Raw genomic sequence first — 71,159 nt, 5'->3', positions numbered from 1 at the left:
TGTGTCCTTTATTTCAATTCACCTTTCTACAGATGTGCACACCATTTTATAACTTCTCCCTTTGGATCACGTGGAATCCACTCCTTATTCATTCATACCTGGGAAGGAAAAGCCAGAAGTCTTTATTATGGCCCAGAGGCCATCCAGAAGCAGAAAAACACAATTATTAATAATAACAACCTAGGTAAAGTCTCAACGTACATAATTCATCCTGACGTATCTAACAGTTTCCGGTTTGAGCTATATATGCTCGGGGCCAAATTTCATTTCCTACATCTTCTGCAACTACGAGGAGGAAGTTACAGTTGGAAGAGCAATGAGGAGCCCAGATGAAGGATGCCAAACTCTACTCTCTGTCTCCCACCATAATAAATTCCCCCCTAATTCAGATTCAGACTCTACTCCTGTTTGCAAGCTCTCCTCCTTGCGTGCCCATCAATGTCACACTTGGGTTCTTATCCAGGAAGTGAGAATGAAGGCTGCAGAGATCAGCAGGCAAAGGTTTAACCCTCTTCCCCTGCGGACCCTCTTTGTTCTTAGAAGCACATCCCTGGCCCATTTCCTATACAAAGGTGGTGGGGTTCCCAAATAAGATCTTAACTATGCTAACTGCACACTCAAGATTCTCCTTTCTTGGAGAAACATTCCAGGGGCAAGCGTCCTCATTCAGGGTGAGAAGAAGGGTTTTGCTCTCCAGACGGTTGGGAGCTCTCCTGGCCCCTCTTCCTCCTTGCAAGCCAGTCCTTCCACCCTATGTTGTGGGAGGTAATGGCATGAACTGTCTAAGAACTCAAGAAGAGCCCAACTGGAGGAGACCAGCGAGGGTCCAGCTGGTTCAACCCCCTGCCACACACAGTGGGCAACCAGTTCCTCTGGAGGTCCAACCAACAGGTGCCCAGAGGCCTTCATGAGAACACAAGAAGAGCCCTGCTGGATCACACCAGCGGTCCGTCTAGTCCAGCATCCTGTCTCACACAAGGGCCAACAACAGGGCAGAAAGTCTGAGGCCTTCACAAGAACGTAAGAAGAGCCCTGCTGGATCAGACCAGCGAGGGTCCAGCTGGTTCAACCCCCTGCCATACACGGTGGCCAACCAGTTCCTCCGGAGGTCCGACAACAGGTGCCCAGAGGCTGAGGCCTCCCCCTGATGTTGGTATGTAGAGCTTGACTGCCCCTGAACATGGAGGTTCCCTTTAGTCACCATTTCCTGTCTTCTTAATGGACCAACGGCGGGGCTGCTGCCGCCTCTTGGGCAAATGTCTCTGTCTCCCTTCCCCACCCAATCTACTGAAGGAGTTGGTGGGTCCCAACTCCATCCCAATCCTCCTGCCCTCTCCTGCCAGCCCAGCCGTTGGCTTTGTTCAGTTCCCTGCTTCCCAGAGCACCGTGCTTCCAGGCACCTCCAATTAGGGTCAAGCTCATAGGATTCTGCAAGAGCAAAGGGGGGGGGGGAGTGACTGGCCAACAGCAGCTGTTACAGCACTAGGTATTCCCAGCGGTGTATCAAGCGTTTGGAAATGTAAAAAACATTGCTTTAAAAGAGTTTTTGGATACCACAGCTTATAAATGGTTGGAAGACATCTTCACAGCTAAAGGGGCCAAACAAAGTGCAAACAGTATTTTTTATAACAGTTCCAAACTCCTAATACATTGGTGGGAATACATAGAAAGTGCGAACAGTATTTTTTATAACATTTTCAAACTCTTAATACATCGCTGGGAATACCTAGTGCGGTAACAGCCACCCACTCCCCAGCTCCAGGGCTGCAGGAACTCAGAGGAAGCCTGCAGGAAACAGGCCAACCCCTAGCCGCCTAGTCCAGTCCTGGGCTCCGTTTGTTCACCTGGGCCTTCTCTGTTGTGGAACAGCCTGCCTGATGGGGTCAGGAAGGCTCCCACTCTCCTGGCCTTCTGCAAATGATGCAAAACTGAATTATTCAAGAGGGTTTTTCTGCACCGGCAAATAGGACCATACTGTAATGAAAGGGTTCAGAAAATGGCCTAGGGAAAGGGAGAAGGCCTCCGGCCTACACTACCGCACTGGCGCCTATCACTGTAAATGTGCTCCAGACTAGGCCGTTTCTACACCACTGACCGTGTCCCGTTTCAAAGCTCATGCTTTGTTTCAGCTCGGTTTGAGACTTCTGTTTGTTTTCAGATTTGTGCAGTCCAAACCCCGCTGAGCTGTTTGTTGGATGTCCCACCCGGTTGACTATGCTTGACTTACACCACATCATGAGAAAGGCAGACTAGAACCAAACCAAATCAAGGGACCCGGGTCACAGCTAATGCTGACGACATTGTGAGTGGCCCCTGTGGCTTCATTGACCGTCACATCGTTTCTCTAACTTGGCAACCCGGTGTTGTTGAACCGCTGACTACACGTCTTCTACCGCTCTTGGTGCAATGTTTGTATTTGTATCATCCAGCCCGAGTCCCAGTGAGAAAGACGGGTGACTAAAAAAGGAAATCAATAATATCATAATGGAGTCTGACAGAAGTTGGTTTGTAGACAGACTCGGTGTCCAAACTCTCTCCCTCCCCCCCCCAATTGGTCAGTAGTTCTCAACTTCTCTCTATTGAGCACAGGAGTTGCAGAGGAAAGATCCCGCAGACTGAAAATGGAGAGCAAGATGGCTGGTCTGGTGGAGGGGGGGGGGGAGGCGCCAGGAAGCAGAATCCCCCCGAAGTCCCAAGCCTGATGGGCAGGGCCCTGCGCACCCTTGTTCCGGCGAGCAATTAGGAGGCAGGACCATTTCTCCTGTTTCCAAGACTGTGAATGTTCCATTTCTCACCCATCTGCTCGGGGACGAGACGGCTTGGCGAAGCTCTCGACAAAGTGTGGCCCAAGCAACTTTGAGTGGGGTCTCTTCCTTCCCAACAATGATACGGGATCGGTCAGTTTGCCCGACATCCCGTCGGGATGGGCTTTTCTCTGCCCTCTGCCCCTCGGGTCAACGCAGGGCGAGGGCACCTCTCCGGCCCAGGCCCGGCCCACCGCACACGCAGCCCGGTTTCAAGCCGTTCCCAACGGGATCGGCCGAGCGCCGCCGGGAAAGATGGAGAGGACCCCCCCCCCCGCTTCTCCAGGCAACCAGTCCCGCTGCCCAAAGTGCCGGCGCCTGGAGACCGGGGGGCCAGAGGCAGGAGCGCGTTTCACGGCCACGGCAGGAGGCCACTCTCGCCCCGCTGTCCGCGGCAGCGCTGGCAAACGAGCACCGGCCAGCCCGAACGACCGCCCCCCCCCGCGACCCCCTGCCTGCCGGGCTGGCGGGGCCCCAAGCCCCTCCGCCGGGCCCACGATGCTGCCCACGCTGCCGGAGCCCCCCCACCCACCCCCCCGCGTAAGGAAACGCCCCGCTGCTCAGCCGCCAAGAGGGAGGGAGGGAGGGAGGGAGGGGCGGAGGACGGGCCCCCTCCCGCAGAAGAGGCCGGCTGCGGGCCACGGCTTCATCCCAGCGGGGCCCCTGTTAGCGCGGCCCTCGGCACAGCGGAGCCGCCCCCTCGGGGCTGGAGACGCGCTTCGCCCCGGGCCCCCGCCCCTCCCCGCGGTTCCCCTTCGAGCCAGCGAGGGGGAAGGGGCCAGCAGGCGGCACACCCCCCACCCGCCCCCGGGCCCAGGAGAGGGCCCCGGTGGGCGGCCCCCCTGCGCATCTGCTCCAGCGCGGCCCGGCTCCGCAAAACGGGCTGCCCGGCACGGACCCGCCCCCGGCTTTGGGCACACTTCCGGGCGGGGGTCGCCCCCCAGGCCCCCGCCCCGCCCGCCCGCCCGCCCTGCCTGCCTCACTCACCGGCGGCGGCGGCGTCCCCCTCGGCTGGGGCGGGGGCGGCGGGGTGGTTGAGGTAGAGGATGGCGAGCAGGTGGGGCTGCGTCTTCTCCAGGGCGACGCGCAGGTCGTGGAAGTGGTCGCGCTCCTTGGCCAGCAGCAGCTCCAGCAGCGCCGACGCCTGGCGGCCCCCCGCGCCCCCCGCCCCCTCCCCGCCCCCCTCGCCCTCGCCCCCTTCCTCGCCCTCCGGCCCCTGTCCGTCGGCGGCGCGGCGCAGGTGGCGCAGGTCGTGGGGGGCGAGGGCGCCGGCCGCCGCCAGCAGCTCCACCACCCGGTCCACCTGGCTCATGGCGGCCGCCAGGCGCGGGCGGCACTGGCCCAGCAGCTCCCGGTGCTTCGGCTCCATCCCGCCCGCCCCACCGCCACCACCGGGACCGCGGCGGCGGCGAGGAGGAGGAGGAGGAGAAGGCCGGGAGGGGCGGCCCCCCAGCCCCCCCCCCCCTCGCCCTCGCCCGGCCCGCCTCCCCGGAGCCCCGCCGCTCCTCCTCCTCCTCCTCCTCGGGGGCTGCAGACAATGGGAGCAGCCCCGGCGCCCGCCCAGCCCAGCCCAGCCCAGCTCTGCCCGCCGCCCGGGGCCCCCGTCGCGCCCTCCGCCCTGGACGGACGGGCGGGCGGGGAACTGTTGCGCTCCGGGCCGCCGCCGCCGCCTCCTGCTGCTGCTGCTGCTGCTGGTCCCGGCGGCGGAAAGGCCGCCCCCCACGCCTCCGCCCCCCCCCACGCCTCCGCCCCCCCCCACGCCTCCGCCCCGCAGCCGGCTCCGCCTCGCCCGCCCCTCGCGCCTCCCCGCAGACGGCGCGGCCCTGCGGTCAGCCGGGCGGCTTCAGCCTCCGCTCAGCAGCGGCGCGCAGCCATGTTGGCCGCCGGACGCGCTTCGGCCCCCGCGCCGCATCTCGGACCTCCCCCCCCCTCTCCGGGGCCGGGCCGCCCTCTACGCCTCGCCCCACGCCCTCGGGGGACCCCCGGCTGCGCGCCGCCGCCGCCCTGGGCGCAGGGCGGGCGCGGGGGGGGGGACACCAGGCCGGGCCCGCCCTCTCCCTCCCTCCGCCGGAGCCTGGCGCACAGGGAGGGGGAGCCTGGGGCAGAGGCCGGGCCGCCCCCCCCCCGGGAGCCCCCGCGCCGCGGGACTGGGGCGGGGGGCGCGGGGGCCCAGCCGCCCGCAGGCCCCGCCGGGGCCCGGCCCTCCTCACCAGGTTGTCCCCAGTGGCCGGGGGAGGAGAGGAGGAGGAGGAGAGGGGCTTTTTACAGGCCGACTTGCTCGACCGCTTCAGGGAGACGCCAACCGGCTGACAAGCCCTTCCCCTCCCCACAACCGGCGCCCGGGGAGGGAGGGAGGCAGGGCTGAGAGAGCTGTGACTAGCCCAAGGTCCCCCAGCTGGCTTCACGCGGCACAGGAGGGGGGAAACCCACCTGGCTCCCCAGAGGAGCCTCCGCCGCTCCAAGCCCCCGCGCTCAACCACTGCGCCGGGTGGCCCCCGTTGGGGAGAATAAGCCCCAGGCCATCCGTGGGGTGGGCCCCATCCAAGAGCCCACCCAGCCCTCGGTCACAAGGCACCCCCTTCACCGAAACGGCCTCGTTGAAGAGGTCGCTCCCCATTGATGGAGGACAGACCCCAACCGTTGATCCGGGTAAATGTGTGGACCCCCCTCCCCCCCCCTCCCTGGGCTCTGGTTCCAGGGAACTCGGACTCTCGCCAGCTCCTACCCCAGACACCTGCTTGGTCTCCCAGGTGCTTCTGGATGCAAATCCAGCTGCTCTCCTGCAGACCAAAATGGGGCTGCCCTCGAGAGGAGGAGCGGTCCTCTACGGCTGGGGCGTTTGTGGTGACAAAGGTCAGGCTTCAGGGGAGAGGTCAGTAGATTTCAGGCTGGGGAGTCGGTAGAGGTTCCAATTTAAAGGGCACCTTTCTTGCATTATTTTGTTTACCGTTGTTTATCAGTAGACGTTTATCACTGACATCCCACCGTCTCCCCAATGGGAACCCAAAGCCCCTTAGATCGTCCTCCTCACCTCCATTTTATCCTCACAACAACCTGTGAGGTAGGCTAGGCTGAGAGTGTGTCACCAGTCCAAGGACACGCAACAAGCTTCCGTGGCGGAGCAGGGATTCGAAACGGGGACTAGAATCCTAGACTTGGAGGGGTCCAGGGAGGCCATCTGGTCCCACCCCCTGCCCAGTGCATCCCTGACCAGTGTTCATCCAACTGCTGCTTGAAGACTGCCAGCGAGGGGGGGCCTCCACCCACCTCCCTAGGGACCCGATTCCACTGCTGAACTAATTCCCTAATAGCCAGATGGTACCTTTCCGACCATCAATTTAAATCCATTATTGCTAGTCCTGTCCTCTGCTGCCATTGATAGATCTTACTAACCCATGATGCTTCTGAAGAGGATCTACTTGCTTCTTTTGGAGCGTTGCCCATTTATGAGTAAGATAGCATGCTTATGCAGCTAGTCACTCATTCATGCCTTAACCAACATTAAAGGTCAATCACCCTGGAGCAAATATGTCGAGTGTGCCTGCATAAAAGAATCAGTGCCTTCTGAGAATTAATTTCTGAAGAACCCTCCAAGGGGCCACCTGTTGAAGCTTTTTTTTTTAAGGCCTCCAGGGAAGAAACAGTGAAAACGGAGAAGTAGATTTACTAAGCGTCCAAGTCTCTTGTAACAAAACTATATCACGTACTTAGCCTTAAACCTCCTAGTCTCTTCTGGTTCCCCATCCCGCCATATTACAGGATAGGAGTCTCAATTTCCTCTTACCGACACTTAGTCACCCCTCTCCTTTGATGTAACAGTTGCATCCACAAACTTCAAAAGAAGATTGAAAGAATTGTAGCCGGCTCCCTTAAATACTTCTGCCCCAAAGGGGTTAAGCTACCGTTCCCTTTCTGTGCTTGGCCATGTCAAAGGGCACGAAACTTCAAGGTGGTTCTTCCAAAATTAATTATCAGAAGGCATTGATTCTTTGTGTAGTGGTTAAGAGCGGTGGTTTGGAGCGGTGGACTCTGATCTGGAGAACCGGGTTTGATTCCCCCACTCCCCCACTTGAGCGGCGGAGGCTAATCTGGAGAACCAGGTTGGTGACCCCACTCCTACACATGAAGCCAGCTGGGTGACCTTGGGCTAGTCACACACTCTCAGCCCCACCTACCTCCCAGGGTGTCTGTTGTGGGGAGGGGAAGGGAAGGTGATTGTAAGCCGGTTTGAGTCTCCCTTAAGTGGTAGAGAAAGTCGGCATCTAAAAACCAGCTCTTCTTTTTATACAGGCATACACAGCATGTTTGCTCCCAGATGATTGGCCTTTAATGTCGGTTAAGGCATGAGAGGGGGAGATGGAGCCATCCCAGGGGTGAATACTAGAAGTGACCATAGTGTTGCTGGTGTAATGGAGAGGCGACAATTTTGACAAAACTCTATGGCAGAACCATAGAGTGTTGCACGAATCCTAGAGTATCGCCACAATGTCCCACTGGCGACATGATGTCATTTCCAGGTATTTACTGGATGTTGTGCCAAGGCCTGGTGCCGTTAAGAAAATATTTTAACTCCTCCATCTCTCAGTGGGCAACGAAAAGGCGGAGCAGGAGGTCTCCCTGGTTCTACTTCTGCCTGTGGAGAAATTTCTTGCTGATGCTCTTCTCTCCATTTTCTTTCCTCTGTTGCTCTTCTTGTGTTGAATTTTTAATTGTAAGCTTCATGGGACCGTGTCCTGGGATTCTCTCCCCCCCCCCCCACCAACTATGGCACTAGATAAGTAGGTACTCATTTTGATGGCAACACAACTTATTACACACCCCTGCTGTGCCTTGCTGCACAAACTAAGATGTAAGCAAGGTGGGTTCTCACTCATTTACCTACCAGGAAAGTTCTATGGAGGAGAACCGGCAGCCAGGAGCAAGCAGAGACACTAGCCCTGCAGTGCTAGCCTTTGTCGTACGGCAAGGGAGACTCAAGTCTGCCATTTTGATTTCCCAGTCTGCACTTGGGCACAATCAATGTTCTCCTCTTACACCCCTCAGCCACTCATATTCACAAGTGAACCAACCTGCAGACAAAGATAAATGAATATTTGAGAGGAATAAGATATAAGAGTGTCAAGACTAGGATCTGGGAGACCCGGGTTTGAACCCCCACTTGTGCCATGGAAGCTCGGCTGGGCGACCTTGGGCCAGTCACACTCTCACAGCCTAACCTATCTCACAGGGTTGTTGAGAGGATCAAACGGAAGAGAGGCTAACGATGTCCGCCGCTTGGGGTCCCCATTGGTGGTGGTGGTGATGGGGGAAAGCTGGGTATAAGAGAATGAATGAATGAACGAAATGTGACTGTCCACAATGGCAGAGAGAGGAGGCCTTCAATCAAAGGGCAATCTGCCTGTGTTCCTTTCCCACGGGCACGAGTCTGTGAGCAGGGCCAGCCATTGCTGGCCCTTCAAGTTTTCCTTCAACTGGGAATCTGGGCCTTGTTTTCAAACTTCGTTCCTGACCAGACCTGGGCGCGGCTGCCATTTTGTGGTCCACATTTCCTGGCATCCATATTGGTGAGGTTGTGGAGAGTAGAGACTGGGAATGTTGTGAAGGCTGGCCTTGTCTCAGATATGCTCAGTGTCACAGCTGCAAGAGAAAGCGAGTTTTCTATGAGGATGCATTTCCCCATGGCAACAACTGTCAAATGGGTTGTAGCTCTCAGTCGCTTTAGACTCCAGCCTCTTTATTTTCATCTGTTCACCTATCAATCTCAGATTCTCTCACCGCGATCAACCAGCTTCTTTGTATCAGAACTCCTATTACCCAAATCCACATTATCTAAACTAACTGAATTAAAAGATGGCATTTTAATGCTCCGTGAAGGCTAAAACAGGGATTCCCTAAACCTATTCAGCCTGTGGGCACCTTTGGAATTATGGGCCATCGTGGTGGGCACCAGCACAGACTCACTGAGACAAAACTCACTTGCGTTAAGTCAAATTTATTGTATCCCCACTTGGTATTTCCCCTTGTGCGTTTAATATTCTTATTTTGGTGTGGTGGCACACAGTCATCATGTTGCTGTATGGTTGATGGTAATACCTGAAGGGCTGACACATAGAGGAGGGTGCCGAGTTGTTTCCTGTTGCCCCAGAAGGTCGTATCAGAAACAACGGGTTGAAATTAAATCAAGAGAGTTTCCGTCTAGACATTAGGAAGAACTTTCTGACAGTCAGAGCGGTTCCTCAGTGGAACAGGCTTCCTCGGGAGGTGGTGGGCTCTCCTTCCCTGGAGGTTTTGAAGCAGAGGCTAGATGGCCGTCTGTCAGCAATGCTGATTCCGTGACCTTAGGCAGATGATGAGAGGGAGGGCATCTCGGCCCTCTTCTGGGCATGGAGTAGGGGTCACTGGGATGTGTGTGTGGGGGAGGTCGTTGTGAATTTCCTGCATTGTGCAGGAGGTTGGAATAGATGACCCTGGTGGTCCCTTCCAACTCTATGATTCTATTATTCTAATAACGAATGTGGCTCTCCAGGACACGTGGAGTGAGGACCACGCCTCTAGATACACTTGCCTGCCCCCGCTCACGAATGTGGCCACGGTACCTTTTTCTCTTTTCTCGGCTGTGTTGTCAGGTCTGCTCCGTATTCTCTTACAGGATGAGGAAGATGCAGCGTCTCGTCACAGAGCAGAGGATCAGGTCTCCTCCTGTCTTTGTCACCGAGCGTGCAAACTCACTTCCCTGCGCGGTAGGTCATCTGCTGCCAGAACCCGCTCCAGTCAGAAGCCATCGCTGCGATGACAATCATGTTCTAGCCCATGATGCGCGGGGAATTTGTTCCCCCCGACTTGAGTGGTTACGTTGCCCTGAAGGGAGACGGTTCAGCATGAACCTGCATGACTGAATTAAAGTCAGCCAGTGGCACAATATGGTTGATGTAACTCTGCTCCGGGGGAGCGTCGCCTCTACCAGTGACAGCCGCTCTGAGGCCAGAGGGGAGAAAAGTTCTCTGCAAGAGACAGACAGAGAGAGAGACTAAATATAACAGGAAATTGTAGAGTAAGGGTATGCAAAGATTTGGATAAAAACATCTCTTCAAGAGCAGATTATACAAGCAGGTCCCTGGAAGGCCGGGAAGGATTGATTATGCAGAAAACAAAAAGCTTTTGCGTTGATGCGCAAGGCAGTCAAGGAGCGCAACAACCTTGTACGGGGACACGCATGTAGTTTCAGGTCAATGACGGATCAGATGCAACTTATTTTCGGCTGCAGACAGGAGGTTGCAAACAGCATCTTTGTTAAACTTACAAAAGCGAAGCACAGTGGGAACAGTCTTATTGCCAAATTACTAAATAAGGAGCAACAATTGATTGGTGTTCTGTAATTTGAGGAAAGAAGCAGAAATCCAATGAGATCTTTGGTCAGTATGTCCAAAGCATCAGCCCGGGTCTTCAGTTGGCAGCCTTCTGAAAGGGGGCCCACCTGGCATCAGCGAGGGCCAATATGAGAAAGTGAGGGGGGAACCCACCCTTGGAAACTTCCAGGTGTAAGGCTGTTTTGGGGAGGGAAGGCAGCTTGGTAAAGCCTGATCTCAACTGATCTTGGAAGCTGAGCAGGGTCTGTACTTGTAGAATCATAAGAGTTGGGAAGGGCCGTACAGGCCACCTAGTCCAACCCCCTGCCCAATGCAAGATCAGCCCAAAGCATCCCTGACAAGTGTCCATCCAACCGCTGCTTCTCACTGGGCCACTTTACACACACAGAGAAGAGAGCTGTTTTTATTCACCAGAGCTTTTAATGGCAGCTTAAGGGGCAGATATTTGATTGGGTTTGGGGGCGTTCCGTTTTTCTAGTCACTTGAATGGCTTTATTTATGTTTGGTAAACCATAATATTGTCGAAGGCTTTCACGGTCAGAGTTCATTGGTTCTCGTAGGTTATCCGGGCTGTGTGACCGTGGTCTTGGTATTTTCTTTCCTGACGTTTTGCCAGCAGCTGTGGCAGGCATCTTCGGAGGAGTAACACTGAAGGACAGGAGACACTGTCCTTCAGTGTTACTCCTCTGAAGATGCCGGCCACAGCTGCTGGCGAAACGTCAGGAAAGAAAATACCAAGACCACGGTGACACAGGCCGGATAACCTACGAGAACCAATTGGTAAACCATCTTGACGAATGAAAGGTGGGTACACGTAATTTAACAATAAAAGCGTGTACCTTCCAGCAACAAATGTATTTTGTCAGTGCCTTATGGACAGATTGTGAATTTCTTGCATTTGGTATTATTATTTTTGTTTTTGCACCCCCTTCCCAGTTTTTTCAAAGTTTCATGTTGCCATTTCTATATGCTGCTTTAAGAATAAGATTTCCGTAGCAAGCACCCTTTCTGAACAGAAAGGATTTTTGAAGGCTACATGTGACCTGCATGTGTCAGTACTCAGGATCTACTCCAAGGCATACCCATAAGACCTGCCCCTCTCCATCAAACCCACCTCTCGTTTAGCAGGTGGGGAGACTGACTCTACAGACACTTCCAAACCCGGCAGCTGTGTCAGCAGTCAATGGAGGAACATGGTTGAAGGAGGATCATTTCCCAATGAAGTATTGGTGTGCTAAAAATAATCATCACAACCCCTAGAAACTGATCATCGACTGCGTTACTCCATGTGTTTGAGTGCATGGGTGCATGAATGCAAGGTCACTGAGGGCAGGCTATCTATTTGAACAAGATGCACACACTGAGGCATGCTCGTTTAATGTATTTCATTTATTATAAGAGCATGTATATCCCACCTTTCTTCTTGGTTCAAGATGCCTTACAGTAATAGTTAAAACACCCCCAGCTAAAACCAAAGGTAAAATAGCAAACCCCAATTCTCTCCCCTTCTCAAAAGATGCCTCCCTTTCTGTGACAGGAACCCTAAAACCTTACTAGGGCAAGAGCAGCCCACAGAGTGCCTGGCATCTTGGACTCCTGGGGGTGTACGTTGGCACGACCAGTAGTTTCTATTCCACATTGGATCATCCAGAAAGAGTTAATCCCATTTGTCATGGGAAAAAAAACACACATGAAGCTGCCTTCTACTGAATCAGGCCTTCGGTCCATCAAAGTCAGTATTGTCTACCCAGACCGGCAGCAGCTCTCCAGGGTCTCAGGCAGAAAAGAGTCTTTCACATCATCTACTTGCCTGGCCCCTTTAACTGGAGATGCCGGGGATTGAACCTGGGACCTTCTGCATGCCAAGCAGAGGCTCTGCCACTGAGCCACGGCCCCTTCCCCAAGTTCAGAGCCATGACCAGATCCTGGATGAGGGTGGGACTATACTTTATAAGTCCCTGATTGGTAACAGTAGCTTCTGACATCAGAGACGGGGCTTTGCGTGGCATTGGCTACATCAGCTCATCACTCTTAGGTTGGCTTAGGTTCAATTCCATTAACCATAAATATCTGGACCGTCGGGATTTTCCCTCATTTTCAGTCTTCAGCAGAAACTGGGGGGTCTGTAGGAGGTTGGGGAGGAATTAAGGACTCCTCCAACATCTTGTTACTGCGAGGAACTCTGTACATGCTCTGAACGTGGTGCAGACTAGTTAAAGTGTACTTAGCTGAGATAGTTCAATTGTATTGCTTTTCATTTTGGAATTCCGAGTGCTGTGTTCTTGTGTGGTTCCCCCCCCCATGTTGTTCTGCCCCTTTACCACTACTCTTCTAAATCCAACTATACTTTCCCTAGTTTTTTTAACTCTCTTTTAGAAGAAGAGCTGGTTTTTATATGCCCACTTTCTCTACCACTCAAGGAGGAATCAAACCGGCCTACAATCACCTTCCCCTCCCCACAACAGACACCCTGGGAGGTAGGTGGGGCTGAGAGAGCTCTAAGAGTGGGGGAAACCAACCCGGTTCACCAGATTAGCCTCCGTCGCTCATGTGGAGGAGTGGGGAATCGAACCTGGTTCTCCAAGTCAGAGTCCACCATTCCAAACCACCGCTCTTAACCACTACACCACTGGCTCTCGAGACTATTACAAACTCTATACTAGACTTCATACTACACTGAAGTTACTACAACATAAATGTTTATACAGATAGAGACACCCCCCCCCGCATCCAACGCACTTCAAATAGCCACTATAAGGATAACACTCAAATGTTTAAATGAAAACACCATAGAGATGGGAGGGACCATCATCTGTGTGACAGCCCTTCAGGTACCAAAAACACGAAACTATGGAAATATAAGAGAATGAACTTAAAGTCTTGTACTGCTTCTTTTTCAGTGACTGTCAAACATAATGTATGTTTAAATTAGTATGCTTTATTACAGGATAAGATGGCCCTTGCTTTCATGAAAAGAACCCAAACTTACATCTTGATGAGTCTCTTTATCCACATCAACAGCATACAAAAAGGAAAGGTTTTCCCAGGCTACGTCACTTTTCTCAAGTTTAGGAAAGGAAGAACAAGACCCTCGTTTCCAGCTTCAAGTACTGCCTTGAATTGTGTGATGTGTCAACGCGACAGACAGTCACCAGACCTACGGAAGGACAGATAGCAGCCAATACCCTGGCTATTATCGCCTCAGCCTGCTGAACACAGATTAACTTGCAACAAATGTACACGATGACTAATTTTGCTGCTGTGGTTGTTTTTTTGGTCTTCTAAATTTCCGTTGTGTTCATCAAGGATTTCTGCTTGTCCTCATGGGCTCCAATCATGCCTATAAACAAAATTGCCAGGCACTTTCTATGTTAGCTGTTACATTTTACAGGACTCTTCTATACCAATAGGAAATATTTGGTGGTGTTGATTGGTTCAATTTTTCCTCCCTGAACTCGCTTCTGTTACTCTTTGACAGTTTATGTTTCTCTTTGGAGGACTATCCCTGTCCAAGCAGGCAATAGCTGGGGTGGATCCAACCGTCCTCCAAAGAGGCATCCTCTAACGGAAGAGCCACTTAAGTCGGAGGAAGAATTCCACCCCGTTATCAAGAAACAAGCGCTTGATGCTTATTTCAGGTCAATATCCAATCAAACCCGAAAAAAGAACAGCAAGGGAGTCAGATGCTCTCCCGTTTGACGAGCAGGGCTATTTCAGAAGAGGATAAGAAGCCGTCAGGGTTACGGCTTCTTTATTCAAAAGGGTGGGGCGTGGTCTTCATGCTCGCCCAGGTATGTTTCTCTTCCCCATCGTGTTGTGGAATTGTTAAAGGGTTCCAAGTACCTTCAACTTATTTAAATACTTCACCGAATCAAGACTGCCAAACTTTCAAAGCAGCGTAACAAGTGTTAACGTACAAAAAAGAAAGGAATTCCTGTCGTTTTGTTTCAAAACGCTGCACTTTCGAACTGGGGCGTAATCCAGCTCTCCAGAAACGGCTACTGAAATGGGGCATGGGGTGACGAAGAGCTCCCACTTGGTAACTCCTATTCATTTCAATACAGCTGTGTCAAGGCAGATGTGATTGCTTGCGTGTACAATAATGAAACAGGTTGCTGGAATATTCGCTGCCCAGATGTGTACATTTTAGCATTCTCTAGATCCCTGTTTCGAGCAGATAAAATCCATGTTGCCCGTGGCTGCCTGTTCCAGCCGGTGCTCCAAGAGGCTAATAATGACAATGCTTCTCTTGATTGAACACCATTATGGGCCAATTCAGATTTCAATCCTGACGGTGTACACGTGTGCGATTTTGCTAAATCACTCTGTGATTGAATCTACATGGAGATGATTTCCTACACACAAATGCCTCTCACGCCACACATTTTTGGCAAGGTGGGCATCGAATCTGAAAAAATATCAGCACACGGGGAAACCTGATCACCCCCTCTTACAACAAAGAGGTGATGCGCTGCAGAAGGAAGCCAGGGGAGGGGGTGTCATTTGTCCCCACGAGCCATCAGTTTGGATGCTCCCAACAATATGGGGAGGCAAGAAAAGTTTTCCTCGTTACCATTTTCCTAATTTTCCTCCAGCAAAAATCCTTGTCATCACATTCTTCCCCTTCTCTTCCAGAGACATTAAGGGGTCCCATACTCCATGTTACAACTTTTCAGTACAGTATGGAAAAATTCTTGCTTTTCAGAAGACAAATGCCACTAAGTGAAGTGCAACATACAAAAGAAAACCCGAGCACTGTGGGGGGTGGGTCTTCCTTGCCCACCCGGTGCTCTCTCCCTCTCTCCAGCCTCCTCAACTCTATTCAAAGAGGCACACAGCAAATACAGTCCAGATTCAACATGCCGTCCTCTTGCCACTGTCCAGCTGCTACGTAGCAAGGGGAAGGTGGAAGTCGGGGTGGTCAAAAATCAAAGGCCTCCTGGGGGGGTCGGCTTCCTTATTGGCTTTATGCAGCAGCTTGAAAAGTCCCGTCCCGATGTTCATGGGGATGCCCATAATGATGCACTCCGAGACCCCTAGGAGAGACCAGGCAAGAATCAGAAGTGCTCCTCGCGCTGGGCACACCAGGGCTTTACGACCAGCTGTTCAAGAGACCTCCCACTCCAGCACCCTCCCACTGCAATTGGAGAGATGGTCCTAAAGGAGTCCTAACCGTTGTAAGCCGGGGACATGGGAAAAGAGATGCTGCGGGTTCACAGGCAAGCAACCCAAAGGTGGTGTAGCAGAACAGCGAACTAGGACCCTGGTGGACCTGGGTTCAAATCCCCACCATGGAAGCTCCCTGGATGATGATGATGAAGATGAATTGGTTTTTATATGCCAACTTTCTCTACCACTTAAGGAAGACTGAAACTAACTTACAACCACCTCCCCTTCCCACAACAGAAACCCTGTGAGGTAGGTGGGGCTGAGAACTCTAAGAGAACTGTGACTAGCCCAAGGTCACCCAGCTGACTTCATGTGGAGGAGTGGGGAAAGCAACCCGGTTCACCAGATTAGCCTCCGCCGCTCATGTGGAGGAGTGGGGAATCAAGCCCGGTTCTCCAGATCAGAGTCCACCGCTCCAAACCACCACTCTTAACCACTACACCATGCTCTCTCTCTTGGGACCATTACAAACTCTCAGCCTAGCTACCTCACAGGGTTGTTGCTGTGAGAAAATGGAGCAAGGGAGAATGATGTGCTGAAGCCCCCCGAGCCCCAGCTACGGGGAGAAAAGCGGGATATAAATAAATGCATGCATGCACGCATGCATGCAGGCGTCTTCTTAGGGATTCTCCCAAACCCGAGCAGGAAAATGTTCTGAATGTACTGTTACTTTACACACTGATACATGAAGTTGCCTTTTACTGGGTTAGACCACTGGTCCATGAAGCCCAGTACCATCTAGTCCAGGGGTCCCCAACCAAACAGAAGCCCTGCTGAGCAAAAGCCCCACCCACATTCAAAAAACATTTAGCGGGCACCAGGAAAGGCGCCCATGGGCACCACATTGGGGACCCTAATCTATTCTGTCTGTCCATGGCTTTCCTTCCCAGCTCTACTACTTTTTAACTTAATTACCTTAGCAAGCTCCAGAAGTGTGATTTAAAAAAAAAGATGGGGGGTGAGGAAGCCAGCCTTGTGGCACTGTTCCTGACAAGAGGAGAGAACTCTGAATCCCCCTCTGTATCTCTCCCTCTGCGGCAGCAGCAGAAAAAGGCTACGCTCCATTTCCCCAACCAGCGGCCAATCTTGAAATCTTGGTTCAGCTGTAAACTAACGCAGATGACATACCGCACACGGAGTCCTTCTGCCCAAAGTACGCAGCGTCAAAGAGGTGGTCCGCCGTCTTTTCAAAAGACGCGAGCATCAAGACGCTCTCCTTCATTTTGGCCAGTCCAAACCTGGTGATGCCCAGAACTTCACCCTGGATATCCACAAGGAATTAAAAAAAAAATACTTGTGAGGAGGCAGGACTGCAAATTTGATAAAGAACGGACGGCGAGGGCAGTGCCGATTTCCAAGCTCCGTATTCGAGTGCATCAGCGGCATACTGGGAGACCAGCACCATTCTTAACTCTGGAGGCAAGGGGGCAGAAGTGGGGGGACGACTACCAGTGCCTGACGGTTTTTGAAAGTTCTGCTAATGGGGCTTTTATGGTATCATGTTGGCGAGTCACAGGAGCACCAGTGCAGAAGGTGGCCCTCCGACCCAACAGCTGCAAACATGGGGTGAAGATGAGAAGGGATGTCACAAGAGGGATTTTTCTTTGGATGAATCAGAAGAAGGTCACACTCTGGCTGCCAGGCTTAATCCTCCAGCCTGGCTAGGAGGGAGACTGCCAGCTACGTAGCTCATAAATAAATTTCCCAGAGCGAGCAGGGTCACTGGGGAAATGGTGGGGGGGGGGGGGCGGAAGATAGCTGTGAATTTCCTGCATTGTGCTGGGGGTTCTGACCAAAAATTCATTCTGGAGGGAAGGAGGTGGGCAGTAGGGGGCAAAACCAGCAGGATGACCACAGCGGCAAAGACAAACCTTGTACGTCATCAGGTCCGAGAGCAACATCACATGCCTCCGGTCGATGCTCATCCCGTGGTTGACCATCGTGTACTGGATCTCGTTAATGATGGTGGTGCGGGCCGCCTCAATCCCCAAGGTTTTCTCGACCTAGAAGGTGGGAGTTATGCCAGGTCAACAAAATGGGGAGTGATTTGTTGTGTTTGTGAGTGGCACCCCAGACCCCCCACGTCATGCTCTCCCCACAGCCCAAAACATCATCACACTGGCTTGCCTAAGCACAGACGTTCCAAGCACATTGGTTTCTGGGGTACGCCGCCACCCCCTGGACAGGTACCTCATAGGTGTTGTTGGAAGTCGTCCTGGTCCCTTTGACCCCGTGGGTGGCCATGACAGCCCGCAGATTGTCGCCCTCGACCAGCAGTTTGTACTTCTCCTTTCCACTCTGCTCATCAATATGAATGACGGCGCGAGACACTTCCGGGATGCCCTGCACCACCACCTGCACATTGGATGGGGGGGGGATTAAGGAGACGCTGCAGCAAGCGCTTATTTAGGTACAGGAAGAGGCTTCTTCGTTACAGACTTCTTTGCGCATAAACAAAGGTCACTATGCTCAACACATTCGCTTGGACGTCCATAAAACTTTTGAAGCGGGTCTGTGCCTTTCGAGTGACTATGCTCTTAGAATTGACCCCTTCCTGAGAAGTGGTATGTTATCTTATTCAGATAGTCACCTACTAAGCAGGACTCAACTACTTTACTCACTTAAAAAGTAAGTCTTTTTATTGATGTACTCCAATGTAATTGTGTATATATATATATATGTGTGTATATGCAAATATTACAAAGTCTTAATATTCAGTAACAATGTATACAGTAAAGCAAGCAAGTTCTACATACTATTTAGTTTTAAAATCCAATACTTAAAATATAACAGTTAAAGTCTGATTTAGTTCAAAGTATCTAATTCACACTCTAGAATAATATATTTGTAAAGCCATACATACCAACTGCCTTCTCTGAGACCCTCTGAGAGAAGTCTGAAGTTCTAGCCTTTCTGTGTCTGTATTTATACTGTTTCAGGCACCTTTAATTCTCAACTAATTGAGAAACTAATTCTCAAGCAGTCAGCATTTTTACTGCACATGCTCAGTGGTCTCCCATTGTATTACCAAATAAGGACTTCCTTCCTTACCAGGCTATTTTGCTAAACTATAAACAATCAGTTTTGAGCTTTATTAGCTCTCTATATACTCAATTTTAGTATCATTCTCATCCTCAGAAAAATACGCTTAGATTGAACCCATTCATTAATTTCTAGCATCAAGTTTACATGTTTAAATCATAAAATACAATATATTGTTTACATCATTATAGCATAGTCAGCATATGTATACTCAAAGTCATTGTGAGAATAAGAATTAAGCACTCAGTTCTGCATTTCAATGGTTATATAAGAAGTTGCAAACCGTTTCTCATTATTTTAAGAAACGGTTTCTCATTATCAAAACTGCTGAGAAAGGTCTTTGGAAATAAGCAGAATATTCTTATGATAAATCTACAATGTCATTGTTACCTTTGACAGAGTATTATGAGCAGAAGCCTCTATGGCAAAGACTATTTTCCTTTCTTTTAAAAGGAAATTAAGCTATACACCTTTTGCTGTTTGTATGTGTAATTGGGGTTTATATTGAATAATTCAGCATATGTACAACAATAATTCCATGTTTATGTGCTCCAATATGTCAAAGCCTGTGACACTTTGTTCCAGGGTAGAGCCAGACTCGAGTCCAGCAGCACCTTCGAGACCAACGAGATTTTCGGGATATGAGCTTTTGAAAGTCAAAGCTCTCTGACGAAGGGAGCTTTGATTCTCAAAAGCGTACACCCCCAAAATCTCATTGATTTACACACCCTTGACTGAAACCCGGATGATGGCATAACACACAGCAAGGCCAGAGGCAGGAGGAAAATGCCCAGTTCTACTGAACGAGGTTTTAGGGAGAAGATTCCCAATGCATTTTGAGCGAGGGTGAGCTCTTCAGAGAAACCCACCCACCTAACGAACAGGAAGAGGGCCAAGCAGCAAGATGGCAGATCTCAGGAGTTCGCCTTCTTGTCCAAACTCAAGACAACGTTTTGAAAGCTGCCCTGGGGCATTTCCACTCGTAAGCCGAGCCAACACCCCCCGGCCGGGAGCCTCCTTACTTTGGGTAGCTCTTCCTTCAGGTACTGCAGGACGTAGTACATGGAGCTCTTGCTGTTCTCCCGGGGAGTAACGCACACAACGGCCTCCCCGTGCACAGATACATCCCCTGGCTTCACCCGCAGCTTGGAGACACAAATGGAGTACCGCACAGTCTCTGCATTCACCTGGGGACAGAAAATGTTGCTTGGTTATTATTGGCAGAGTTACTCAAGACACTGAAGTCCAATTATGCAGGCAAGCAATTTCCTCTCCATGGGGGACTCCAGAATATTAGACTGGCCAAACACCAGAAACAGATTACTTGAGGATCTTACCAAGATGTGGGCAAGGCCTGTTCTTGTCCAAGAGCCCCAAAAATATAACATGCAACAACTGAGATAAATGGAGATACTTGATGCTTGCCGGGCATTGGGCGGGGGGGGGGCGCTTTGGGCGTTACAAGAAGGGAAGAGAACGGCCCACCCTCTTAAGCTTCCGGCAGAACACCCCAGAGTGATTCCTGAACCCTCCTTCCCTGATCAGGTGCACAGCTCGGAGATATTCTACATATTCTGTAGAATGAGGTGGTATAATTCTGGACTATGGAAGTATCTGTGTTGCTGAGTGCAAATTTTCTGGAAAATGGTCAATAAAATTATTCATGATATTTGGAACAATTTTCTTCTGATAATGCCTGAAGGTTTTTTTTTTTTTTTACTTGGCTGCATCAAAATCTTTCCAGTTGCTCATAGGTAACTTCTGCTGAAAATGTATTAATGGTGGCAAGGAATTAATTTTGCTAGACAGTGGAAGAGCCAGATACTTCCCGATTAAAAAGGAACGGCTGTTAAAGGTTTACAATACTCTGCGAATGGTAAAAGTAACTGCGCTGCAACGCTTTGGGAATGTAAAGTGTACGAATGTAAAGTACAAAGAGGAAAATTGGCAACCTTTAATTAATGTTTAAATTTAGTGGCAGACTAATGCATAAAATGGTCAGTTAGAAATGAACGGATGTTCACTGATTTTCAAACTGAGTTTTCTTTTGCACGATTATAGCTTATATAATGATATTACAATGGATAATATATGACTTTCAAAAATAAATAAAGAAGACATTTAAAAAAAAATTCTGGACGATGCGGCCCTTCCCACTGCAGGTGGTGGTTGTGGAGTCAGCTTTCCCAGGTAAAAATTCCCCATGCACAGAAGCAAAGCTCAGCACAATCCTCCTTTTTCTCCATGAAATAATACTGACTGCAGTGGACTCAAAGGATTGTACAGTTAAAGCTGTGTGTGACCTGGAACCCGAGTGTTTCCAGGATTGCCAACTCCCAAGTGAACATCCCTGATTACCGTGGTCCTCCCCAGAAGAACACATGAAGCTGCCTTTTACTGAATCAGACCCTTGGTCCATCCAAGTCAGTATTGTCTACTCAGACCAGCAGCGGCTCTCCAGGGTCTCGGGCAGAGGTCTTTCACATCACCTACTTGCCTAGTCCCTTTAACTGGAGCTGCTGGGGATTGAACCTGGGACCTTCTGCATGCCAAGCAGATGCTCTACCACTAAGCCATGGCCCCTCCCGTGACATACTATTCAGTATGTCACCCCTCTCTGAAATAAGGTAGGTAGGAATGCAGGACAGGGCCTTTTCTGGGGGGGGGAGGGCACCTTGATTATTGGACATTCTCCCCGTAGGTATCGAGCTAGTGCTAAGCACGCAAAGTTTTCGGAGCCAGCTGAATGTATACTTCTTTATCCAGGGTCTCTGTTGATTATGTGGGCTTTTAAAAAATGCAAATTAATGTTATTACTATTTGTTTTTAATTGTCAGCTGCCTCAAGCACAATGGGACAGAAATCCTCAAAACAGAGACAGACCTCCGCTTGCCTTTTAAAAGGTACCGTTTATTCTGTCACCTAAGACTTTATCCATCTCATTTTACTCTATGTGTAGACCCACACCACACAAAACAATGTCAGAAATACTTGTTTGTGGTGATTCTCGTTCCACCTTACTGCCACTGGCAAAACCAGATGAAGGGAAGATGGCCACACTCACCTCCAGTCTCAGCAGCCGAATCCGCTCCAAGGAAAGCTTGACGAGAATAAAGCAGTCATCGGGAAGGAAAACTTCTTCGATGTACTCTGAAATCTGCAGGCCCAGAACCAGGCACAGAAGTTTGACAGTGAACTTTTTGGGACGTGTACAATGTGGCATCAGCAGAGGGGAAAGAATGTGAGAGACGTCACCAGCAAGTGACCGAGGGGTGGGGGTGGGGGTCAACCTACCTCTCCCAGCAATGTCTTCTCAATTCTTCCTTTCACCAAACGGGCAAAGTCTGGATCGTCATCCGTGTCAAGGTGGGCGGTGATGATGGGAGTGCTGTGCACAGGCAGCAAAAAGCAGTCAGGTGAGCCTTCCCCACTTAGCCTCTCTACCTGTACGTCCTACTATGGATTATCTCGTTTCACACAGCTGGATTCCAGTCCAGCAGCACCTTAGAGGGTAGCCATGTTGGTCTGCAGTAGAACAGTTGGATTTGAGCACCTTAGAGAACAACAAGATTTTCGGGGTCCAAGCATTCAAGAGCCAAGCTCCCTTCATCAGATATGAAGAAGGTTGGGTTTTATATGCCGAGTTTCACCATCACTTAAGGGAGACTCAAACCAGCTTACAATCACCTTCTCCTCCCCTCCCCACAACAGACACCCTGTGAGGTAGGTGGGGCTGAGAGAGCTCTAAGAGAGCTGTGACTAGCCCAAGGTCACCCAGCTAGCTTCATGTGTAGGGGTGGGGAAACAAATCCAGTTCATCAGATCAGCCTCCGCTGCTCATGTGGAGGAGTGGGGAATCGAACCCGGTTCTCCAGATCAGACTCCACCGCTCCAAACCACTGCTCTTAACCACTACACCACGCTGGCTTTCACTCTTGAAAGATCATACTCCCAAAATCTTGTTGGTCTCTAAGATGCTACTGGACTCTAATCTGGCTGTTCCACTGCAGACCAACATGGCTACTCTTTGGAACTAGTTCTACCCAGCACGTGAAAACAGAAAAACTCAAAACACTGTACAGAACGTTAAAGCCCTCAACAGTGAAATGCCCCCCCCCCAACCTAAAAAGATACTGCTCGCCCAATTTGGCCAGATTACCTGATGGCTCTGGAAGCATTGATGATCTCTTTGATCCTGGGCACCCCAAGGGTGATGTTCATGGAGGCGACTCCGGCGAAGTGGAAGGTCTTCAGGGTCATTTGGGTGCCAGGCTCCCCGATGCTCTGGGCACACAGAGCCCCCACGGCAGAGCCCGGCTCCATCTGTGCCCTAGGAGGAAGCAATATGCTCAGCAAGACACCTTACGCAATGAAGCAAGGGGCAGAACAGAGGACACTGGTCACCCTCCGTTAGGTCCTCCTGAAACAATCCTACGGCACATTCTACACACAGCGCACCGAGAGCCTCAAGACCAGTACTGTTCTCTTCCAGCAGGGAAACCCCCCCCCACTCCACTTTCCAACAATCAATGCCGCAATCAGGACAAATTCAGCTCAAAGACGAAGAAGACGACAAAGAAGAAGATGACGAAGACAAAGAAGAGTTGGTTTTTATATGCTGACTTTACTACTTAAGGGAGACTCAAACCGGCTTACAATCCCCTTCCCCTCCCCACAGCAGACACCCTTGTGAGGTAGGTGGGGCTGAGAGAGTGTGACTAGCCCAAGGTTACCCAGCTGGCTTCATGTGTAGGAGTGGGGAAACAAATCCAGTTCACCAGATTAGCTTCTGCCGCTCATGTGGAGGAGGGGGGAATCAACCTGGTTCTCCAGATCAGAGTCCACCGCTCCAAACCACCGCTCCAAACCACTACACCAAGCTGAAAGTTAACCTCCTTTCCAGCTGACATTTTTACAAAAACGATTCAAACCCCCACTACCACCACTCCACACTGGGGTTTGGAGCAGGGGTTGCCTACCTCCAATATAATCTTCCTTCCAGATTCGTCAACTGGTTCACAATGGAGCATCTTTATAAATAACTTCCCCAGTTGTCTTGGCAGAGGACGGCAATCCTGGTAACAAGCATGACTATTTCTCTACCGGTAGAAACTGCAGTTTGTAAGGGAGGACGAGGAGAGCTGTGAGCCAGGGAGAGGTCAGGATAGGACAACACTCTGGATTCTCAGGCAGCAGCGAAGTACTGAAGTACTGAACCAAACAGCTTTATTTTATTTTTGTAGCGTGCCTTTCCTCTATGGAGCGCCGGAAGTATTTCCCAGCTCCCTTCCAGCCAAACAAGGATCAGGACCAGCCTGGCTGAGCTCCCACAAGGCCAATGCCTTCAGCGCCTTCACGCCAGGCCTCTTGGCTCCTGCTGCTTCAGATCCTTTTAATGCTGCTCCGTCCAGTCTTTGTTGTTGTGCTCCTGCTATGAGCTGCAAATTCCAGAATAAAATAAAATTCCAGCGATAAAATAAAGCAGTCGAATTGGACGTTGTGCTGAGCTGAGGTGAGTACCAGGGCAGCTTGCTTCTCTGGCCGGTACACTCCTCCCGCCTCGTACCAAGCTCAGCTGAGGTTTTCCAACCAGAAACAAAGCTTGGTTCCCTCTGGCATGGGAACGCACGAACCCGACTGAATCTGGAGGTGGTATGCTTTCAGGCCATCATGCCCCTTTCGGGAACAGGAAGACTATTTCCCCTCGCTTCTCTACTTATATCCGTACTTGGCCAGTCAAGTCAAGCCCCTCTTTCCCAGGAGGTTGTCAGGCCTGTGTCTCAGTTGGTTTCGTTTTCCCACTGACCAGCTCTCAAAGACTGTTATGCATACCTAAACTCTTTTGAAGCTGTGAGAACCACAGCGCTGTTTGTGTTTTGTAATCTCTTGCTTTTTTTCATGCTTTTATATTACCAAGTGCAAGCCAGCAAGCTCCATTGCTGTCACCTTTTCTTTATGCTCTGTTAACCTATTTGACCAGTAAAAACCAACTTCTTTGGACCTGTCTCTGATGTGATTTTTGGTTCAGATTGGGCCAAGGGCTTACATTGTGACAGCAATCACTTCATAATTTCTACGACCTGCCTAGTGGGATCCTGGAGGACTTGGATCACTGGGCCCTGCTGCTAGGGTAGTCGACTTGCCCTGACGACCCTACCCTCCTGCGGGATGTGTTATTGGAAGCAATACGGACTGATGCGGAAATCAACCGCCTAGTGGAACTTATTCGAGGCCAGTGGCGCTCACTAGCCGCGGCACAACCTTGGACCTCTGAGGACTCGGATCAGGACGCCTACCACGACCTTTAGATCCTGGACGGGCTTCTGGATGAAGTACATGCTGCCCAGGAAGACCTGGTCACCTTAACTTGCTTGTTGGCGAGGTTAACTTTGCAGGAGGCTCAACAGCGCCCTTTGGCAGCGTCCCCAGTCCGCCCTGCCGTACCCCGAGCCATGGCGGGATCGGCGCCGGAAGGTGTTTCCCTGGTGCCAAATGCGGCTGAATGTCAAGCAGAGGCACAACGGACTGATGTCCAAACGGCATTACTGTTTGTGGGACTACCTAACAATATCACGGTAGCCGATCTAACACAGTTGTTGACCCCAACTTTCGGGGCTAGAGCACCCGCGCTAGCGGTCCAGGTCCAACCGCTGCTGGGCGGGGAGTCTGAACCGCTCCTCGCCCTTTTGGAGCAGGAGCTCCTGCCGATCGTTACCACGACTGCCGCCTTGAAGCTCGAAGCCGCCCAGGCCCTCGCGGACCAAAAGGCAACAGAAGCGGCGGCCAAAGCTCAGGCCGAACGAGAAAGAGAACAGCAGTTGGCTGCCGAACGGGCGCGAGTGGATGTACGCCCCAAAGACACCAGGTGGACCCGCACTACCCAACGCGCGCGTCGCCTCGCAGAACGTCTTCAGGGCTCTGACAACTCTGACGAGGAGGACTTGTATGGGGACGGCTCCCATTGGGCCACCGGTCTGCGGACCAGTCGAGCACGTCGTACGGGGGGTCCTGAGGACGAAGTGCACCTCTTGCGAGCCCACAACCGGGAGTTAAACGATCGTGTAGACCGCCTCCAGGACCAAATGGAATGCTTGTTCTGAGAAAATGAGCGCTTGCAGCAGGCACTGACGCCTCCGGCCCAACCAATCCCAGCGCAACCCATTCTCCCTGGCCCAGAAGCACCAGCTCACCCACCCGCTCAACCGCCAGCCCCTGGAGCCCCGGTTGTACCAATTCCCGGGGAACCCGTGCAACCGGGACAGCCCATGCCCGGCCAATGGAAGCAGCTTCGGCTGAAAACAACCTATGATGGTTCACTCAAGACTCTGCCCTGTTTTCTGCATCAAGTGGACAGTTACATGAGAGAACAAGGACGATACTTTCCCACAGAGGATAGCTGAGTTTGTTTCGTAGCCTCTTTATTCACAGGGAAAGCAGCTGACTGGATGGTCCTCCAATTTGACACTAGGTCCCGATCTATCCGCTCCCTCAACAATTTCATGTTTGCCTTGCGGAGACGGTTTGAGGACCCCTTTATGGGGGAACGGGCCAAAGCAGAACTGTTACAACTCAGACAGGGCTCCTCTCCAGTCCGGGAATTTGCAGATGAATTCCAGAGACTTGCCAGTAAAATTGTGGACTGGCCAGAGGCCACCCTCATTCATTATTTCAGGGAAGCCTTACACCCTGACATTCTGAACTGGTCGTATATGCGTGGTGACCCCGAGACCCTGGAAGATTGGATTTTGCTAGCTGAGGAGGTAGAGAGCCGCCAACGTTTCATTTCTTTGGTCCGACAACGGAACAGAGAAAAAAGCACCCAAAAGCCCCCATCGAAAGCGCCGCTTTCCAGCCTGTGAAAACCTATGCGGCCACCTCTGGATCACGAAACAAGATTCCAGAGGGGGGCTTGCCTCATTTGCGGGGAATTGGGCCACTTTGCAGCGGCTTGTCCTCAGCGCCCAGAGACCACTCGCCCCAGCATACCGCCTCGAGCTCGAGGATGACCTCAACGCAGAGGCACTGCAGCCACCCGCAGCGCAGCGCCGGGACGACCCACACCCTCTGCACTTCACGTTGAGGAATCGGCTACCCTTCCTACACCAAGCGACCCCGTAGGGTCCCAGATTACAAGTGCCCCAATGGGGGACAACTCTCCTTCTTCTGACGAGGATGATCAATGGAATTCTCCAGCTCTAAACCTGGAAACCCCTCTTGACCTGTCAAAAAACGGATACAGTCTGTGGTGAGTGGAGCGTCTCCACAGACCCCCGCAGAATCTCCTGCTAAACCCAAAGCTCCTGTCATGGTGAGTGAAGTTGAAAACACTGTTTATGTGGACGTAGTGTTACAACACTATAAAGGGGGTCCCCAATTACCTGTTAAGGCACTTATAGACTCCGGCTGCGGCCGCACTTTAATCAATGAGGCCACATTTGCAGCCTTAGAAGTCAAGTCCGAAGCTCTACCAGCTCCCGTCCAATTCGCCCAGATGGATGGGAGCCATTTCAAGGGGGGACCAGTCGATCATCGCACACGGGGAGTGGCGATCGGTATCGGGTCTCATTGGGAGCAAATAGACTTTACCATAGCCCCCATCCGGTTCGAAGTTGTTCTAGGGATTAATTGGCTCAAAGGTCATAGTCCCTATATAGACTGGGAAGCTGACACTATTACCTTTGCCAATCCCAAGTGCGAACAGCACCGACTCGAAGTCGCGGTGGTGCCTCCACCGGCTCCAGCTTTAACCTCCGATGCCTCATCGCCGACACCTTTGCCCGAAGTATACCGAGACTTTGCGGATGTTTTTGATATTAAAGAATGCGATGCTTTGCCCCCCCCCACCGTCCCACAGACTGTGCAATTGAGGTGGTAAAAGACTGCACACTGACCAAGAGCAAGATTTACCCTATGAGCGTTTCCGAACGCGCTGTGTTACGTGACTTTTTAGATAAAAATCTTGCTCGAGGGTTCATTCGGCAATCGAACACCCCCAACTCAGCCCCTGCGTTCTTTGTCCGGAAAAAGGAGGGTGACCTACGTTTATGCATTGACTTCCGAAAGCTTAACGCAGTTACCCAAGCCAATGCCTACCCCATACCGTTGATATCTGACATTTTGGGACAATTACAATAGGGACGAGTTTTCTCCAAATTGGACCTGGTGGAAGCTTATTATCGGGTCCGTATCCGTGAGGGGGACGAACCCCTCACCGCCTTCTCTAGCTGTTTTGGAATGTATGAATTTCTGGTGATGCCTTTCGGGTTAAAAGGGGCCCCGGGGGTCTTCATGCAACTCATTAATGAAATCCTCCATGATTTACTGTACCGCAGCGTGGTAGTTTATCTAGATGATATCCTCATTTATTCAAAAACCACGGAAGAGCATGTTGCTCTGGTCAGAGAAGTTTTGCAACGCCTGCGTAAACACCAGCTCTATGCCAAGCTGTCCAAATGCAAATTCCACCAGGAAAAAGTAACTTTCTTGGTATACATAATATCTCATCGAGGCCTTAGCATGGACCCTGCTAAAGTCCAATCGGTACTTGACTCCACCCGCAAACAAGTACAACAGTTCCTGGGCTTTGCTAATTTCTACTGTGGTTTCATTCCCAACTTTGCTCAAGTGGCGTTGCCAATCACTGACCTCCTAAAAACAAAGGGTAGAGGAGTTTCTGCTACGTTGCCCACTGCCAAAATACTTTGGACTGATCAATGTCAATCTGCCTTTGTAACCCTCAAGCGAATATCACTTCTGAACCTGTACTATGGCATCCGGACCCAAACCAAATGTTTATTGTACAGGTCGATGCGTCCAATGTAGCCATGGGAGGGGCTCTTCTCCAGAGAGGACCGGAAGGTCTCCTTCACCCCTGTGCTTACTTCTCGAAGAAGTTTGCGCATGCCCAACTGAACTGGCCCATTTGGGAGAAGGAGGCATCAGCCGTCCATCACGCCCTTACTCTGTGGAGGCAATTTCTGGAGGGGTCTAGGGTCCCCTTTGAAGTCTGGACCGATCACAAAAATCTAGCTGCCCTCACGGGGACCCATAAACTGTCCGCAAAACAACAGCGTTGGGCGGACTTCTTTGCTCAATTCCGTTTTGTTCTTAAACATGTGCCCGGGAAGCAAAACGTGCTTGCTGATGCCCTATCCAGGTTGCCTCAATACCCAGTAAAAATTGATCAACCGACAGACTCTTTATTCACCCCGGCACACAGGGGAGCTCTGCCCGTACTAGCCGTACAGACCCGGTCCCAAACTCGGTCCCAGCCTGGAAACCGCACAGTGGCCGACAAAGTATCCAACACTAACCAGCCGGCTCCCTCGCCGGCCCCCCTTGCGCTGCCTGTACCCGGCGTCCCGCAGCAACCAGTTTCCCCCCCCTCAATCGCCGACAGCTCCTGATCCACCCTCTCCTGCGAGGGGAGGGGGGGTGATTCTCTCCAACTCCTTCCTGGATTCCCTTCGTGCTCAATGCTTAGCCGAACGCACTGCCCAGACCCTACCCCAAGGTTTGCTGGAACAGGGTGGTTGTTGGTACAAAGACTCGAAATTATACGTGCCTAAAATACTTCGAAGAGAGGTCCTGCAGTTGGCCCATGGAGCTAAGACTGCAGGGCACTTTGGGTTCCTGAAAACCCTTCACTTAATGGTGGGGGGGGGGGGATGCGTTCTGATGTAGACTCCTTCATTAGCAGCTGTCCTATTTGTGCCACGGTCAAACGGTCTCAAGGCAAGCCTCCGGGACTGCTACAACCGCTGGAAATTCCCAGCAGACCCTGGGAGGTGATTGCCATGGATTTCATGACGGATCTCCCCCTTAGTGGGGGCAAAACTGTACTATGGGTTGTTACTGACTTATCTTCCAAACAGGTACATTTGGTTCCGTGTGCAGGTATTCCCTCCGCCCCCAAGTTGGCCCGCCTCTTTGTGTCACGTTTTCCGTTTACATTCCTTCCCGCGCAAGATAATCTGCGACCGCGGAAGTAGTTACGTGGCTAAATTTTGGAAAGCTTTTCTCAAGTTGGTGGGGGTGGAGCAAGGTCTATCTAGTGCTTATCATCCCCAGACGGATGGGCAAACTGAACGTGTCAATGCTGTACTAGAATGTTATTTACGTTGTTATGTCAATTATCACCAAGATGATTGGGTTGAACTGTTGCCTTTTGCAGAATATGCTTACAATAATGCTGTACATCAATCTACAGGATTCAGCCCTTTCTATGCTGTGTATGGTCAGGATTTCAGTCCTATTGCCCCTGTAGAGGTATCCGAGGGGGAGGGGGATCCTGACGTAGCCTCTTGGGCGCATGCTCTCCGCACCACATGGCCCTGGCTGGTGAGAAACCTAGACAGAGCCAAGCGCAAATATAAAGCTCAAGCCGATAAACATCGCTCTCCCAGCAAGGACTTTCAAATTGGTGACTTGGTGTATCTCTCCACCAAGTCACCAATTTGAAAGTCCTTGCTGGGAGAGCGATGTTTATCGGCTTAATTCAGTTCCCACTGGGGAAAGGTACAGGGAAGAGAATAAAAGCCGATGCGCAAGAAGGGTTTCATACCTCATGTACTTCTCTCGACAGGTCTCCAGAAACTTCTCTAGCTGGGTTGGAGTAATCCGGTCCAACTGGTACAAGACACGCGGCTAAACCAACAGAGAGCCAGGACTGTCAGCGGAGCAGACAGGAACTGAAGTCTGAGTTCCTCTTAGATTATAGCCATTGCAAGGACAAATGTGGCCGGTAATACAGAGGGCATCTAGTGAAGATCTACTAAACCTTCAGTATGCTGCACAATTTTGCTCTCGACCTTCCCTGGCTATGGTTCCCTCCTCCTATTTCCTTTCCTCAGTTTCTGCCCTTCCAGTTCAAAATTCTCAAATTCTCTGAAAGCCTGAATCTTAATACCAAATTAAGATAAGAAGAAGAGTTGGTTTTTATATGCCAACTTTCTCTACCACTTAAGGCAGAATCAAACCGACTTACAATCACCTTCCCTTCCCCTCCCCACAACAGACACCCTGTAAGGTGGGGGGAGAGCTCTAAGAGCTGTGACTAGCCCAAGGTCACCCAGCTGGCTTCATGTGTAGGACTGGGGAAACAAATCCAGTTCACCAGATTAATGTCCACCACACATGTGGAGGAGTGGGGAGTCAAACCCAGTTCCCCAGATCAGAGTCTACCGCTCCAAACCACCGCTCTTAACCACACCACGCTGGCTACATAACCTACATAAAATCAAAGAATGTTTCCTTGGTGCCAAAGTATGGACATCTTTCTTTTTCCTGGTGGGGCAGAGAGCAAAATACAGGGCTATGAAGTATTCTTACACCCAATCCAATTTTCCTTGTTTACCAGAGGCTGCCCTCGTCTCCTGGTTCCAGGGAAACTGTGACACTGACTTTGCATTTTGCAGAAAGGAAAAGCCTTTTGCGGAAATCTTGTCAGGGTACATGTGCAGCACTAGAGTTCTTCAGGGGGCAGCCCCTCCCCCCCAGACTAAAAAAGAGTTGCCCCTCCCAATGGCAGAGGCCGACGTCTGGGGCACAGGCATGGGAACAATCAAGCAATACTCTCCATCCCTTCCACACACACACACACCCTGCAACTCAAAGAGAGTTAAAATGGTTGACAGTGTCTACGTTCCAACCGTTGTATAACAAGAACGGCCACATTTGTTTCAGCCTGAACACATATGCCCGCAAACCCTGCTAGGGTCAGTTTCTACCCCCTCCCCCTGCTTCACAGCAGGACAGGCAACAGCAGAATAAATGCGAACGAACAGGCGGTGTGGAAGAGCCCTCAGCAATGTCAAATGGGAAAGGGGAGCCTACAGGAACGATCTTCAGTGAAAAGGCGAAGAATGCGTTATGAACGCACACACGCACAGAGAGCCTGCTGTCAGCTGCTAAAGATCTCTGCTGGGCAGTCAAAGAAGGGGAGTTATTACCTCTGTGGTCCCGTTGTCATTAATGCCGTACTTGTCTCTGGTTTTCTTGATCTTTTCGGACATACTCTTGATGAATTTCTTTATCTCCTGAAACAAAAAACACACATTTCAGGGCTGCGCCTCATCTTCTACAGCGTTGCAGTGCACCGGGCAGCATTTCACACGAGTAAATGAACAGTAAAGTGGTCAAAAAACAAAGGGGAGGGGTGTCTCCAAGAACATGGATCATATTCAAAAGGACCACCATGAGACGCTTTTGGAAAGAAAGCAAACCGTGGTCTTGAAGTAGCTATTTATCAAGAGGAAACCGAGGGGATGGATCCAGATTAAATTTCCCAGTGGCCAAATGGAACTTTTCTGCCGCCACCCCCACCCCCCAGTGAACTCCAAACAACACTCCTCCTGGGGGAAGAGAGACCCCGAGGAATGAAAGGGGGGGTTCTGCAGTAGAAGGGCGTGGAACTTTGGTGGCAAGGGTGAACTCGCAGTGTGACCCTAAGGAGAGTTACCCCAGTCTAAGCCCACTGAAATGAACAGGCTTCGACAGAAGTCTCCTTAGGATTGCACTATCAGCCTGGATCCATCGCAGACAGACCACAGCTGTCTTCGTCGCCTGCCTCCTGGGGACTTTCACCCCCCCACACACACACACACACAACCCCCTCCCTCCAAAGAAGGCAGGTGCAGGCAGGCTTTGGAATGCTTACCGCCTGCCCAGGTCTCGCAGGAGCGGAAGCGCGACGTCCAGCAGGACATGAAGAAAATTTACTCGAGTAGCCAATTTGAAGTATGAAATAATTCTTTTCAGTGACAGCTGCCTGACTATCCAGCTCTGTTCAGTCATACAAAAAAAAACCCCCAAAAATCGGATTCATAATATATATTTGTGTATACAAATACACACACACACTTACTCTTAGTAATCTTAGCCATATCCTTTTGCACTGTCCTTACGTATCCCAACTTAGGCTAAAATGGATTATACCATGTTGTAACAAATGGTCTGCATTTTCTTGAGCGACTTTGGATCAAAAGGTTCAGTTCCTGTTAGAGGACTCTGACCCTCAGCCTACTTATTTTGTTGCTCGTTTTCTGGAGGCTGCAGAGAAGAGACGAAGGGAGGTGTTTTTAGAGATGAGTCCTATTTAAGTTTTATGGTTTTATTGTTCAAGACCTCAGACTAAGAACAGGGGTGGGGGGAGAGAAAGAAATACCCTGGAGAGCCGCTGCCGGTCTGAGTAGACAATACTGACTTTGATAGACAAAAATAAAGTAATCTTAACCACCAGCTTCTAAAGGCAGGCTAATAGTCCCACTCCCAGATTGCAAATGGAGTGGGGAGGAAAGATGCTCCCCCTAGCCTGCCATACTGATGTCTTCATAAACGCACCGCCGGAAGGCAGAAAAAGGCACCGTCAGACACACAGTTCCGCACTACTGTTGTTCATTCACTCAGAAAAAAGGCACATTACAATACCGCTAAGTGTTACGGTGGGCAAAAGGACATTCTGATCAGGCTGCACACACACACACAAACACACACACACGAACCGAGTCTCAGCACCTGCTCTATAAAGCCACCATGCTCAAGCGCCATGCGGTTATTTCACTCTCTGCGAGACACAACTGTCACCCAAGGCACCCACGGCCTTCGTGACTGCGAGCCAGGCACTGCCCAGGAAATCACATTTCAGGATTGTTGCAGAGGAGAATCGATACATGGAGCAGCAAGGCACACTTCCCTTGGTTCACCACCCTCTCCGGGCACTCCTTAAGGACTCAAAGGGAAGGCTCTGGCGGGACCGATCCTTGGCCCTGTCAGGAGTTTGGGAGTGACCCTGGATGCCTCCGTCCTTGGAGGCCCAAGTCACACGCACTGCCAAGACGGCGTTCTTCCTTATTCGCCAGGTCCGGCAGTTAATCCCTGACCTTCCTCGTACTGACCTAGCTACAGTGATCCATGCAACGGTCACCTCTAGACTAGACTACTGTAATTTGCTCTACGCGGGGCTACGCTTGAGACTGCTCCGGAAACTGCAACTGGTCCAGAATGTGGCCTGGGTCCTTACAGGGAACTCATATCCATCTGGAGCTTTAGGACGGCATCTGGTAAAGTTTACTAGTGGTCCTGAGTTGTGTGATTTAAAATTTTGGTGTTTAAATTTTCATTGTATGTGTGTTTTTTTTAATGTTGCAAGCTGCCTTTACAAGAGCCCCGTGGGGCAGAGTGGTAAGCTGCAGTACTGCAGTCAAAGCTCTGCTCACAACCTGAGTTCGATCCCGACGGAAGCTGGTTTCAGGCAGTCAGCTCAAGGCTGACTCAGCCTTCCATCCTTCTGAGGTAGGTAAAATGAGTACCCAGCTTGCTGGGGGTAAAGGGAAGATGACTGGGGAAGGCACTGGCAAACCACCCCATAAAACACAGTCTGCCTAGCAAATGTTGTGATGTGACATCCCCCCATGGGTCAGGAATGCCCTGGCGCTTGCACAGGGGACCTTTACCTAAGCCACCTTGAGTTCTGTAAGGTGGTTAGTAAATGTTTTAAATAAATATCCGGAATTTTCCTTCAGTACAGGAGGCTTTTCCTGAGTCCATAAGCTTGAGTCTTTGCCACAGAGCCAAGCGCCTCTCTCAGCGGGAAAGACTTGCAGGATCTAACCGCCTATATTTGGAAAGGATGTGAGGAAGGGTACTCAGAGAGGAAACTCACATCCCCAGGGAACGTCTGAGTAATTTCCAAAGGTTTGACGACTCAATTTACGCGTTTTAACACTTTTGCACATTATTTCAGTCCAACCTTATCTGGATCCCTTGAAACCAGCGCCACCCCTGGGTGCCGAGGAACCGGGCCAAGCAGAAACAAGGAGAAAGCATATAATGCCGAAATTAAAAGCAATTGGATTTTGCAGAGCAAACATTCGTATGGAAAGTGGTCTTAGGGGAAAACTGGATGAACTCAAATGACAGCTTTGAGGTTTCTGAAGACAGGAAATCAGACTTCTTGTTGCCAAAGGGAAAACAGAGTTGCACTTACCTGTAACTGCTGTTCATCCAGTGTCTTCTGGGCAGGCACGCATGGGACTGCGCAGGAGCAGGCTGGCCGCGGAGACGTTCTGAAAAGCTTCTAGAAGCTTCAAAATACTTGGAGCGCTCCCCACTCCCCTCGTCATGTGATCATTGAGCGGGAAGAAAGCCCGCGCTCGGGGCTGGATGAGGGGAGGGGGGGAGCGCTCCAAGTATTTTGAAGCTTCTAGAAGCTTTTCAGAACGTCTCCGCGGCCGGCCTGCTCCTGCGCAGTCCCATGCGTGCCTGCACAGAAGACAAGCAGATGAAGCAAAGAGTCTCCGTTTCCTCAAATGACCCGTGCCCAAATGCAGCCAGCCTCTTCAACAACGAGGCAGTTAGGGAGGCAAGGGCAATTAAACACACACACAGAGTCTATGATACAATCTTAAAGGAGTTAGAGAAAAACACAGTTATTTACCCCAGCTTCAAAACTTCAAGCAAAAAAGCTGCAGCCATGGGAAAACTGTCCCTGGGGGAGCCACTGAGTCGGAAGTGCCTGGACAGACCAGGGGAACCCCAACAGCACTGGTGCTCGAGTTGGGGGGGGGAGAGCAGCAAAAGGAGTCTGCTCCCCTCCACCCTATGCTGGATGTGGTAAGAGCTGGGTGTTCCCTAGCCCTGCTGGATCAGACCTCATCCATCATCCTGGCTCACACAGTGGCCAACCAGTCCCTCTGGAAAAGAAGAAGAGTTGGTTTTTGTATGCCAACTTTCTCTACCACTTCAGGGAGACTCAAACCAGCTTACAATTACCTTCCCTTCCCCTCCCCACAACAGACACCCTGTGAGATAGGTGAGGCTGAGAGAGCTGCAACTAGCCCAAGGTCACCCAGCTGGCTTCATGTGCAGGAGTGGGGAAACAAATCCAGTTCACCAGATTAGCCTCCGCCACTCATGTGGAGGAGTGGGGGAATCAAACCCGGTTCTCCAGATCAGACTCCACTGCTCCAAACCACCGCTCTTAACCACTACACCATGCTGGAGGGCCAACAACAGGGCACAGCTGCCGAGGCCTTTCCCTGATGTTGGCTCCTGGCACTGGGATTCAGGGGTTGACTGCCTCTGAATGTGGTGGATCTCTTTAGTCACCATGGCTAGCAGTCAATGACAGACCTATATTTAGACTGAGCAGACATCAAGCTTCTGAGATCTCCCCTCCTCTCAGAAACATTTGACGGAGAGGGGGAAAGAACCAGGTGTTCACGTGGAAGGCTTGGCTCACGTGAGACGTGGCATGCATGGAAGCGAGAGGGTCCCGCTGCCCACTTGCAATGTAGATGGAGAACCAAATGTATATCTGAACCCCCGGCTGACAAAGCCATTTCCGTCCCATTCCTGGCGCTGTTATAAAGGTCAATACGATGCGTGACACACAGGCACACAAACACGTGCTGCCATTACCTCGTTATATTTCTCATACCCTGTTTCGGTCAAGGCCTTAAAGACAGAAAAGGAGGGGGGAAGGTAGGAGAGGTTTGCTGGTTACGGAAATAAACCCAAAGAAAAGTGACGCCCTTTTTGCCTCTCAGCTGATTGTTTCCAGTCAGCTTCTGGCATTAGGCACGAGCAACACATTACAGAAGCGGCTGAATCCTGGCCTAGCTTTACAAGGCTGTGCGCAGATTGAAGAGAAGAGCTGGATTCGAGTCCAGCAGCACCTCAGAAACCAATAAATTTTCCAGGATTCCAGCTTTCAAGAATCAAAGCTCACTTGGTGTAGATTTAAGAAAATATTTATGAACTTCTGCCACTGCAAACTGGCCCCCAGGAGCCATTCTTCATTAGTCAAGATGCTTGAGTCTCCCCCAACCCTGCCCAACACATTGTAAACTCCAGATCCCCAAAACTGTCAAACTGCTGAGAAGGCACAAATAAAGGACAAAACCAGGAAGGTAACAGATCTACAGCATTCTGAGTTTCACGAAGAAATTTTTAAGTATTAACAGTCAAAGGAAATGAAGCAAAATTATCACCTGCAAGAAGCTGTCCTGGCAGCACAGGAATTCGTTCTTCTTCATGATGGCTTCAGCAGTCAGCACCAGTTCGTTCTTACTAAGGGCCGGCTCGCTTCGGCTGGGATACACAGCCTGGAGCAACCACACAGGGTGCAGAGAAATCAGGGATATGTTTAGAGGACAGCCTCCCTTCAGACAATTCAGCACACTTTCAAAACGGCTGCAGCTCACACATACTTGACATATTATACAAATCGTTCAAAGTTTGGCACCGTGTTAAGAACATAAAAAAAGCCCTGCTGGATCAGACCAAGGTCCATCCAGTCCAGCAGTCTGTTCCCACAGTGGCCAACCAGGTGCCTCTAGGAAGCCCACAAGCAAGACGACTGCAGCAGCGTTATCCTGCCTGTGTTCCAAAGCACCTGAGATAATAGGTATGCATCATAAGAACATAAGAAAAGTCCTGCTGGATCAGACCAAGGTCCATCAAGTCCAGCCGTCTGTTCACACAGTGGCCAACCAGGTGCCTCTAGGAAGCCGACAAGCAAGACGACTGCAGCAGCATTTATCCTGCCTGTGTTCCACAGCACCTGATATGATAAGCCTGCTCCTCTGATCCTGGAGAGAATAGGGATGCATCATGACTAGCATCCATTTTTACTAGAAGCCATGGATAGCCCTCTCCTCCATGAACATGTCCACTCCCCTCTTAAAGCCTTCCAAGTTGGCAGCCATCCCCACATCCTGGGGCAAGGAGTTCCACAATTTGTAGAAACCTTACAGTATAAAGCATTTGTGCAGAACAGATGTTAAATCAATCCTTGCAAGATTAAATGAGTGACAGAATTCTTAATTTGTACATACTGCAAGTGTGGCTGGAAGAGCCAGGGACTCTAACGGGAGGATTTTCACAAAGCAATACAGCACAAGACAACTTTAAACAGACACCCCGTACATACTCTGATGTTATCCAGGACTCGCTTGAACTCCAGAGGTTCATCTTTCCCTTCCATGGCTGCAGGATCCAATCCGTCCCCGCCGTAAATGAACTGGATGATATCCCCAGTAGAACTCCTAACGGTCAAGTCGTACTGGGAACACAGGTCTTCAAGTGACTTCACCAGTCGCCTCTAAGAAGGGAAAGAGCATCTCTTAACGTCGTCTATAAAAGCTTACAGAACCTGAATGGTGGCCAATCTGCCCAATATGGAACCAATTCACATGAGCAATTCCTACTGGGGCTTCTACAGAGGCAACATTCGTTCAGCTGTGACATTATACTGGGGGAAACAACGTGTGCCAGGAAGTAGCCCCGCGTCTTTGGGTCTGCTGAGTAATAAAAATCAATGAGAATCATTCCAGTCTCGTAGGCTGAAATATCACTGCAGAGGTCCCCCCACCATTCCATTTGAGTGATCTCAAGCCCACAATCCAAATGTTTAGCCAATACTGCCAAGTAAAAGCAAATAGGAAGCAATCGTGATGTGCTACTACCTGGCCTGGAAACGTCTATAGTTAAGTATACGATAGCTTCTGAGGGAAGGTGGAAGCAGCATTTCAAAGCTCACCCCCCCCCCAGCAGGGGCCTGCAGGCACAGGAGTTCTTCATCATGTGTGGGGGGAGGTAGTTGTGAATTTCCTGCATTGTGCAGGGGGTTGGACTAGATGACCCTGGTGGTCCCTTCCAACTCTATGATTCTATTACTCTGTCTCGGAACAGAAACTGGTGGTAAACGGAAGCAGCTGGCTGGGAGGGGGGGCATTCCTTTTCTGGACTGAGGCCAAGCAAGAGAACTTTTAAGCTAATTTAAACGGAGAGTAATTGAGCGCGGATCCAAAGATGCTGTTTCGGTAGCACAGGGCTCACCAACCTTTTTGAGCCTGCGGGAACCATTAGAACTCTGGCACAGGGTGGTGGAAGCAGCCCCAAAGTGGCAGAACCAAACACCCAGAGGAAGCCCATGTGCAGGGGGAGAAGAGGGGTGATCAAAAAAACACGCCAGGAAAGAGAAGTGCGAGAGAATAAAACCAGCCCTGTGTTAGCCGCGGCCACGGAAACAAGATCCTTTTAATCTCCAGTGGTCAATCAGAAGCCCTGCTGGGCACCAGCCTCCCTCCCCCAACACCACCCACCTTCTAAAAACACTCGGTGGGCACTGGGAGAGGGGTCTGTGGGTGCCACGGGCACCACAGTAGCAGAATGGCACTTCCACTGGCACAGGAGGGGAGCCCAGGCAGAGCTCCCCAGCCTCCTCTCTGCCTTCTGGAGCCGGCTGAGTTCCTCAGGAGCTGCGTGAGCATGTGGGGCTGCAGGGGAGGAGGAAAACCAGCACCAGGTCAGCCTCCCTCCCTCCCTCCCTCCACCAATGGAAGTGCCATCGCAGCGGCCCAGGTCCAACGCCACAGCACATGTCCTCGCTGCCCTTTCCCCCACGCAAGCGCTCCCCGGTTACCTGCATGTATCCCGTTTCCGCTGTCTTCACAGCTGTGTCCACCAGACCTTCGCGACCAGCCATTGTATGGAAGAAAAATTCGGTGGGCGTTAAGCCGGAGTAGAAGCTGTTGGCCACAAAGCCTTTGGCTGCCGGAAGCTGCAACAGAAGAGGGAGATTATCCGAAAGGCACCCTTTCGAAAACGGGGCATCACAGCACCCCACCCAACATTTGGCTGCATTTCTAGTGAGGCAAAGAAGGTTTTTGCCAAAGTGGGTTTCCCTTACAAATATTTGACAAACCATACAAAACTTTAGCAGTTGAAACCAGGGCTGTGGAAAGTCAAATACAAAACCATCCCTAGAAGTAGCAGGGAGGGTGGGAAGTCAGGCGACAACGTCCTCTATGCACACAGCAAAAGAAACATGCATTTGGTAAGACTCCAAATGAGAAGGTTTCCCACTGTTAATGCTGGGGTGGTCACAGAAGTCCTCCCCGCAGCGGCAGAAACTCTGGGCTGCTGTTTATCTTTTCCAGCTCCTGTAGCCTTCGCTCTCTCCCCCAACATTTGCCTCTGGTACTATTTTTGCCACCTTTACTCCACACAAACCCCATCCTCCTGGTATGCTCCAGAGAATCCCAGTGTTTTGCCTCGTGTTAGAAGCCACAGACCTCTGTTTCCGCCATGTTCAGAGGCAGTCAACCTCTGAATCCCCATGCCAGGAGGCAACATCGGGGAAGGCCTCGGCCTCTGTGCCCTGCTGTTGGCCCTCCAGAGGGACTGATTGGCCACTGTGTGAGATGGGATTCGGGACTAGATGGACCCTCAATGCCCTGATCCAGAAGGGCTGTTCTTGTGTTCTTATGAAGGAGCTGGCCTCCGCCCTGTTGGTTGGCCCTCCAGAGGAACTAGGTTGGCCACTGTGTGAGACAGGATGCTGGGCTAGATGGACCCTCACTGGTCTGATCCAGCTGGGCTCTTCTGATGTTTTTATGAAGGCCTCGGCCTCCGTGCCCTGTTGTCCGTCCTCCAGAGGAACTGGTTGCCCACTGTGTGAGACGGGATGCGGGACTAGATGGACCCTGACTGGCCTGATCCAGTCCTTATGTTCCTTTAGAGAATTGCAATCCACTTTGCGGTCCCGAGCCACAATTTGAGAACCGCTGAGTTTCAGAAGATGGTTGATCTCAAGTTCACCACACCAGTGGCTTGGCTTCTTCATTCAACAAGAGAATACTGGGCACTGCTTTCATTGTAACCACGATTCACAGCTCAGCCCTAGCCACAACGCCACACCAGAAATCCCGCCATTGCCTCTTTCTGCATTCCAGCCCATGTTTTCACGATGCTGCTGTACTGCGAGGTGCTTCTCTTAAAACCACACTCCCACCACCACCACCCTGCAGAAATGCCAGGCACTTCACCTTGGAATGCTTCTCGAAGTGGGGCAGGGACCTGTTCTCGAAGCCGTCCGGCACGCGGGACCCACTGATCGCCTGCTGCCCGACACAGGCAATCATCTGGGATATGTTGATGAAGGACCCTACAGAAAAAACAAGCAGAAACAAAGGCCCAGCTCAGCAAAGGCATCCCGTTAAACAGAGCTTCTGCCTGAAATGTTGAAGAGTTAAGCATGACCTCACAACCTGACACTGTGCAGCTGGCTGGCTCTACCTCCTGCCACTGCAGCCATTTTGTGGTTGGCTTCATCTCCTGCGGCAGACATTTTGTGGCTGTGCCCACCACTCAGTGGGTGCCAGGAAAGCTGTCGGTGGGAACGAGGGTGCCCATGGGCGTAATGTTTGGGACCCCCGCTTCACAGCCACGGTCCCCCGACCAGAACCGTGCTCTTAACTCGCACATCACTGATTGGCAACAGGGATGGTGGGAGGGCTGGAATGGCAGCAAGGGGGGGCTGGCCCAGCCCCACGGATCTCACCTTTGGAACCGCAGAGAGCCATGATGAGGGGGCTGTTGCTCTTGTCCAGTTCTCGGAGGCAGGCGCTGCCAGCATGGTCTCGGATCACGGACAGCTCTTTCAGGATCAGGGCCTAGGGAGGGAGTGGCGGTTCAGAGCCAAGCGTTCCAAGGCTTCCCATAACAAAGCAATCACCGAACAGCAAACGGTATTCCTTGGAAGGAAATCGGCACAAACGTTCTTTGGAGCGTAATGCTTATAGCCATGAAGGGTGCCAAACCAACCACACGCCCGCAAGGTTGGCCAGTCTAGCAACGCTCCTTGTAGTGGGGGGTTTTCCTGGGTCTGGTAGTTTTTGGTGCCACTGGGGACCACCCCTGTCCAACAGTAACCCCTCGTGCCCCAAGAATCCTCGTATCTCACTGCTGTTCTCTTGGTCTCTTTAGCAGCCAACTTAGACTAGCCTTTTGTTCACATACCTGTAGGGGAAGGGCCATGGCTCAGTGGCAGAGCATCTGCTTGGCATGCAGAAGTTCCCAGGTTCAATCCCCGGCATCTCCAGTTAAAGGGACTAGGCAAGTAGGTGATGTGAAAGACCCTTTTCTGCCTGAGACCCTGGAGAGCCGCTGCCGGTCTGAGTAGACAATGCTGACTTTGATGGACCTTGATGTTCTGATTCAGTATAAGGCAGCTTCATGTATGTTCATGCGATAAGGGCCTGCCCCTGTCTGTATCCGTGTGTGTGTCCATCACTCAGAGCAAATCACGCTTTGTGTGGTGGGATGGCACTCACCTCCAGCGTCTCTTCCGCTGTGCAGCCGGGCTGCTGCTGCAGCTTGCCAGTGTTCAGAGCCTCGATGTACTCGTCACATTTCTTGTATCCAGCGTTCAGAAGCTCGTATTTGGCCTTCAGCAGCCCCTGCCCCGGGGTGACGTCGCCAATTCCAATAGAGAAACCTCGGTTGGCTAAACAGTTCCAAAGAAAGATCACGCAAACGCATCAGCAGAATCTACGTAGTTCACATTATCAGTGGTGTTTTTTTAACACCAGCACAAGACAGATGGTTCAGGATCCAGCGAGAAATAATTTAACATGAGTTTTACATGTTTAGCGGGGGGTCCTTTTTGGCATTTTGCCATTTTTGGCATTTTGCATTCTCCTAGGGCAGTATGTTGGGAAAATAAACCCTACTCCTTGGAAGGAAACTGGCACCAATGTTGTCCTGATTTGGATGGCCCAAGCTAGCCCAATCTTGTCAGATCTCGGAAGCTAAGCAGGGCCAGCCCTGGTTAGTATTTGGATGGGAGACCACCAAGGAAGTCCTGGTTCGCGACACAAAGGCAGGCAATGGCCAACCACCTCTGAACGTCTCGCCTTGAAAACCCTGCGGGGTTGCCATAAGTCGGCTGCAACTTTACAGCACTTTCCACCACCATGTCAGTAAATGCACAGTTGTGATCCAATTATGTGGTGTGCAGAAGCAAGACATTTTCCATTATGGAAACTGGGATGTTCCAGGAATTCTGTAGAGCTGCTGTTGGAACCAGCACCTTTGCCATCTCCTCCCCACCAACCAGCATGACCTATCTGATCTTCCCCACTGTTTGGGATGGAGCCAGGGCTACAAGAATAGCGCAAAGGGGCTGATCTGGACAGGCCCTTCTTTGCAAAGCTTTTCCCGAAGTACTTACACAGGTAGACCGGAGCCAGCCTGGCGAGGCGGGACATGGCATCCGCGGCTTCCACTTGCCCCCAGTCTCTCAGCAAGATGTAGAAGATGTTGTTCTTGGACCCGGATCCTAAAGTGCCTTTGTCCATGCTGCCGGACATCAGCTCGCTATTGTGGATCGTAACATCTGGAAGAAGCACCAACAAGGCATAAGGCTAGGTGAAGCCCAACCCTTGAGCAACGCCGGGTTAGCCCTACGGCACTTGCTTGAGCTCCGTAAGGTCCACTTCTCACTGATGTGGCCGACGAGCAACATGAAGCTGCCTTCTAGTGAATCAGAGCCTTGGTCCTTTAAAGTCAGTATTGACTGCTCAGGCCAGCAAACACTCTCCAGGGTCTCAGGCTGAGGTCTTTCACACCACCTACTTGCCTAGTCCCTTTAACTGGAGATGCCGGGGATTGAACCTGGGGCCTTCTGCATGCCAAGCAGATGCTCTACAAACTGAGCCACAGCCCTGCCCCCGAGCACTTTCCATCACCCCCTAAGCAGCAAATTCTGCAATAAATCCACCAGCCAATTAGCCCCCTCCAAGCCTCTACTGCCCTGACAGGCCGAGACGCTGGCCCCACTCACAGGAGTCGTTGCTGCACAAGTCTTCCCCCTTGCCGCAATACTGCTTGCCCTTGGTGCGGAGGTTGGCTTTGACCAGGCAGCTGGCACTCGGCTTGAGGATGACACTGAAGACCTGCTTTCCTGTCCACAGGGTGACAGGCTGGGGGAAAACAACGACAACAACAGCAACAACAGAGAGTGAGAAGACCAGGAGAGGAACATCAGCGGAATGATCTCCGCTGCATCTGTAGCATGAGAAGGTTCAACACGGGGCTTTATTCAGTAGACTCAGATTTACACTCCTCTTCAACTGCTGGGGCACAAACAGCCCCACGTCTGCAGTGGGGGACGGGACGGGAGCAGGGCTGCAAGTAATTTAGTCCTAAACGGTACACAGTTGCAGTCCTTTCTTACCACAATCTCAGACTCTTTTAATAATTGTGGGCAGAAGGGGTGGAGAAGAGGAGCTCAGTCTCGTTTCTTCCCAGCCTACCAGCTACAACAATTTTGTCTTCCGCTGAGAAAGCCAGTATTGCAGCAAGTATTAGTACATCCCACATAACACCAGGTTTCAGCCATAAATTCCCTGATTTAAATAACAGCATGTTCCACTGGCAGAAGGCTCCTTCCACTGGGCTTTTGCTAGCACGACGGATCTGTGGGATCCAACTGATCACCTGGAACCACTGCCAAGTTGTGATTCGAAAGCAGGGGTCCTCGATCTTTTTGAGCCTGCAGGCACCTTTGGAATTCTGACACAGTGAGCAGGAGCACCCACAAAAATGGCTGCCACAAGAGGCAGGGCCGCGCACAAAATAGCTGCCGCAGGAGGCGGAGCCAGCCACAAAATGGCTGCCACAGCTTACTATCAGTCACATAGTGAAAATCCTTGTGCTGTGGTGGCAGCTGCTGCCAAAGCAACGTTTTTAACAGTCTTCACAGCCAATTAGAAGCCTTGATAGAGAAAAGCCCCTCCGGGCGCTGCCCCACTTTCTAAAAACACTTGGTGGGCACCAGGAAAGGCATCACGTTGGGGAAGCTCTGTTCTATGGCACAGGCAGCACTTGACGATGGCTCCTGAGGCTGCCAGAGTGCTGACGGCGTTCCATCTTGGTCGAGGCAAGCCAGGTGACCTCTCCAGGCACAGACATATCTGAGCCACCCTCCCGTGAGAGCAATTGCTGCCCCTTTCTTACATGTTTCCTCTCTTGTCTGGTCTCAAACCTTCCCTCCACCCAGCCCCACTTTATAGTGAAAGAGCCTCTTCCCCCCAAAAGCCCGGTAACACAGTGGCTAAACTCAGGCACTGGCTAAATACCTTTAGAATCGCCGGCGGTGGAAGGTGGACTTTGATTTTTTCATCCTTGCCAACCAGGATAGAAGCAACGATCTGGCAGGCTTTAGCGCGGTCAAAAAAGGTGTCTTTCAGAGTGAGGAGGTAGGCAGCTGGAAGAGTTAAGAACACAAACGTCACCAAGACTTTAGTTATCACAGAGCAACTTGCCATATTCTGACACATTTTAAATATAACTTTATTTTATATATTGGGATACAGAAAAAGAAAATAGGGAAAAAGAAGGGGGGAAAGATATGTCTGTGTCCAAGCTTCAATAAAATAGCACAAGCATACATCCATCATCAACTCTAATCTCACCCTGTTAAATTCTAGTGCTAATTACTGATTAATGCTAAATATTAGTTTACTATTCTCCTACAAAGCATAATACATAAAATTTAAGAACGCTTAATGAATGGTTACTAATCAAATGACAGTTATTATGTTATTATAAGTTTACACCCTTTATTCTATCAATAAGCTAGAACTATCATCTTCAGATGTGTGTGTGTGTGTAAAGTGAACACACATGAACACATGAAGCTGCCTTATACTGAATCAGACCCTTGGTCCATCAAAGTCAGTATTGTCTACTCAGACTGGCAGCGGCTCTCCAAGGTCTTAGGCTGAGGTCTTTCACATCACCTACTTGCCTAGTCCCTTTAACTGGAGATGCCGGGGATTGATCCTGGGACCTTCTGCATGGCAAGCGGATGCTCTACCACTGAGCTACGGCCCTTCCCCGTCAAGTCGCAGCCGACTTATGGCGACCCCTTTTGGGGGTTTCATGGCAAGAGACTAACAGAGGTGGCTTGCCAGTGCCTTCCTCTGCACAGCAACCCTGGTATTCCTGGGTGGTCTCCCGTCCAAATACTAACCAGGGCTGACCCTGCTTAGCTTCTGAGATCTGACGAGATCAGGCTAGCCTGGGCCATCCAGGTCAGGGCATCATCTTCAGATACTGAATGTCAATTTAACGTTCTACCTCTATGCCTTATTCTGACAAATTTTAATGCAACAGCAACAGACAAAACAGCAGTGCAAACAGAACAGTAACAGTTTTGTCTTATGCCTGAAGTTAAAGTCACAAAGGGCACTGTGAAAACCAAGCAGGAAGAGATTTAAAAAGCCCGCTGCACAGGTTTTTGGCACATGTATTAATGGATTTACACAATGAGGCTAAGACTACGGCCATATCAGTGCTGGCGATTTTTCAGATGAAGAAGCTCCCATGCTGTGTTGGCTGAAGAGTAGTCCCCCTGCCACCTGGCCCAAAAACTAGCATGCCCTTGGGGTTGATGGTCTTCTATCCCAATGATACTGTGTAAAATCCTTCTCCTAAGACAGGGGTCCCCAACATTCCCGAGCCTACGGGCACCTTTGGAATTCTGACACACGGCAGGGGGCACAGTCACAAAATGGCTGCCTGTCATGAGTCAGCATGCAGAGAGTCAGCCTGCAGAGACCTCCTCTGACGAAGAGGAAGTAGAGGCCAGAATAGAGGATCAGCCAAAGTCAGGAGATGACTCACCATGCCTGCAGCCTGCCAGCTCAAGGACTCCAGTTGGACCTGACACCTTGCAACATGCAGTGTCTCCAGAGGCCTCGCCAAGGCCACTGGAGCAGAAAAGAAAACAGGTTCGTCTGGCAATGCAGCAGAGACGGCAGAGTGCTAGACTGAAGGCTTTACACAGAAACCTCCCCAGTAGCAGTGATGAGGAAGAGCAGGGCTGAAGCACCACCTGTGAACTCAGCCTCATCAGCATCAGCTGGCTCTGCTACAGCAGCAGGGGAAGGGATTTAAGCCATCAGTTAGGCTTGGCTGTTGTGCAAGCAACTTGTCACCAACCTCCTGGTGTACCGGCCTTGTTTCCCTGCTATCCTTTGGATTCCTGGTATCCTGACTTCTTGGACTGGCTCTGACTAACATCTTGGACTTCCCTTGCCTCTATTGATATCTTGGACTCTGCCTTCACTGTGCATGACCTTGGACTGTTCCCCAGACTACGCTTACAGCCCTCGCTCCTCGCCTGCACCACGACACTGCCACAGGAGGCAGAGCCAATCACAAAACGTCAGGGAGCGAGGTGATGATGTGTAACCTCTTCAACATTTCAGGCAGATGCTCTGTTGAACAGGATGCCTTTTAAGCTGCACAGCCAATCAGAAGCCTTGCTGGGCAAAAGCCCCACCCATTTTCTAAAAGCAGCTGGTGGGTGCCAGGAAAGGTGTCTGCAGGTACTTTGGCACCCATGGGCACCTCTGTCCTAAGAGATACCGTTTATCGCATGTCTGCTCCTATCAAGTGTGAGCAAGATGCCCCAAGGACACATCCACACAGATCATTCAAGAATCCCTCTGAAACGGAACTGCGAGGGTTTGACCTCACGAACTGCTAAAAGGACTTCAGCTACTGACCTGTAAGGAAATCCTGAATCGCAGCTATCAGGGGCTCCCCGTTTCTTGGCGTTACCAAATTTGCTTTGGTCTGGATACCACAGAAATTGGAGGTGGGGGCAAAAAAAGAGATGTTTTAAATGTGTTCATTAAGTAAACAAACGGACAGCCCATATTTCATCATTTGTGGTTAATTACTTAGTTTTGTACCACAACGTATCACTGCAAGAACTGCTTCACCCAGTATGCTTAAAATCTCAGTTGATCCGGATATTACAAACAAGAGAAAAATCAGAAACGTAGGAGTAAAGCTGGGCTAAAAACCAAACCAAGGATTTCTGAAAATGTTCTAAATAGACTCAAGCTGAACGGCGGGATAAGATTATCAAATCTCAACGCTTATTGCTGTGCATTTAAGTTAGCCGTAACACTACAGGGGAATACTCTGATAAAAACCACAATAGCAGAGTAGGAAGAATTGAGAGTTCCATTTTCTGTCTGGGACCAGAACAGAAGTATGCAAATTAAAGGAGAACATTTGCCATCTGCAAACACGGTCAGAGTTCATTGGTTCTTGTAGGTTATCCGGGCTGTGTAACCGTGGTCTTGGTACCAAGACCACGGTTACACAGCCCGGATAACCTACAAGAACCAACAATTCTATAAATTTGGAATAAATTTTTAAGTCTTAATCCTTGTCTCTCTCCTTTAACAATAACATTTTATAATGATGAACACACACACACCCATTCAAATAGGTGGCAATATTAGGCTTTTTATTATTAGAATGGGTTCAAAACATTGTCCCATCAAGAAATGGTGGAAAACATGAACACGCCCCCCCCCTCTTTTCAGTGTCCCCAATTCACATATAGGCATGTGAAGACTGTTGCCAAGAATATGAGCACACGTGTGCACACTCAAGAGAATCTGGCAACGTATGATACACAAATGCAGACGTGTGGCTTAACTTAGCCTCCTGCCATCGCCCAAAATCTGCATTTCTAAACCTGGATTAAACTCCAGAATCCCCCCCAAAAAATTGGGGGGGGGGTGCGCAGGAGGGATAGTTAACTTTCATTATAACTCCACAGTTTTTCTACTTTCCCTTAGTAACCTTTCTCCAATTCTAATGTAGCCCTACCACCCCTTACGTGAAAGTTGTAAGGTGAAAGCTCACGGGAAGACAGCAACACACCACCAACCCAGTTTTGTGCTGCCACCTGCCATCCTTGCCATGGAAGCTGCAAAGCGCACCACACCCCCAACCCCCTCCGGCCCACCAAGCAGCAGAAGAACATTTGGCTTACTCCCATCAGAACAAGCGCTTCCGCTTTGGCCTCCTCTGTCTGAGGAAGGTGAAGGTTCATCTCGTCGCCGTCAAAATCTGCGTTGTACGGCGTGCAGACGCACTCGTTAAATCGGAAAGTCCGGTGAGGTTTCACTCGAGCCTAAATCGGATCAAGACCACAAAGAGAACCATCAACAACAGGAACAACGAAATCAAAGACTGGAGAGAGTTTCACATGGGTAGGTAGCGACTCTGAACGATTCCCTACGTGAAGAATTCCTGCATCCAGCATCACATCGCCCCACTGCTAGGCTAGGCTAGTTTGGCACAAGCAGGGAAGTCGGTTTGTTGCCATTTTCATAAAGGGGCGTTAAAAGAAAAAGTCTGGCCTCTCTCGCACACACACACACAGTATGAAATGGAACAGTCCACTCTACCACCTCCCTTCTATCACATGCCAAGGTCCAGCGCCACTCAGGAAGGTGCCAGAGAGTTGGGGTTCTCGTCTGCTCTTGCCAACGCACCCACTGCCAAACCAGAGGAGGTCAACCAGACTGGCCGGAGCCCACCACGAACATAGCACCAAGGAGAAGCGGCTGAATCAGTGGACTGGGGACCCAAGTGAGGGTCGGTGGGGTGGCACATGGAGGGCACTGTGGCTGGGAAGATATAAAAATCTAGAAGTTGCTGGCCAAAAAACCAAAGCCCCCTCTGAAGCCTGTCAGCGGCCACTGTCAGTTGCTAGTTTTCACTTTCTCATGCCCTCCTCAGAGACCTGCACAGATGACTGAAACACACTGCTGAACATGCCACCTCGGGGGACCACAACCGGCGCTCCCCATACTCACAATATGAGCCATGATGCTCAGCTTGTGCAGAGACGGCTGCCGGTTGAACAGGACAATGTCCCCGTCCTTGAGGTGCCTCTCGACAACGTCCCCGTACTTCAGCTCCTGGGCCATCTTCTCCCGGTTTCCATACCTCAAATACCTGCGGAGGAGAAAACGGACAGCACCCCGGGCGGGGTGGGGGGAGTCAGGGATGGCTTCCCCACTTTTAACGAACAAACTGCAGAGGCAATAAGAGATTCTCTGACTGTGTGTGGTTTGAGAGGATAACCGTATTGGTCTGCAACAGAAGAGCTTGATTCAAGCCCCATGGCACTTCAGAGACCAAGATGGTTTTGGGGGCATAGGCCTTCAAGAGTCAAAGCTCCCTTCATCAAATACCTTTGACTCTCGAAAGCTTACACCCTTAAAAACTTGTTGGTCTCTAAGGTGCTGCTGGATTTAAATCCGGCTCTCTGACATCTTAGCTGAAAGCTTTTCGGTACCACTGTCTACAGGAAATGCTTTTTCATGCTCCAGTTCAGCTAAAGGCCCACATGGACACACAGAGCTACATTATACTGAACAGCCCATCACAATCAGTACTTTTTCCTCAGACTGGCAGTGGCTCTCCAGGGTCTCAGGCAGAGAAAGGTCTTTCGCATCACCCACTGCCTGATCCTTAAAACAAGAGATGCCAGATGCTCTAGCACTAAGCAACAGCCCTCCTCTGACAGTCTGCAACACCAGGAGCTGCCTGATATTGAATCAGACCATCGATCCATCAAGGTGTCTACTCAGAGTGGCAACGGCTCTCCGGGGTCTTTCACATCACCCACTGCCTGATCCTGTTAACTGGAGATGCCGGGGACTGAACCTGGGACCTTCTGCATGCCAAGCAGAGGCTCTTCCACTGAGCCACGGCCCCTCCCCCGCACACAGAAGCAGGCTTTCCCTTGCATGCTCCTAGACTGGGCAAGGGCCTCTCTGGCACAAAGAGGCGCTGCTTCCATGGGGCATCACCCCAAACCGCACGGAACTCCCTTCTGAGAAGCATCTATAATGGTCACAAGCAGCTGTGGCGAGAAGGGCAGGAGGACGGCTTTCGCCCTCTCCCTCGAACAGCTGCCCAGCTGTGATGACAGTTTCCAGAGAGGCTTCTTTGCACAAGTTTGGCACACCTCTAGGACAAATGAACAGGGAGGGAACTCAGTCCCCAGCTCCAGACCCCTCCACCCACCGAGGGACACCCAGCATGGGAAATTGGGGAAGGAGAGAGATTCCCCAGCAGCTTTAAAAAGTGTTCAGAATGAGAAACGGGAGGGCAGGGTCAGGCATTCCCTCAGACTAGAAGGGGTTGCTAGAGACCCCAGGGCCCACCTCTTCATCGGGGTGTGCCTCTGCTGAATGAAGCTGGCGCCGGGATGAACCTCTGGGCCATTTCGAACAAGCGCCCTCATCAGGTCAATGTTTGCTTTGTTTACCTGTGTATAGAAATACTCCACTTAGAAGGGGGAAGAAATGAAAAGGCAGCTCCAGTAGCATAACTCACTTTTTCCACAAGACTGCCTGAAGGATGTGGGTCCTTAGGTGCATGAAAACTGCGTGCCTTGTCCCATGCTAAATGGCATAACAATCGCATGGTATATGATCAAGAGTTGATCAGAATAATCTTTTTATTTTTAAGGGTCACTTGTGAATTCTTGCCCTTTACCACAGCTTTTATTCCCCAGGTACCTGATGAAGTTGTTTTTTTTAAATTCCCCAATGAAGAGAGCCAGTGGAGTGGAGTGGTTAAGAGCAGCGGATTCTAACCTGGAGAACCGGGTTTGATTCCCCACTCTTCCAGATGAAGCCTGCTGGGTGACCTTGGGCCAGTCACAGTTCTCTCCGAACTCTCAGCCCACCCCGAGGGCAGGCAATGGCAAATCTCCTCCAAATGTCTTTGCCTTGAAAACCCTACGGGGTGGCCATAAGTCAGCTGTGACTTGATGGCACTTTATGCACAAACGCACACACACAGCCAATGAAGATCGAAAATCATGTTCATACATATAAGGGACTTCACGCAGCCTGCTCTATATTAATAAAAGTTTCAGAAATAGCACAACAAAACATACAACAGCAACACTGTTTTTGCCTTGCTTCAAGCTGCATATTATGCAATGCAGAATTCAACAAGCACAGGTGTTTTCAAGCAATGTTACCATGAGGAACAGCTAACCAGAAGGAGATCTGGAGAGCACCTCTGATCTTTGTCCCCCACCACACAAAGACCATGCAGCTTAAACCAGGAGCCAGAATGTTGAGCTGGCTATGAGATTTTCCTGATGTGCCGAGTCAGAGAAAGACTTGAGTCCGACGTCACCACATGCAGAGAGGCTCCAGGAGAGAGAGAGAGCATCACCCAAACAGGCTCAGCATGCTGTTGAAATTGCACCACACAGGAGAGGACAGGTTTTATTTTCTCCAGTTGGACCTTTATTTTCTCCAACTTCTCCAATTTGACCTTTAAAGCCCCCCATGGCTTGGGACCGGGGTGTCTGAAGGACTGTTTTCACCCAGACGTTCCTGCCCGGGTACTATGATCACAGGGAGAGGCCCCCCTGACTGTCCCATCAACCCAAAAAGCTCATGTGGTGGGTATTCAAAACAGGGTCATTTCAGTGGCAGCCCCACGGTCGTGGACCAGCCTCCCCAGGGAGGTGGGCCAGGCCCCCTCACTCTCAACCTTTAGCAGGAGCAGAAGACGGTTTCATTTAGGACTGCATTTGATTAAAGCAGTCCTAAATTGTGATCGTATATTTTGGGTTTTATGTATTGTTACGTACTCTATTTTATGTATTTTACTAATACCTTAGGCTGCCTCAAACGCCATAAGAAAGAAAGATAGCTAATAAATATTTAAAATAAATAATGTACAACCTTCTCAGGAAATGTAAGTATCTTGGCAACATGGATAGGGACAGCCACTTCATCTATTCGCAGGTTTGGGTCAGGTGAAATCACGGTTCTGCCTGAGAAATCCACTCGCTTTCCAGATAAGTTTCCTCTGAACCGACCTTAAAAAAGGAAAAAGAATTAATTGAAGACAGCCAACTGAAAACGGGCTGGTATTCCAAACAGGCTCCATAAAAGTAACAGATTAAAAGTTGTCCTCACTAATGTAATACATAAAATAAGCAATAACAACCCCCAAAAGGAGAAGTATCATCCGTGAGCACAAGGCTTTTCAGAATGACAAAAGCCACGGCCTCGAGGCGTACAGTATAAAATCTGACACAGGCCAGGAATACTGACTCCGTGGCTCGGAAGCCCCCTGTGGCTCTTCTGGCACCACTCCCCGCTGTGGGGGGCCAGGCCACTGCCCAGTAGCAAGGCTTGCCCCTTGGAACAGATGCCACAGCTGCGCCCATCCATGCCATGTCAGAATTCCAGTCGTGTCTATACGCTCAAAAAGGTTGGGGAACCCTAGTTTAGCACAACTGCCCCATTCATAAGGATGATGACACTATACGATTCTGGGAGGGGCCTTCCTGTGCTTGCATTCCACAGTGGATACCAGTGCTGGTGTTATTTCCCCAACTTTCTACTCCACGCTGCTTCAGCAGTTTCAGTTCAGAAGCCAGATAGTGATCCAAGCAACCGAACCGGAAATCCCAGCCCCCAAACGAGCCTATTCAAGCACAATAATAATAATAATCTGACTCCAGTCGCAAAGTTGCTATCTCAGATGCAAATATCTCAGGGGCCATTCTTCAGTGGAATGTCACATACTTGCGCACAAAACGTTTCTAGGTCAACCGCGGGTATTTCCAATTCAAAGGATCTTGGATTGCAGGGCTGGGAAAGATTCAGCTAGCAGACGGTGCTACTATCGTGGGCTTTTAAAAGCCCCGTCAAATGTTCACGTGTGACCACCAAAGAGACGGCAGAGGTTGCGCTGAAACACCCACCCTGCTTTCCTTTCAGCCTTTGGACGAAGCCCCTGGTCCACTTCTTGGGCGCCATGTTGAGGGGAATGCCGGAGAGCTCGCTGTTGATGTAGAGAGCGCACTGGAGCTGCAGGAAGTCCCAGTCCTCCATGATCATCTGGGTTTTTGCTCCCGAGATTCTATGCTGGGCAAGAAAATTAGCAGGTCAAAGGACGCATCAACAAGCGCACAACACACATTTTGAAAGAAGATTTCACTGTTCATCAGAAGCAAAGTGCTGAGAAATCAGATGGGAATCCGCACAAACTTCTTTTACAAGGCTCTAGCACTGGCAATATTAAGGAGAGTTATAACCTGTGCTCTGCACTTTAAGACATTATAGAAGAGTAGTTAAGGAGAACATGATCTAGCCTGATTATAACCATACAAACAAAACGAAAAGGGTGGCTAGTTTAAAAACAAAGATCCGCTCAGTGAAATAAATACACAACAGATTAACAAACAGCTGAAGAAAAATCTTTACAAACTAAAACATTGCCTTTACATTGCCTGTTCCAGGCGAAATAAAACTTCTTGCCATTTTTGGTCAACAATTTGTACGTTTGGTTTCGTCCTCTAAATCATAAGCTTCGTCTATTGTTCGTATTAGGACCCTGCCCGAGGGGAGTTGAACACTTAAGAAGTATGGGCCCACCCACCTATATCTTATCTCCCGTTCACGTAATAGCTTACGTAGAGTCGAGTTCATGCCTTCTTTTCCTTACTGAGAAGGGTAGGTCCGGAAAGATCTGTATTTCTTTACCTTTATATACTAGTGGGTCAGCTCTGTGTTTATTCAATATGTCCTCTTTTATTCGTTTATCTGCAAATTTTATAAGAATTTCCCTTGGCAGTTTGTTTAAGGTTGCGTATTTAGAGTTGCCTGCGCCACTAGTTTCTGCCTCCTCGGGAGTCAGCGGGGGCTTTTGTACTCCAGGGACCTTCTTCTCGAGTCGTTGCCGTCCCGTTTGTAATTTACTTAACTGGATATCTAGTATATATACGGATCAACAAGCGAAACTTATAATAAACGGCACCCTGACCAACGATATTAATATTGAAAAAGGAACGAGACAAGGATGTCCCCTATCACCCCTGTTATTTAATCTAACATTAGAAGTGCTGGCAAATAAAATTAGAACAAATCAGAAAATAACTGGCCTAAGTGTACAAGGAGAAGAATTTAAAATCAGAGCATACGCTGATGATGTTTTGCTCACAATCTCGCAACCAAACTCTAGCATTAAAGAACTTATGAGAGATATCCAGGTCTATGGACAATTGGCGGGTTACAAACTTAACAAGACTAAAACAAAAATCTTCTTAGAACACCTAACAAAAGAAGAAGAATCAGAAATAATAAACTCTTCAGGATTTACAATATCAACCAAACCAATAAAATATCTGGGAATAACCTTCCCAAAAAAATCTCAGGACCTATACAACTATAATTATCAAACAGTCTGGAATAAGATTGAATGTGAAACTTGGACTAAACTAAAAATCTCCTGGTTGGGCAGAATATCCCTAATTAAAATGAATGTACTGCCAAGATTTAATTTTCTATTTCAAACAATCCCCATTAAAGTGCCAGACAAGACATTAAAATCCTGGCAACAGAAAATTAACAGATTTGTTTGGGACAAAAAACGTCCAAGAATAAAATTTAAAATTATGACAGATGCAAAGAAAAGAGGAGGTATGTCCCTTCCAAACCTAACTATATATCATCAAGCAGCGACCTTGGTATGGATCAAAGACTGGATTTTGCAAACTAACGAAAGAGCTACTAAATTAGAATTGGCAAATCTACAAGGTGGAGTACATCATTTACTATGGGGGAAAAACTGGAAGACGTGCCTAGAAAAAATGGAGGCCATCCAACAGTAGAAAATATGATAGCAGTGTGGCGAAAATTGAAACCCAGATTGACTTTTGAAAGATCACTATTGATGGCGCCTTTAATGTTTATGGCTCTGTAACTGATAGAAAAACGTATGGGACAATACGATATCAGGACTTGATAAAAACAGATGGCTCTCTCAAGACACTAACTGAGTTACAAAATGATTGCCTGCAGATGCCTTGGCTGATATATTACCAATTAATTTCAAGATTTAAAGAAGATTGTTGGATGCGGGGAGTCTTACAAGGTAAAACAGATTTCGAACAGCTGATAAGTAAGCCAACAGATCACCTTTTAGGCAAAATCTATCGATTGCTGCTGACATATGACACGGAAGACGAACAAATAAAATCTTGCCAAATCAAATGGATAGAAAATTTCAAAGAGATCATAACAACGGACGAATGGGAACAACTATTCCGTGCCAATCTTAAATTTACTCTATGCCAAGGAATTCAAGAAAACTGGCTGAAAATGTTACACAGGTGGTACATAACGCCGAGCGACATCCAGAACATGAACAGCTCAACATCAGGCTTGTGTTGAAAGTGTGGGAAAGCTAGAGGCACTTTTTATCACTGTTGGTGGACATGTACATCAGTCCAAAAATTTTGGAAAAAAATTCATAAGAATACAGAAACTATAATTGGCCAACCTATTATATATGACCCTAAACTCTTTCTTCTAAGTAAAGTACCAGTCGAATGCAGTAAAGATCAGCAGATTATATTAAAATATCTAATAACAGCGGCAAGAATAGTCCTAGCCTCACGGTGGAAAACAGAAAAAATACCAAAAATTGAACTCTGGATTGATAAAGCATATGAATTCATAACAATGGCGCATCTAACAGAACTTTTACAACCAGATACCCCAAATTCAAATAAAGACAAATGGCACAGTTTCTACAAATTTATTCAAACCATAAAACAACGATAAACTTTTTTTTTCTTTTCTGCTCTTTTCTTTTTTTTTCTTCTACTTAGACGTTATGAAACTAAAGGAGACAAAGTATGACATGTTAAAAAACGTTGACTATTTGAATCTTGTTAAGGGGGTAAAAACATGTATTTTCCTTTTGTTAATAATCTCCCTTGCCCTTTTTCCTTTCCTGTATCCCCATTTAATATCAGAAATCAATAAAAATATTTATAAAAAAAAAAACAATTTGTACGTCTTCTTCCTTTTGAAATGCTCTGAGTTGAACAAGAATATAGTAGATTTTAACCTTATATTAGAAAGTTCTCGTTGGAATCTTGTTCAATTTCCAGACATTAGCCAGTGTCAATCTAGCAGCTGTAACAACATGCAGAGACGCTACCCTATATTTTCTCGGGATAGATACTACATAATTTAATAGAAATAGTTCTGACATAGGTTCAAATTTCTGCCTAATTCCTTTTGAGAGTGTTACTGCTACAATTTCCCAACGTTTACACTTCCACTACATGTGTATAAAGTTTGCATGGGGTTCATTACAATACCAGCAACGATTACCGAGGCCTGTATATATTCTTGCCAATCTAGCAGGTGGAAGATGCCAATGATGTAGCATCTTGATAACGTTTTCCCTTCAACCTAGACTTACGGAGAAAGATAGGAGAAGGGCCGTGGCTCAGTGGTAGAGCCTCTGCTTGGCATGCAGACGGTCCCATGTTCAATCCCCGATATCTCCAGTTAAAGGGACCAGGCAGGTAGGTAATGTGAAAGACATCTCTGCCTGAGACTCTGGAGAGCTGCTGCCAGTCTGAGCAGGTAATACTGACTTTGATGGACCGAGGGGGGTCTGATTCAGTATAAGGAAACTTCATGTGTTCACGGGAGGGGCTGTGGCTCAGCGGCAGAGACTCCGCTTGGCATGCAGAAGGTCCCAGGTTCCATCTCCAGCATCTCCAGTTAAAGGGACTAGACAAGTAATGTGATGTGAAAGACCTCTGCCTGAGACCCTGGAGAGCTGCTGCCAGTCTGAGCAGACAATACTGACTTTGATGGACCGAGGGTCTGATTCAGGATAAGGCAGCTTTATATGTGTTCATGTGAGTTTGTGATAGACCAGTAGACCGGCCGGGAGAGAGGGCGGGATATAAATCGAAATAAATAATAAAAAAAGATTGACATAAAGCAGAGCTGGACTCCGATGTCTGCTTCATATTGTGATGCCTGTTGTCATTTCTTTACAAATTCTTGTCACGGACCCTGCAGAGAAGGTACAGAACAAATTACGCAAACTTGTTATAAAGGAGTCACCCATTAGGGCAGCTGACCTTTTTGATCACGTCGTTCAGGAAAATTATTTCCGTCAGCTTCATCGTCAAGTCATCCTCGTTGGTGCCGGATTTTAAGTCGCTCACCACGGAGGGCCGGATGCACAGCGGGGGGACCAACAGCCGGGTCAGGATCAGGTCAGAAGGCTTGCCCGATTCCGGGTTCATCAGAAGCAGGGGGATGTCTTCGGCGGGTATTCTCTTGAAGAGATTCAGCACCACCAAGGGATTCAGATTCTCCTACAAAATTAAAAGATGACAATGATCATTTTATCACCGGAGGCCAGGAAAGCTCCTTTCGGGCTGGACTTCAATGCCTGTCCCAGGATGCTCCTCTATCTGGTCTCCCTGAAGCAACAGGTTATCCCAGCACTGCAGGGATGGTTTTGGACACAAATGTTTAAAGTCACAGCGTAAGGAGATCATGATGCACCCAGGCACCACAGAATGAACAGATGGGAATGCGCAAAGCTGACTTTTTGTGTACTGCACACAATTCCAGCCTTCTTTAAAATGTGAGAAACATTCCTACGGGCGCTTCCGCACACCCTGAATAATGCACTTTCAATCCACTTTGTAACAGGATTTTACAGTGTGAACTTTTTATTTAAGTATTTTTATGTCACCTTTCCACCCGATTAGGATCTACAAGATGGCCAACATAAAAAACATTAGAACATTTGAGCCATTAAATATACATTTGACATTATAAAGATAATTCAATGAAAACATATAAATGGCAAAGCCCATTTGCAAACAATCGCTAAAGTGCATCAAAAGTGGACTGAAAGCACATTGTTCAGGGTGTGAGGAAGTGCCCGGCACACTTCCTCAAACGAGAAACCTGATCGGATACCTTCACCCAGCATCTGCTCTGCTTACGCCTTCCCCAGCATTCACCATGCCAGTCATCTCAAATCCTTGACTGTTTATAGACCTATTGCCACAAAGATAAATTCAATTCTTCGACGTGCCCCAACCCCTCCAGTCGATGATTCACACAATTAGGTCCGACCAATTAGTTCTCAAGTGGAGTTCTTCCGTGATCTCCTACCTACTTCTTCCCCAGTCCCACTACCAAAGCTCTCTTCAGTAGAAATGCTGGGGGTTTAACCCAGGGCCTTAAATGGAAACCACACACGCAACTGCTGGGAAATGGCAGCTGTAAACCCCTGAGGGCTCAGGAACCACCTTCACGATCACCTGGGCAAGGAGGAGAGAGCATCCCACTGGTCTGACCGCTGCTTTTTTCTCCACATGGCAAAGCAAGGCGGCCTTCCAGAAAACAGCTTATATGCATAAAGCCCACCCAGATAGTATCCATCTAACAGAAACCCTTGTTTCTAAAGGAAGAGAAAAACTGAACTGATACAAGATTGTTTGTGTTTCTCATTCACCTGGGCTCTTCCCAGCAAGGACTCAATTTCTTTATTATGTTCTATGGCTGTGTCGAAAGACTGTATGAAGTTAGACACAACAGGATCCACTATCTTCTTAGTGGTCTTGTATTTCTCATGGATTATCTTCAGCAAGCCACACTTCTTTACTGTACCTACAGGAAGATAAGTTTGCATGTAAAACCCATGACATTCAGAGATCTCGTTTCACTCATTATTAGGCAAGCGGTACTAAAAAAGACAGCTTGCACGTTGCATAAAACGTGCAACGGCAGCCAAGAAAGAGCAACTAAATTTTGGCTCATGCCATCACCAATATTAGGAATGTCCAGTTCAAGTTTGTCTCAAAGCCCGGCTCTGCCTTGGAGGCTCACTGGGTGACCCTGGACCATTTGCGGGAATGAGGGAACCAAATCGAGCTGTATGTACATGAGCCACAGCAGGCAAGATGTACATGTCCTACTGTATGTACATGAACAGGACAGACAACGCAGAGGCTTCAGTCTGCCGGTCTAAGCGGTTCTGGACTTGAAGTAGATGGGGGCCTCGCAAAACAGAAGGCGCGCTCACCATTGAACGACCCACAGCCAGGACAGGTGTTCTTTTTCCTGCACTTCTCAGAGACCTTTTTTTTCAAGCCACGTTTCTGGAGGTAAGTCAAGCCGGGTCTCTTCAGATAATCCAAAAACTGTTTCCGTTCTTCAGCGGTCAGCATGATACGGCAACAGGTCTTGCAAATCATCTTGAACGGAAGAGCAAAGCAAATATTTTAATAAGGAGGTTTTTCCCTTAACGCTACAGCAAACAAACAAACAAACAAAAAGTTGTCGACCAACAGACCTTGAAAGACTTCATGAATTTTTAGACACATAGACACAATGCTACTCAAGGAAAAACAGCTTCAAAAAAGATTCCTGTCTCCCAACCGCCTCCCAATCAATGAAATGCATTAAGCCTAAGAAAATAAGGCTTTTCTCTCTTCCTCTTTTTCTGTCACTCTTTCTACTTTCTCCCCCTCTCTCCCCCATCTCTTTCTTTGTCTGTCTCCTTCCGTCCTTTTCTCCCCCTCAATTTCTCTGTTTTCCTTCCTTCCTCCCTTCCCTGAGGATCGGCTGCGGGCTGCGCCCCCCTAGCGCCTCGTTTGCTCGGGGCCCACTGCTGGCTGCCCTCCTGCCTGGGAGGGGGGAGAGAGGGTGCCCTCTGCGTGGCCTCCCCTGTGGTTGCCAACCTCCAGGTGGTGGCTGGAGACCTGGCTACCCTAGCCTCTCCCCCCCCGGGAGATCTACACCTGGTTATGGCCCCCGAATTATGTTATAAATGAGCAAATGGCCCTTGGCAGGAAAAAGGTTCCCCACCCCTGCTCTAGGGCTTCCCATGTGCTATTTAACATCTTTCTAAACCACAGAGGAACGTGGACTGAAGTGTCCCAACAGGGAGCCACAGTCATGCCCCTACTTCACCAGAGGTGTCTGCACTACTTCCCTGGCTGGTCCTGGGTGCAATTCCAAGCGCTGGTTTTTGACTTAAAACGCTCTGAACAGCCTGAGATGAGGGTCCCTGAAGGAACACCCCCCCACACACACACATCACTTTAGCTCTCCCTGCCCTGGATGCCTGGAGCTTTGGCGGTTAAGCGAGTGGCAGTGACGGAGAGGAGGTCGTCAGTGATAACCTGTACTCCTGGAAACGCTTACCAAGGCTTTTCATCGTTTGGGTGACAACAAACCTAGTTTAGCAAGACTTCCAATACAATTCTGTTATGCTGGTGCTAATTAAAAAGCAGAGTAACCAGGCAGCCATCTGTTGGCTACCCCTCTGCTCAGGGTGACCTGTCTGGCCCTGGGCGGCTTTCACTCTGTGGAAGGGGTTTCCTGAAGAGGTGAGGGGGACCCCCCCCTTCCTTGGAGAACTTCAGGAGGCCCCTGCAAGGTTTGACTACATGCCAGGGCCTTTGAGTGGTTTGAATGGCAGGTGTCTTGTAAGGGGGGAAGTGGGAGCAATTTGGGGGTTGCTATTTTATCTTAAAATGGTTTTAGCTATTACTGTAAGCTGCCTTGAACCATGATGACTTAAGTTTTAATAAATAATCCAATAAATATATGACAGACTACCCCCTCCCTTGAAATTAAAACACTGCTTCACCTGTAAAATACTTATCACAGCTTTGAAGTACCCCACGTGGAAACATGGCAACTGCAGATCAATGTAGCCGTAATGGCCCAAACACTCAGCTAGGTTCTTTCCGCAGGTTTCGCAAGGACGATCCTTTTCACTTGTGCCCTGGAGGATGGAGATGCATAAACAGTGGCCCAAAGTCCCACAGTCAACCATCTGTAAGGCTATGGAGAAGTCTCACGCAGCAGCAACATCTGGCCCAAGGCCGGTTTGCACAGCCTGCAGGAGCCCATTAAAATACTGGTCACCCCCACGAAGTTCATGACAAAGATGGCGAAGAAGAGTTGGTTTTTATATGCTGACTTTCTCTACCTTTTAAGAAGAATCAAACCGGCTTACAATCCCTTCTCCTCTCCACAACAGACACTTTGAGAAGTAGGTGGGGCTGAGAGAGTTCTGAGAGAACCGTGACTAGCCCAATGTCACCCAGCAGGTTTCATGTGTAGAAGTGGGGAATCGAACCAGGTTCACCAGATTAGAGTCCACCACTCTTAACCACCACACCTCGCTGGCTATGAACACACAGAGGCTTTTTAAAACATAAACAAATCTACTAAGTCCATGGCAAGGAGATTGGAACCCATAATACATTATATTAGCTGAAAAAAGCTCTTTGGCATTAAGTTGGCTGAGCTGGTACAACGGCCCAGGGGAAAAAATCCTGATCGTTGGGCCAACTAGTCCGTACTGGTCTCTAAAAGGTTTGCTGCTCGTGTCCGCTTTCCAATGACGGTGGCAGGGTCCGAGCCTGGTCCCTTCTGCAGGCAAAGACACTTCTTGTGCCATGGAGTGATGGGCATTCTCTTCACCAAATCTGTACTTCAGGTAGCAGTCACGTCGCTCCGTGGAACTGATTTGTTACGGAGATATTTATTCGGTTGAGACCAAGACTGGGGTGGGGGGGAAATCTTGGGGTTATAGCAGATAGTTCAATTAAAATGATGACTCAGAACATGACAGCGGTGAAAAAGGTAAACTCTAAGCTGGGGATTATTAGGAAATCGATTTAAAGTGGCAAAATATGGTCATGCCCTCATATACGGCTATGGGGCAGCCTCCTTTGGACCACTATTTTTGGTTCTGGATGCGATATCTCAAAAATGAATATTGCAGAGCTGGGAAAAGTATAGAAGAGGGTCAACCAAGATGAACCAGGGGCTGGAGCACCTTTCATAGAATCACAGAGTTGGAAGGGTCCATCGAGGCCATCTAGTCTAACCTACTGCTCAATGCAGGATCAGCCTAAAGCATCCCTGACAAGTGTTTGTCCAGCCGCTGCTTAAAGACTGCCAGTGAGGGGGAGCTCACCACCTCCCTAGGAAGCTGATTCCACTCCCTAGGTAGCTGATTGTCACTGGAAAAATTTCTTCCTAATGTTCAGCCAGAACCTTTCCTATGAGAAAAGAGTCTGGGACTTTTAAGGTTAGAAAAAAAGGGTGGTTGTGGGTGCATGATAGAGTTTATGATGGATAAAGCAGATAAAGGGAGCTTTTTCTTCCTTTCCCATCATTCTAGAACTCAGAGGGAACCAACTAAGTTGATAGGCAACAGGTAGGTACAAGGCAGACAAAAGGAATTACTTTTTCCCCCACTCGATGAGCATGGCGGAATTCACTGCCAGTGGATGTAGTGAAGGCCACAATCAAAAATGACTTTAAAAGGGAGTTCGATTCAGGGATAAGAGATCCATCATCAGATACTAGCCATGATGAGTAAAGAGTATCTATCTCCATATTCAGAGACAGCAAAAATATCGGTGCCAGGAGGCAAAATCAGGGGAAGGCCTTGGCTTCAGTGCCCTGTTTGCCATCCCTCCAGGGCAACTGGTCAACCGCTGTGTGAATCAGGATGCTGCACTAGATGGACCACTGGTCTGACCTAGCAGAGCTCTTCCTAAGTTCTTATTTATGTGCTTATTTCTTGTATTTTTGTCCTGCTTCCAAACCCAAACTGGAATGCAAACTTTGCAGTCTTACCATGCGGTGGTCCAGTACACCATAGAGCAGAGGAGAGTGGTTGTTGTCTTGACTGTAAAGGTTTTTGCTGACCACCTGGATGTGAGCCTGCTGCCTCATCTCTTCCGGTGACTTCATCCCAAAGCAGATGTGGCTTCTAGAACACGAAACACAACCGCAGGTGGCCGCGTGAAGGGCACCTCAGACTGCTCTGAAGTGCCAAGTGACGACGACAGTCACTGACTCCCCTCCCAATCACCCACTACAGGCCCATGAGAACAGGTGGGCTCAATGCAACTGCAGCCTGGCCTTAACCTCTTAATCGTAGGGAGAAGCGGAGAAGAGTGGGGAAGACGGGGAACCTCCTGAAAGTTCACTGGACGGGGGCTGAAGTTAAGCAAAGTCTCCACTCATTCATACTCCAAAACTCATTCCAATAGGGAGATGACTGTCATCACCCCAAGAATTGTTCCAATGACAGCAAGATTTTTATTATATATTTCATTTATACCCCATTTTTTCTCCCCAATGGGGCCCAAAGCGGCTGGCATCCGTCTCTTCTCCTCCGTTTTATCCGCACAACAGCCCTGTGAGGTAGGTTAGGCAGAGTGTGTGTGACTGGCCCATAGTTACCCAGCTAGCTTCCATGGCACAAGGTGGGGATTTGTACCCACACTATAACCACTGCACAAGCTTGAATCATTACGTAAAGTACTAATACCAGGAATGTCTCTTAAGAAAACATTTATTGAAACGTGGCATCCCATTTTTATTATACACAATGGAATCAAGGTGATTTTGCAGGAGGAAATGCTTAAAAACCAGCCAACTGTCATTTATTAAGGATGATAATGATGATGGCAGGATCAGGACAAAGAAGCAGCAGGGTTTCATTATTTTTTAATGTAATTGACCTGCCCTTGAGTACATTTCCAGTGTTACAATTGACATATGTGCTGTGTGCGGTTTCTATGATCTGTACACCGTATTGCGTTACTAAATACTGAGATTTTTGTTAACAGATAATTAAAAATTGAGATTTCTCATATTTGTGGATGGCCTTCCTATGTTATTTTTGATTTCGTTTCACAGTTGAGCATTGGACAAGGACCTGGAAGACCCGGGTTCGAATCCCCTCACTGCCATGGGAGCTTGCTGGGTAGCCTTGGGCCAGCCTGACCTACCTCTCAGGGTTGTTGCGGGGATCAAGCGGAGGAGAGGAGAACGACGGGATGTAAACAAAGTTAATAAACAAATTTAAAGCCGGGGGGGCTCTTTCCTCCCCCCAGCCCCCTGTCAATCACGCCCAAGCCCTGCCCCCTCCCGTCGGTCACGCCCAAGCCCCGCCCCCTCCCGCCGCGAGGCCCGGCTCTTCCCGCCCCCGCCGCCTCCTCACATCTTCTTGGCCACGTCCGTCTCGCGGAACTGCTCCTTCACCATGGCGGCGGCGCTCGGTCCCCTCAGGCGGAGAAGGCGCGGAGCCGCCGCCGGTGATCCCCCCCCCTCACACGGCGCCCGGCGCAGAAGACCACACCCCCCGCGCGTGACGCCGACTTCCGGGCAGCCCGCCTCGCCGCCTTCAGGGCGGGAGGAGGAAGCACAGCCGATGATTCCAATAGAGAGGAGCGGGGGCCGCGCTCTCCGGCCGCTCTAGGCAGCTGCGCCTCTGTGGTCGAAAAGCTCTGCGTTTGAATGGGCGGCCGGAGGGGGGGAATTAACCCAATCGAAAAGCCAGAGGGGGGCGGGGGCCCTTTATTTATCTCTCTTCCGCCTTTCCAGAGGAGTCTGACTCCACATCTGCAAGAAGCGAGCCTATCTGGGAATCTTACTTAAGGGAGGGGAATAGGGTTTCCAACCTCCAGGTAGTTATATCAAAACCAAACTCGTGCTGAGCAAGTAAGCCGTGCAAAAAAAAAAAAAACACCCAGCGCTATGGACAAAAAGCAAACTTATCAAAATGCAATCTATTCCTACTAACATACACTGTTACACAATATTTTATAAATTGCCCTTATACACATTGGTTTTCACCATTCCCCTTACAATGCTTTTTTAAAATATTTTTATTATTTTTCACAATATAACAGAAATAAACATATCTCAACAATATACTCAGTTGTAACTACTTATAAAAAGAAAACTCATTGCTATTACTGAGAATATGTTATCTATACTATACAATACTATCTACTACATATGACTTCCCCACATCTTCAGTCACTAATTTTACTGGTTAACACTTTTGCATTTCAAATTAATTTCTAATCCTTATTTTCTTTCTTACAGACTTGCTTTAAACCATCTATACTACTTCTATAAGCAGTTTCAAGTCCTACATGGTTATAATATCGTCATCATTGTCTCTATATAACATTCTATTATTCTGTAGTAAAGGGATTAGATCAATACATAAACAAATTTTCCCGTTTAAAATTTCATCAGAGTAAATCCACCATGCCTCCCTTACACCCCTAAATTAAGAATCATCTTAGCAATTTTCTTGTTTTGGAAGGAGATCTGCCAGTCCTTCTTCATTTCCCAATTTTTTTTTCCATTTTCTAGTGTAGTAGCTGCAATTCTGACCTCTGAAAATGTGAAAGAGGATCCCGATGATTGTATACATTGGCGTCTTGTTAAAATTTCCTGTAGCATCTTGATAAAATCCTTCATCATGTCTCTCTCCATTGCTGGCTGCCAGGAAATATTTTCTTGGGATAATAATATTCCTCCTGCCAACAGCAACTCAACAAGTAGAGTGTAGAGGTATTGAATTCTCTCATGTTGATTTCTCTCGTTGCCAGCTGATCATTTGCAGCCACCTCTTGGGAATTAAATTGTTCTGATTCATTGTCATGATTTTCGGTTTTTATCTCCACTTCCATGTAGCATTCAATCATTATCTCCATAGTAGGATCTTTTATTTCCATTGGCATAGTCATCCCCTTACAATACTTTTCAATTGTCCAGTCATTAATATTCGTCCTCAAAAAATCACAAAAGTCAAATCTACGGTGAGAAAAGGATGCCGGTATTTCCTTTTTTCTCCCACTATTACAACTGAACTCCAGCTGATAGAGATTAGGTCCCCTGGAGAAAAATGGCCGCTTTGGCAATTGGACTCTACGGCCTTGAAGTCCCTCCCCAAACCCCACCCTCCTCAGGCTCCGCCCCACAAACCTCCAGCCAGTGGCTAAGAGGAACCTGGCAACCCTAGAGGGGAAGGAGTTAAGGCAGAGAGTGGGTTTCCTCACGAGCCTTTGGGGTGTAAATCCGGGGAGGGGGAAGAGGCAGAGAACAGAAACCAGACTACAGTTCAAAAGACACGCCGCCACCCCTCCCACCCCCCAAGTGCCATGAATAGCATGGTGGGATCTTGGGAGGACAGAGGCAGGAACGTTTTTTAGGGTTTGTTTGTCTAAATAACTTTATTCAGTCTGGTTGACAAAAGACCTGGATAGGCCATGTGAGCCCGATCTCGTCAAATCTCGGAAGCTAAGGCCCTGGTTAGTACTTGGACGGGAGACCTCCAAAGAACACCAGGGGTGTGAGGTGGAGGCAGGCAATGGCAAACCACCTCTTGCCTTGAAAACTCTGTGGCAGTGCCATAAGTCAGCTGTGACTTGAGGGCACTTTCCTCCACCACCACATTTGGGGAGGGGCCGTGGCTCAGTGGTAGGTCATTTGCTTGGCATGCAGACGGTCCCAGGTTCAATCCCCAGCATCTACAGTTAAAAGGACTAGGCAAGGAATTCAAGGCAACCGTTCGGTTGGGGGAGGGGGCATCATTGCCCGAGGCAACAGAGAGATTTGTGGATTCTGAAGGATAGCTACTGATTGCAAAGGTTAAACCTATCATTACATGTGGGTAAGGAAGAACTGGCAAGAAACCAGCAGTGCCTGTCATGGTCCCCCCTGTGGCTGAGTTGGCCATCCCATATGCAGCTGACTCTCCTGGGAGTGCAGATGACGAGCCTTCTGAACCAGATGCTGAAATAAAGGAGCCGTCAGATGCTTCTATATCTAGCCAGGTTGAGGAATTCTAGTCCCCCTTGGAGGCCCGACTGCCAGAGCCAGCCAGAGGCTCAGAAGAATCCTCCCCCATGGTTCACCGAAGACAGAAACTCCAAGCTCTGCTGAATGAAAGAAGACAGTCGGCATGGCTGCAGGGCCGGAGAGGCATTCCAGCTGTAGAGAATGACCGTGAGTGATGACAGGACCAACCTCACTCTGATAGCTGGCCAGATTTAAGGAGCAGCGAAGATCAGCCTTGGCATGGAAGCAACTTATTGAATTCCAGTTTCAGCCAAGCTCCACTCTGTTTGCTATCTTGCCTGAGAACGACCTTGGACTGCTTAAAGATACCACCTTGCCTGTGACCCAGACCTTAGACTGATTAACGCCGTGATACGTAAGAGACCCCGGCCTGACTTCTTGGACTGCTTCCTAGACTTTGCCTTACCACTGCTGACCCCACTGTTTCTGTGCAGCCGCCCAGGCTGCAGAGGCCTTGGCTTCTGTACCCTCCACAGCTTCCTGCCACGCCTGCTCTCAGCTCCCTTTGCGCTGTGCTGCAGTAGCAGCCCCCGCCAGCCTGCCAGCCAGTACGGTGCCTCTGAATTACCCTCTAGCCAAAAGAAAATCCTTAAGGCAAAGTCTTCAACTCAACAATTTAAAAAATGGAGGAAAGAAGAAGTCCGGATTCTGGAAATAACTAAAAATCTGACAATGATAAAAGCTACTCCTGTGATTCCAGTGATGGTGATTCTTCTTGTGCCTCTGACTGCTCAGTCTACAAACAGTGAAGAAAGAAGTAATAAAGAACAGAATCTGAAGACCCTTGTACATTACAAAGCCTCTAAACCAGGGGTGTCAAACCCCTGGCCCGTGGGCCAGATCCAGCCCCCAGAGGGCTGTTCTCCAGCCTGCGAGCCAAGGCAGCTGGCCCCCACTCCCCCCTCCCTTTATGGGTTTCCCTTCCACCACCACCCCCATTGCTTCTCAGGCGCACCCTCCCACTACCCCTGTCCTTTCCCCTTCTCCCTTCCATCCCCTTCTCCCCCTCCCCCCCGCGTCCTCCTCAGGCGCAGAGAGGCCCTCGTGGACCTGGCATGCCCTCCTTTCCACCACCACCCCTCCGTCAGGCGTCCCCGTGCGGAGGCTGGTCTACTGCACTGAAATCCTATTGGTAGACTCCCTATCAGGAGACCAGGTCTACTGCCATGCAAGCCAACGGGTAGACCTGGCCTCCCTGGGAGGGGGAAAGCTGTCTCCCTCCGGAGGCCACGTCTACCGATTGGCTTGCATGGCAGTAGACCTGGCCTCCCAACAAGGTCTTTTTAAAAAAAATTTCCCATGGAGGTCAGGTCTACCCATTGGTTTCTATGGGCATCTGGAGGACAGGTCTACCGCCTACTCAACCAGTGGGTAGACCTGGCCTCCACGGGGGTGGGGACCCACTCGGGAGGCCAGGTCTACTGCTATGCAAGACAATTGGTAGACCTGGCCTCCAGTTCTCTTTCGGGCTGCAGCTGGAAACCCAGCTTTGCATGCTCAGCCATCCCCCCCCCCGAGTGCTTTCTGCCAGACTCCTAAAAATCAATGAGCTTCAGAATGAACTGACTGAACTACATGCAAAACTTGATGAAATACAAAAGGAAAACAGGGGTACTAAAGCAGATTCAGCACAGACATGAGAAAGCCCTCCACAAGTATGAAGACTTGGGCCATTTTTGCATGGTCAATTTTGATGCTCGCTTAAATCAAAAATTAAAGGACAAAGAGAACTAGATGCAATAAATATATATGCTAATAGAATGGTAAAATCTCCTGGAAAGGGCATCAATATTACACCAAGAAGAAGAAGAGTTGGTTTTTATATGCCGGCTTTCTTTACCACTTAAGGAAGACTCAAACCGGCTTACAATCACTTTCCCTTCCCCTCCCCACAAAAGACACCCTGTGAGGAAGGTGAAGCTGAGAGAGTGTGACTAGCCCAAGGTCACCCAGCTGGCTTCAGGTGAAGGAGTGGGGAAACCAACCCAGTTCACCAAATTTGCCTCCGCCGCTCATGTGGAGGAGTGGGGAATCCACTGTTCCAAACCACCGCTCTTAACCACTACACCACGCTGGAATGGAAAAGAGAAGAATCTGAGAGAAGGAAGAAAGAAAATAGTCTTTTGTCGGAGAGAGAAAACAAAGCAAAGATGGAAACAGAAATATATACTCTAGAAAATGAGACACAAAATAGTGAAAATGTAGAAGGAAGGAGATGTAAGGAAATGCTGATGATGAAAATGTGTGAATTTGACAGAGAAACTCAAATCAACCCAAAGTTAGCTTCCCAAGCATCCACCTCAGACACAATTACTACTTATTCCTTGGAGAAAAGTAACAGACCATTCCAGTTCTCAGAGAAAATATCAAGTGGTTTTCCAGAATATAACCAGCATAATGGGGTTACAAAAGACAGGGACCTCGGTGGAGTACAATGCCACAGAGTCCACCCGCCGAAGCATCCCTCTTCTCCAGGGGAACTGATCTCTGTAGTCTGGAGACAGGCTGCAATTCCGGGTGGTCTCCAGGCTCCACCTGGAGGTTGGCAACCCTACTTGAGGGGCCCCCACCAACTTCCATGGGCCTCCTCAAACAATCTAGGCACGTGATTGGGGAGGGGCCGTGGCTCAATGGTGGAGCCTCTGCTTGGAATGCAGAAGGTCCCAGGTTCAATCCCTGGCAGCACCTCCAGTTAAAGGGACTAGGCAGGTAGGTGATGGGAAAGACCCCTTTCTGCCTGAGACCCTGGAGAGCCGCTGCCGGTCTGAGTAGACAAGACTGACTTGGATGGACCAAGAAGGCTCTGATTCAGTAGAAGGGGAGCTTCATGTGTTCAAAAGAATGGGACCAGGGGGTCCTTTCCCTTTTTTCTTTTACACAGGCGATTGGCAGGACGCCCTCGTTTCCGGCCGCTCCATGCCTGCCTTTCACGTCTCTATGGACTTCCCCCCAGCATACATCTCCCTTGAACCGTCTTCTCGTGCTCGAGTTTTGCGAGTTCTAGACAGGCATCTCCTGCAGCCGCCTCTTTAGCGCATAAGACCGTCCCCGGCGCCAGCGAGGACCCCTCTTCCGCCTCCCCTGCCCCTGCGCCGCTATATGATTGGCTGCCGCGGAGCACTTCCTCCTTTCCGCCTCCTCTGGCCCAGGAGCTGCCGCCGAGATGGTGGGTGCCGGCGGGAGGCCTTCCCCTCCATCCAGCCCGGCCCGGCGCCATCCCTCCTCTCTCGCCCCCCGCGACCCCCGGCCCTTCCCTGGCCAGCCCCGCCGCTGGCTGCGGGACGCTTATTTCGCGGGGGCGGCTCGCCGGAGGCGTCCGCCGCCCCCTCCCCACCCCCGGCCATTGCCGCTTCTCTTCCGCCCGGCCTGCCCGTGTAGCAGGGGCAGGCCCTGCAGGGGCGCGTGGCGCGTTTCTTTCTGCAAGGGGTTAATTCCCGCGGCCCTCGGGAAGGAACCGGGGCGTTGCAAGCCCTGTGGTTAGAAGGGGGAGCTTCCGGGGCGCTGCTGAGTGGGGAGGGGGCGGTTTTCGGGTTGCTGAGTGGCTCTTTGTGTTGCTTCTTCTGCAGAACGACACGGTGACCATCCGGACGAGGAAGTTCATGACGAACAGGCTGCTCCAGCGCAAGCAGATGGTGAGCGGAGAGGCTTTCGCCGGCCTGAACGCACGGACGCTGCCTTAGACTGAGTCAGACCTCCCCCCCCCCTTGGTCCTTCAAAGTCAGTACTTTGTCTACTCAGACCAGCAGCAGCTCTCCAGGGTCTCAGGCTGAGGGTCTTTCTCATCACCTATTCGCCTGGTCCCTTTAACTGGAGATGCCAGGGATTGAACCTGGGACCTGCTGCATGCCAAGATGTTCTACCACTGAGCCACAGCCCCTCCCATGAACACACTTTATACCGCCCGTCCTCCCCCCCCCCTGTGGGAATCCGGAGCACCTTGCATCATTTTCCTCTCCGTTTTATCCTCAAAGCCACCCTGTGAGGGAGGTGAGGCTGAGAGCATGTGACTGGGCCTAAGTCACCCAGCAGATGTCAATGGCATGAGTGGAGATTGGAACCTGGGTTTCCCAGGTCTTAGTCTGATCCTTTAGCCACTACACCATGCTGATTCACTAGATAAAATGCTGAGAGTATACTGGGGAAGAATTTGCTTGAAAGTGGTGAAAATGTGCAGCCCGTTCTTTTTCACAGCTAGCTAAATAAACGTTGAATGGAAATATTGTCGAAGGCTTTCACAGTCAGAGTTCATTGGTTCTTGTAGGTTATCCGGGCTGTGTAACCGTGGTCTTGGAACTTTCTTTCCTGACGTTTCGCCAGCAGCTGTGGCAGGCATCTTCAGAGTAGTAACACTGAAGGACAGTTGAATGGAAACTTGTATGATAACTGAGATAATGATTTATGAATTATCTTTTTGAAGCTTTTCATGAAGTCCTCTGTTATTACAGCTTGATCCTTTCATTTGTGTCTGGCACAACCACCAAAGTTGTTCCCCTTTCTCTGTCCAGATTGCGTGTTGCCTCCTTACAACTCTATACTTTCTTCCTTGCTGTTCTCAGGCCCAGTAGAGATAGCCCTTGCCTTTGAAGCCTTCCTTG

General features: G+C 49.8%; 2 protein-coding genes across 2 annotated transcripts in view; one reads left to right on the top strand and one right to left on the bottom strand.

Annotated features, from left to right (window-relative positions):
* Positions 1 to 15,058: 15,058 nt before the first annotated feature.
* POLR3A (RNA polymerase III subunit A) lies at positions 15,059 to 63,955 on the bottom strand. The gene is made up of 31 exons (XM_056848004.1): positions 63,908 to 63,955; positions 62,533 to 62,668; positions 60,524 to 60,661; positions 58,952 to 59,123; positions 58,382 to 58,536; positions 56,985 to 57,224; positions 52,797 to 52,959; positions 51,766 to 51,902; positions 50,221 to 50,324; positions 48,862 to 49,003; positions 48,033 to 48,173; positions 46,744 to 46,813; positions 44,308 to 44,435; positions 43,011 to 43,149; positions 42,399 to 42,563; positions 41,500 to 41,672; positions 40,728 to 40,839; positions 40,213 to 40,331; positions 38,808 to 38,945; positions 37,314 to 37,484; positions 36,373 to 36,486; positions 31,333 to 31,419; positions 29,946 to 30,028; positions 22,542 to 22,712; positions 21,677 to 21,770; positions 21,447 to 21,539; positions 19,405 to 19,569; positions 17,531 to 17,695; positions 17,212 to 17,343; positions 16,469 to 16,601; positions 15,059 to 15,207 (listed from the first exon to the last, which is right to left on the bottom strand). Exons 1-31 carry the CDS (start codon positions 63,949 to 63,951, stop codon positions 15,059 to 15,061), a joined length of 4,173 nt encoding a protein of 1,390 aa, XP_056703982.1. The 5' UTR covers positions 63,952 to 63,955.
* Positions 63,956 to 70,124: 6,169 nt separating this feature from the next.
* The window catches only part of RPS24 (ribosomal protein S24), a 6,019-nt gene continuing 4,984 nt past the window's right edge, over positions 70,125 to 71,159 (top strand). Inside the window, exon 1 of the mRNA XM_056848428.1 lies at positions 70,125 to 70,196. Within this exon, the coding sequence (XP_056704406.1) occupies positions 70,164 to 70,196 (33 nt within the window). The 5' untranslated portion in view covers positions 70,125 to 70,163. The remainder of the gene's footprint in view (positions 70,197 to 71,159) is intronic.

This window comes from Euleptes europaea, chromosome 4 (genome assembly GCF_029931775.1).
Source record: "Euleptes europaea isolate rEulEur1 chromosome 4, rEulEur1.hap1, whole genome shotgun sequence".
Lineage (NCBI taxonomy): Eukaryota > Metazoa > Chordata > Lepidosauria > Squamata > Sphaerodactylidae > Euleptes > Euleptes europaea.
This window is presented reverse-complemented; position numbering and strand designations above follow the sequence as displayed.

Coding starts and splice junctions, on each gene's coding strand:
- POLR3A (XM_056848004.1), bottom strand. CDS start 63,951: ATGGTGAAGGAGCAGTTCCGCGAGACGGACGTGGCCAAGAAGAT. Junction 40,332..40,727: donor GGCTCTCTGCGGTTCCAAAG/GTGAGATCCGTG, acceptor TTTTTTCTGTAG/GGTCCTTCATCAACATATCC. Junction 36,487..37,313: donor GAGTCCTGGATAACATCAGA/GTATGTACGGGG, acceptor TGGTTGCTCCAG/GCTGTGTATCCCAGCCGAAG.